The 70865-nt window shown below is 35.8% G+C and overlaps 7 protein-coding genes, 2 long non-coding RNA genes and 1 other non-coding gene across 12 annotated transcripts; 6 read left to right on the top strand and 4 right to left on the bottom strand.

Annotated features, from left to right (window-relative positions):
- Nucleotides 1-500: 500 nt before the first annotated feature.
- LOC110868326 lies at nt 501-1896 on the bottom strand. 2 transcript variants are annotated; one of them, XR_002552381.2, is made up of 4 exons: nt 1689-1896; nt 1563-1605; nt 1210-1466; nt 501-915 (listed from the first exon to the last, which is right to left on the bottom strand). It is a non-coding gene; the product is annotated as an uncharacterized LOC110868326 (long non-coding RNA). The 2 variants fall into 2 exon arrangements; XR_002552379.2 differs by having other exon boundaries at nt 1563-1896.
- A 2468-nt stretch (nt 1897-4364) lies between these two features.
- Nucleotides 4365-9370, top strand: LOC110868319 (ras-related protein Rab2BV). Its single transcript, XM_022117454.2, has 3 exons — nt 4365-4546; nt 5067-5254; nt 8728-9370. Exons 2-3 carry the CDS (start codon nt 5090-5092, stop codon nt 9208-9210), a joined length of 648 nt encoding a protein of 215 aa, XP_021973146.1. The 5' UTR covers nt 4365-4546; nt 5067-5089; the 3' UTR covers nt 9211-9370.
- A 1685-nt stretch (nt 9371-11055) lies between these two features.
- Nucleotides 11056-16024, top strand: LOC110868309 (serine/threonine-protein phosphatase PP1 isozyme 2). Its single transcript, XM_022117447.2, has 4 exons — nt 11056-11655; nt 12009-12568; nt 12652-12852; nt 15686-16024. Exons 1-3 carry the CDS (start codon nt 11457-11459, stop codon nt 12823-12825), a joined length of 933 nt encoding a protein of 310 aa, XP_021973139.1. The 5' UTR covers nt 11056-11456; the 3' UTR covers nt 12826-12852; nt 15686-16024.
- Nucleotides 16025-29004: 12980 nt separating this feature from the next.
- LOC110868297 (pentatricopeptide repeat-containing protein At3g46790, chloroplastic) lies at nt 29005-31352 on the top strand. The gene has a single exon (XM_022117430.2). It carries the CDS (start codon nt 29164-29166, stop codon nt 31126-31128), a length of 1965 nt encoding a protein of 654 aa, XP_021973122.1. The 5' UTR covers nt 29005-29163; the 3' UTR covers nt 31129-31352.
- On the bottom strand, nt 31216-37135 carry LOC110868301 (paramyosin). 2 transcript variants are annotated; one of them, XM_022117437.2, is made up of 15 exons: nt 36916-37135; nt 36718-36805; nt 36331-36377; nt 36099-36188; nt 35950-36003; nt 35511-35588; nt 35354-35422; nt 35116-35271; nt 34865-35012; nt 33868-33899; nt 32922-33011; nt 32726-32830; nt 32483-32659; nt 32246-32355; nt 31216-31465 (listed from the first exon to the last, which is right to left on the bottom strand). In XM_022117437.2, the coding sequence occupies exons 1-15, from the start codon at nt 36949-36951 to the stop codon at nt 31390-31392; spliced, it is 1356 nt and encodes a 451-aa protein (XP_021973129.1). In that variant the 5' UTR covers nt 36952-37135; the 3' UTR covers nt 31216-31389. The 2 variants fall into 2 exon arrangements, 1 of the variants encoding a protein (XP_021973129.1); XR_004866074.1 differs by having other exon boundaries at nt 31229-31465; nt 32094-32355.
- Nucleotides 37078-37151, top strand: TRNAV-CAC. Its single transcript has one exon. It is a non-coding gene; the product is annotated as a tRNA-Val (tRNA).
- A 10624-nt stretch (nt 37152-47775) lies between these two features.
- On the top strand, nt 47776-53145 carry LOC110868287 (methylsterol monooxygenase 2-2). The gene is made up of 7 exons (XM_022117417.2): nt 47776-47946; nt 49239-49376; nt 49992-50137; nt 51071-51190; nt 51809-52021; nt 52113-52193; nt 52791-53145. Exons 1-7 carry the CDS (start codon nt 47917-47919, stop codon nt 52867-52869), a joined length of 807 nt encoding a protein of 268 aa, XP_021973109.1. The 5' UTR covers nt 47776-47916; the 3' UTR covers nt 52870-53145.
- Nucleotides 53146-54734: 1589 nt separating this feature from the next.
- LOC110936825 lies at nt 54735-57607 on the bottom strand. Its single transcript, XM_022179231.2, has 3 exons — nt 56557-57607; nt 55157-55702; nt 54735-55027 (listed from the first exon to the last, which is right to left on the bottom strand). Exons 1-3 carry the CDS (start codon nt 57475-57477, stop codon nt 54926-54928), a joined length of 1569 nt encoding a protein of 522 aa, XP_022034923.2. The 5' UTR covers nt 57478-57607; the 3' UTR covers nt 54735-54925.
- A 756-nt stretch (nt 57608-58363) lies between these two features.
- Nucleotides 58364-62478, bottom strand: LOC110868278 (protein PLASTID TRANSCRIPTIONALLY ACTIVE 16, chloroplastic). The gene is made up of 5 exons (XM_022117410.2): nt 61811-62478; nt 60306-60761; nt 60087-60155; nt 59813-59871; nt 58364-59090 (listed from the first exon to the last, which is right to left on the bottom strand). Exons 1-5 carry the CDS (start codon nt 62210-62212, stop codon nt 58541-58543), a joined length of 1536 nt encoding a protein of 511 aa, XP_021973102.1. The 5' UTR covers nt 62213-62478; the 3' UTR covers nt 58364-58540.
- A 1253-nt stretch (nt 62479-63731) lies between these two features.
- On the top strand, nt 63732-65224 carry LOC110936819. The gene is made up of 3 exons (XR_002590300.2): nt 63732-63871; nt 64417-64470; nt 65012-65224. It is a non-coding gene; the product is annotated as an uncharacterized LOC110936819 (long non-coding RNA).
- Nucleotides 65225-70865: the final 5641 nt, after the last annotated feature.

Raw genomic sequence — 70865 nt, 5'->3', positions numbered from 1 at the left:
AGAGGCGCACAAAAGCGACGAGGTCTATAACTAAGGCGCGAAGCGCAAAAGCGGCGAGTGTTTCGTACCCGAGGCGCAAAGTGATTATCTAACTTTAAATATCTATACTATATATAATAAGGTTTAGATATGATTTTACCTATATATACAAGCCAAAAAAAAACCTATTGTACAACAGTTTGATGCTTAAAAGCAGCATAAAACGGTTTATGTACAGGAGGTGCGCGCCTCAAGCTTGAACCCCCACCCCCCCACCCCCAAAAAAATGCGCTTTTTGGGGCTTCTTGTAAAAAGCCGCCTCAGGCTACCTAAGGTGCCCAGGCTTGCGTCTGGCGATTTTCACCTACATCATTTGTCTATCATCCGTCTACAATGGAATTAACAAGTTATTCATGATGCAAATATAAATATATTATTGTCATGTAAGGATGTATAGAGATGTGACCCACGAAATGAGCTAAATGATATAGTTAAGGGCATCAAAGCAGAAGAAGCGCAAAGACATCAAAACAAACTAAGTACCAATATACAGGTCAAAATGGGCAAATTTTTGGTACAAGTTGAACCAAAACAGTTTTGTCCATAACTTCAGTTTTTTGTAAAACATTAGCCTATCTCTCTCACACACAGACACACACAATGTGATGTTAGAATATAACACTTTCATATGTGAAAAGATGATAATTAGGTGACACCTGGATTGTTTGTGCTAGAATATCAAGTCCATATATCTCTGCAGCTCGAGAACTTCCAACTGCTCCGGTATCTCGTATCCCTTCAAAGCCTACAACCTATACCAAACAAAACTTTACTTGGTGTTCTTCATTTTGTTTAAGAATCGTCGCCTCATGATATAGCCCAAATCACTGCTTGGAGCGTCACTACTCCTCTCAGCCCGTTTAACGCTTTCCATGCCTGTGTCAATACCATAGAGATGGCCATAATAAACCAGAGTTTGGAAACTATGTTTTGACTTTTAACAGGTCCAAAAGTTTTCAACATCGTAAAAAATGGAATTTAATTAGTTACTGATAAAATATTAAAAAAAATTACTAAACATTATATATAGTTGAACATGTAGAAAGAAGTGATGTTAAATACTTGACCAAATATCAATAAATTTCAAGTTCAACTCTTGCAGATTTGACTCAAAAGGTCAAAAAGTGTCAATTAGTATTTAGTACTAAAGAATGATGTATGTACCAGTACCAGATATGCACGATTAAAAGATTGGATCTTGATGGCTATATGATTGTCTCTCTAAGCTCTTCAAGTGACCTTGTTTGTTGTTTATCATCCTCCACATGGTTGATCACTTGTTTCTCAGGTGTTGTGCATGGTAGTAGCGGTTAATTCAAAAAACCAAAAATATAACAATCCATTTATATAAGTTAAAACCCATTACCTGGGATATCCACATGTCTGCGTCCCCCAAAAACCTAAGCAATCAGCATCTCACATAAGCCCTAATTCGAAAGCCACGAACCCAAAAACGTAAATGGTTGAAAAAGTAGAACAATCCCTTCATATGAGTTTGATTGAACAGAGTTAGAATCTATTACCTGTGAAAGTGACCTAATAAATCCACGCACATTGATCAATATTCTGAACAGATAGAAAGATGAAGAAGGATGTGGTCTATCGCTTATCAATTTAAAGTAAGAAGCTGAAATTGATATGTTGGTTACCTTAATTGCTAGGGCTTATGCTGAGAAACTCTAATAGATTCGTTAATGCAATAGTGTGATGAAATCGGTTGCGATACGTGGGAAGTGATGGTGATCACTTGATAATCTTGAAGGGTGAAGAGGAAAAATGTCGTGGGAGAAGCAACGACGACTGCTAGGTTTTTGGGAGAGGAGCGGGAATTCAAATTGGAGATCTAAGATCCGCATACAGTGCATGAATGACTCCACTAAACTAATTACCGATAATTTTGTGAAAGATAATACTCCACTAAACTAATTACCGATAATTTTGTGAAAGATAAAAAAGAAAATTGAAGTGTAACTAAACTAAGGGGCTGTTTGGTAGCCTTTGAATGGTCATTAAGAGGCTATCTCTTAATGGAACCATTAAGAATTTTACCAATGAGAAGGTAGAAGAATGTGACATGTGATGATTTACCATTCAGAGGTTACCTCTTAACCATTCAGACTTGAGGTTACCTCTTATTCATTCAGAGGTTTTAAACCATTAAGAGGTAGCATCTGAATGGTCATTAAGAGGCGCTACCAAACAGCCCCTAATCTACATTACCTAGTATAGATAGATAACATTATAAAACAATATTAATAAATTGGTAAAAATAGTGATCACAACATAGAGAGTCTCGAGCATGTTGAAATGTGACAGGACACATTGTTTTAATCATTTGTACACTAATGTATCGTCTATGTGTACATTTTAATCCGCGCGTCAATATTGACCATGACAACTATTGAAACGTCAACAAAATGAGTAGGTCGTGCCGATACCTCTATATTTTTTAATACATTATAGTTTATAAGATATGACAAGAATACGTAAAAGAATTATAAGTTTGTTGTGGAGTGGGGAAATTGTAACTAATAATCCATAATTTTGTTAAAAGTCGGGGATTTAAGTGTAATATGTTTAGGGGCTAAAAAATAAATAGTATTTAAAAGACCAAACTACCCTCATTTTAGGGGTCTATCTATAAATAAAAGGGGGGAAAAGTTCTTATTTTTTGGGTATCTTAAAATGCCCCTCTCTCATGCATTATAATATAGTATAGATAAGTACATATACAAAGAAGATGGTGGGGAACAGTGCCAGGCTCTTGCCTGGCACTTTGTCATTGGATCGTAAGTGTGGCTTTTCCAATTTGTTAAAACAACATTTTAAAATTTGGCAACACCTATTGACAGAAGACAACGAGCAACACCACCACCTCATATCTCTCCGCCTAAAACTGCCGACGAGGACCAAGATGCAACCAAAACCACAAAAACCTGTAACTGATACTTGCAACGCTTCAACAGCCGACGGAAAATTTATTTCCTTGCCGTCAGAAGGACTTGTTTGGTGCGACGATGACTGGCGGTGGTCGGAGGTGAATGGCGTCTGTAAAATCAAAAGGCGGCTAGAGTAGGCGAAGTGTTTTCTCTAGCTTGCGGTGGTGAGAAGAAGAAGATGAGGGGTGGGGCTATCTATTTTCAACTTTTTAAAATTAAAATGTCATTTTAGCTATGTGGTTTGGGTCATTTTCATAGTTTAGTCCAAAAGTTTTATTTTTCGCTTGTGGGTACATAAAGATTTCACCATTGTCATTTTAGTCCACTGTGTTAACTCATCCATTATTTCTGTTAACGAGAAGGGCAATTCGATCAATTTATATGGCCGAATTGCCCTTCTAGTTAACAGAATTACATATAAAATGACCAAATTGTCTTTCTCGTTAACAGAAATAATGGATATAGTTAACCCAGTGGACAAAAATGGCAACTGTGAAACCTTTTTGGACACACAATCGAAAAACGAAACCTTTGGACTAAAATGACAAAACCGTCCAAACCACAGGGACTAAATGGCATTTAACTCATTTTTTATTTGTTCAGGGGCATTTTGTCGTTTTGCACACACTTAACTGAGAAACTTAACATAGGTTAGTGATAAAGACCATATGAGTGCAAAAATTACAACCACTAGGACCAACTCTGTAATTACTGAACCACTAGAACCAAGTCTACAATATCTACAAACCATATAGACCAACCATACATTTAACTTCAAAATGTTACAAAGCACAAATCTAATATTAAAAAAGGAGTTAAATGCCATTTTAGTCCCTGTGGTTTGGGCCATTTTACCAGTTTGGTTCAAAGGTTTGAAACGTTGCCATTATAGTCCAAATAGTTTGAAACGTCGCCATTTTAGTCCACTAGGTTAACTTCATCTCATTTTTATGTTAACGAGAATGGCAATTCGGTCATTTTATATAGTCGAATTGCCCTTCTAGTTAGCAGAACTACATAAAAAATGATTGAATTGCCTTTCTAGTTAACTGAAAAATGGATAAAGTTAACTCATTGAACTAAAATGGCAACGTTCGAAACTATTTGGATAAAAATGATAACATTTCAAACTTTTAGATCAAACTAACAAAATTACTCAAAACCAAAACCAGAGGAACTAAAATGATATTTAACTCTTAAAAAAAACTGATAAGTATTACTTTACTATTACTATTACTATTTTAAATGATTTAACAAATAGTTACAGTGCCAAAGTACACACGTTATCATTTTATAAATGATATCCATACAGAAAAAGATTGCAATCTACTTAAAAAAAACAAATAAACAAATCTTGTGTTCCAATCAAGTATTCCTTTTGAAATTACCAATATTATTTCCCCCCTTTTTAATATTATTAGGACGGTGCCAATTGCCAACACACAGCCATTGTTGATCTGGTGCATCATGGATCCTTCCCACCATGATTTGTACATATTCCCATCTTGTTTCTTCCAATTTTATCAATCTCATTCCCCCCAAATCTCACACCCATCTTCACGATCACGGTAAGATCTTTTTTTTATCACATTTTCACACTATGTTTTAGTGTTTTTAGTTACTGATTTCTGATCAAGTGTTTTTTTCTGAAATTGGTTTCTGGGTTTTGTTCGAAATCGAACAATTGAAGTTGGTTTATTTTGGATCTGACTAGATCTATGTGTATGTAGTGAATTGAATATATAATTTGACACTTTATTTTCGTGTTTTTAGTTACTTTTCTGATCACTGGGAGTGTTTTTATCGAAATGGTTTCTGGGTTTTGTTCGAAATCGAACAATTGAAGTGGGTTTATTTTGGATTTGGTTAGATCTATGTGTATGTAGTAAATTGAATACATAATTTCACACTCTGTTTTCATGTTTTTTAGTTACTTATTATTTTTTTTTTATCACTGTGAGTGTTAGTTTTAAAATTGGTTTCTGGGTTTTGTTTGAAATCGAACCATTGAATTGGGTTTACTTGGGATTTGATTGGATCTATGTGTATGTAGTGAATTGGATATATAATGGGGTTTAATACGTGTAGGGTTTTGGAGCAATTAAAGAAGAATGGCGAGTAGGATTGATTCCGAGTATGATTACTTGTTCAAGATCGTGTTGGTAGGGGATTCGGGTGTTGGTAAATCCAACATTTTATCGAGGTTTACTAGGAATGAATTTAGTTTGGAGTCCAAATCCACCATTGGAGTTGAGTTTGCTACTAGAACTCTTGAGGTTTGTGGTCTATTTCATTTTGGTTCTAATTTTTCATTTAAAAGAAGAGATCTCGTTTTGAAGAGGGAATTTGTAGGTTATAATCACTGTGACCGGTCCGATTGAGTCTTTTCTAAACCGGTCAGATCGGTTAAACCATTAAATCGGTTATGATGGGTTATACCGGTTTTTTTTAGAGTTGATTACTGTTTTCGTCCCTGTGATTTGTCAAAAATCACTATTTCGATCCATTAGTTCAAAAATTGTGATTTCAGTCTCTGTGGTTTCACTTTCGTAACCATTTCAGTCCCTGTGGTTTCATTTTCATAACCATTTCGATCCATTAAAAGAAGAGATCTCGTTTTGAAGAGGGAATTTGTAGGTTATAATCACTGTGACCGGTCCGATTGAGTCTTTTCTAAACCGGTCAGATCGGTTAAACCATCAAACCGGTTATGATGGTTATATCGGTTTTTTTAGAGTTAATTACTTTTTTCGTCCTTGTGATTTGTCAAAAATCACTATTTCGATCCATTAGGGGGGAGAGGGTGGTCACTAGTGATAGAATTCTATCACTCACAAGCACCAATCAAGTTCCGCCATGTCATCACTCAATATTCTATCACTAGTGATAGAAATGTAATAGGGGTGGTCACTAGTGATACAATTCCATCACTCCCATTTTTTTTTTAATTTTTATTTTAAAATTAGAAATTAAACACTAAATTATAAATTTCACTATTTTTTTTAATTTTTTATTTTAAATTAGAAATTAACAATAAAACACTAAAATTAAAAATTTCATTAAATCGTTAACATACTAGAAATCATGAAACATACAATTAAAAAAAAACCTACTCCTCGTCCGAATCATGAAACTCCAAACCTAGAGAACCTACTAGTTCGATTAAATCGTATCTCAATCGAAAGTGAGTTTCTTCATTACGCAATTCTAGATGGATATTTTGTGGAACTTGAACTTGTGTAGGAGGATCCGACACCCAATCCGGGGATATTGCACATCCGTCTTCTTTGATCATATCATATTGTGCAATATGATACATGCATACACTATGCTATGTATTGATTTCTTGTTCGTCGCACGAACCGGTCGGTGTAGTATACCCCATCTACCCTTTAAAACACCAAATGCCCTCTCAACATCTTTTCTTGCCGATTCTTGCAATTTTTTGAACACGATTTCTTTAGGCTCGACAGGAAATGAGGGAGCTTTCACAAAAACAGACCAAGACGGGTAGATACCATCCACAAGAAAAAAACCTTGTCTGTAATGTCGACCGTTAACATAGAAAGGAGAGGAAGGTGCGGTACAATCCGTTACGGTTTGAAACAACGGCGACGTGTGCAACACATTGCTGTCGTTGTTTGAACCTGGAACACCGAAATACGAATGCCAAATCCATAAATCATTCGACGCCACCGCTTCTAGTATGATGGTTGGTCTTTTGATGTCTTCCCTAACATACGCCCCTCGCAACTCTCTTGGACAATTTTTCCACTCGATATGTGTACAATCGATGCTACCGAGCATCCCGGGAAAATGCCATCTAGCCTCGTGTGCGGCGTAAATACGTGAGATGTCGTGGCTCGTCGGTTTACGTAAAAACTCTTTAGCATACAACTTAATGATCACGTTGCAAAAAAAAATGCAAACATTCACGTGAAGTTCAGGCCGACATCGCTAGGTATTCATCATATTGATCGGGAGGGTTACCTGTTGCTAGTTGGCGAATGGCGGACGTGCATTTTTGTATCGGCGTGAAACTTGGTTTGCCCCTCGCATCGTAACCTTCTTGAACCATTCCTCGCTTGCTTCGATGTCTCCAACAATCTTTAAAAATAATTCTTTGGGTAAACGAAACCGATCTCTAAACGTTTCGGCATTGTAGAGCGGATTTTCCACAAAATAATCGTTCATCAAAACTTCGTTGGCACGTATACGATCACGGTCGACCATCTTCTTCTTTGGGCGGGACGACTCGACATCAAGCTTGTTATACACCGACACAAAATATTTTAGTGTCTCGTTGTCGGAAGACGACTCGGTATCGCTATTGCTAGACATTGGAAACGTCGAATCCGTAGGGAATTCCATTTGAGAAAGATATAAAAATTGTGTGAAATGGGTTTAAAATGGTTTAAAAGATGTAGATTGGTGTGTGTAAAATGGTTTAAAATGGAGATATAAATAGATAAATGGTTTAAAGGTTTTTTTTTAATTGAATATTAGCGTTTAAAATAACGGTAAAAAATCATCAACGGTCGCATTTTTCAAACATTTCAACGCGTGAAGGATTCAACGCGTTTAAAATCACGCGTGACCATAGTGGGGGCAGCGGTGTTTGTGGTGGTATCACGCGTTCTGGGGAGTCCATAACGGACCACCCCGCCTGCTCTTAGTTTAAAAATTATGATTTCAATCCCTGTGGTTTCACTTTCGTAACCATTTCAGTCCCTGTGGTTTCACTTTCATAACCATTTCGATCCATTATTCTGTTAAGTACAAGGACTGAAATGGTTACGAAAGTGAAACCACAGGGACTAAAATCGCAATTTTTAAACTAATGGACTGAAATAGTGATTTTTGACAAACTATAGGGACGAAAACAGAAATTAACTCTTTTTTTAAATTCATTTTGAATTTTATTTATTATTATTATTTTTGTCTATTCCAGTCTTTAAAGTTTAGATGACTTGGTTTTAGATGACTTGTATATAATTTGAACTTATTAAGAAACTCATTCGGTTTTTAAAAGTGGTCCGCCCCATGGGCCAGTAAAACGACCGATCGATTACAGTCTAGCTATGAAAACATCGGTTATAATTCACACTTTTATACGTAATCTACTTACTCCGTTTCACATGTTCACTTTTTAACTAAGCTAGTAATTTTATTTTACCCACTTGATCAGGATAGTTATGATCTGGGAATCTACTTACACCATTTGACACTTTTGGTTTTCTTGCGTCAGAGGTTGTAGACCTACTTAGTCGAGTCCAAAGGCATGCATAGTAATGTCATGAACCCGAGATTTATGAACGTAGTTTTTAAAAGACTTGGTTTTGTTATTCAAAAAGAAAAGGGGGGTAGCAGCGCAACTTGTTGCCCCCTTACCTTCTATGTCAATGTAATTTCTATTTCTACATGGAGATTCAAGAAAATGTTGAACCTATACTATTTTGGTTCTTCATATCAATATCCAAAAAATACTATATTTTAATACAACTCACTTTAGTTACTATAAAAAAATTAAATGCCACCATCACTAAAAGGCTATAAGAAAATCATGTTGGAATTTCGAGTTTGATTCGTTCCTTTTCTAGCTATTTTTTACCCGTTTGATCAGTTAGAGATATAATACAGTGTGAATCAATCCATTTAACATTAAACGTGTTGAAATCATCACCTCTAGTCAAAACTTATGAAGTCTCCATATGGGATTCTTGAGTGTGACCCAACTATTTGTCCACAGGTAGACGGAAAGACAATAAAGGCTCAAATTTGGGACACAGCAGGCCAAGAGAGGTACCGGGCCATCACCAGCGCCTATTACAGAGGTGCGGTTGGAGCTCTTTTGGTTTACGACATAACCAAAAACTCAACCTTTGACAATCTTCAAAGGTGGTTACATGAGCTAAGAGAACACGCGGATGCTAACATTGTTCTTATGCTGGCTGGAAACAAATCTGATCTGAACCACTATCGAGCCGTGAGTGAACAAGATGGTCAGTCATTCGCGGAAAAAGAAGGGCTTTTGTTTCTTGAAACATCTGCACTTGAATCGTATAATATTGAGAACGCATTTCACACGGTTTTGACTGATATATACCATATTGTTAGCAAGAAAGCGTTGGTGGCAGAAGAGGCGGCGTTGGGTGTACCGGGGAAGGGAACCGCCATTAATGTCGGTGGTGGTGCATCTGGGAACACAAAGAAAGGTTGCTGCTCAAGTTGAAAAAACATGTTTTGAGAAGTTATTAGATTATGTCTTATGTAACATTGAGCATACGTTACCTTACTTGCCTAAATCTCCCTTTTAATATAGGCATGTTGTAGAATATTGTTGTTGGGTGATTTTATTTTGATATGAACGTTATTTCATTGGTTGCTGATTGCATAGAGGCCACATGAAGTTGCTATGGAAGAAATGTGTACGTGACATACATTTATGCATGTTTGTATATACTATTTGTATGTTATAGGTATTTAAGCATGCATGCATGTAATTGTGTATGCATATGATGGATTAACCACGATCAACCTGGCACTCCAATCAAATAGAACGAAGTCACGAACATGTAAAAAGAACAAACGTGAGGATTAGGTTCAAGAGTGAACACTAGTGTATTTGCGAACTGAGCGAACTAATCATGACCATACACGTGTGTAAATAAATGGCTAGGATTTGATGATGAAATACACTAGTGTATTTTAAGATTTGATGATGAAATCCTATAGAGTGTAGAATACAAAGGTGTGAGCAGAACTAGAGTTTCAATGGATATTGAGAGTAACCACATACATTAGATACTAAGTTTATTAAAAGGTATGCACTGGCACACAATATGGTATAACATCATATAACACTTTATCTTAGAGATTGGAGCTTTTAATCAAATATGGTATAACATCATAAAACACTTTCTGATAAATATGTATCAAATTCAAATTTTATAGTTTTTCTAACGGCAAACTAAAATCTCATATATACTTATACATGGGTAAAGTTCTTGTACAAATAATCTTAACATACTAAACATACAAATTGAAGGAAAACTCAAAAAGACAAGGTGGCATTTTTGTAATTATCAATAACTATCAAAGTTACTCTACAAATATACCTAAAAAAACCTAACCACTCCCCCCACCCCCAAAAAAAACCTAAACCCCCCACCCACCCCCCAAAAACCTAAAAAAAAACCTACCCCCCCACCCCCCAAAAACCTAAAAAAAACCTAACACCCCCCCCCCCCCCACACCCCCAAAAACCTACCCCCCCCCCCCACCCAAGCTAAAATGCTAAAAACTAAACCCCCCAAAAAACCTAAAAAAATAAAAAAAACACACAAATTATTTTATTTTATTTTTTTAACATTTTTTATTAAAAAATCGCTACTTTTAGTAGCAAAAAAATTTTTTTTTTTCTAACGAAATGTAGCGATTTTTTAATAAAAAATGTTAAAAAAAAAATTTGTGTTTTTTTAGGTATTTTTGGTTGTAACTTTGATAGTTGGTGGTAATTACAAAAATGCCACCTTGTCTTTTTGGGTTTTCCTTCAATTTGTATGTTTAGTATGTTAAGATTATTTGTATTTGATCTTTTGCCTACTTGTATATATGTATTTTGCAGTATCCGAACCATTCACCTCTTAGATAAAGGGAAGATGGCTTACCACCAAACCATATATCCTTAGGACCTTCAGGTAAACCACTAAGACCAACCGTACTTATGATTTAGGACCACAAGTTGAACATGTGTTAATAACCCGTCAACGAATTATAACAATGGTGAAACATTCTTGAATCACAAAAAATCATGTTATTTTTATGATTTCCAGTTTCAAAAAAACTGATATTGTACCGCTAATGTATCGTATCATACCGAACCGAACCAAACAACATCGACACTGTTCCAGTACCTGTATTCATTTTTATGATTTCCGGTTTCAATGATATATCATTTATACAACTTCGTCTGCAAAGACAAATGAATACCAATACCATACCATACCAATACTTAGATAAGGCGAACCGATATCGTCAGGATAAATCCTGTTAGCTAACATTTTAACCATACCACTAAAACAAGCATAAACAAAAAGGTACCTAAACACCCCCACAAAATTAAACAAATATCAAAACCCTAAAAAAAATCACATTCCAAAATTCCAACCCATCAATTCAAAGCCTAAAAGTTGACAATTAGCGGCAGAATATCAAACAACACCACGGTATCATCGTCCTCACAATTTTGATTCTGCAACTCGCCCTCTCCGGCTTCTTCATCGCTGTCATTATATTCCATTTTATCCCCTTTTTCCCTATATATTCATTTCTTATTAACTCAATACTATTTATCACCATTATTGTTGAAGAAATTGTTGCTTTCTTGTTTAGTTTACGCGTGTTTGAAAACCTAGGCTTTATTATTTTTGTTGTTGTTCAAAAGAGGCCGATTTTGGGGATATTTTTGAGTGGTTAATGGCTGAAAACGGTCAGGGGATAGAGCCTGTGTTGCTTGATGATATAATTAACAGGTTGTTGGAGTTTCGGCAGGCGAGAACCCTGCGGCAGGTTCAGTTATCAGAATCGGAGATTCGACAGCTTTGTACGGTTTCTCGAGAGATTTTTCTTCAGCAGCCGAATTTGCTGGAGCTTGAGGCCCCAATTAAGCTATGTGGTAAAGATATTGATTGCTTATTGTTTGTGTATTGAGTTATCGATGCGCTGTTCGACTGTTTTCGTGTTCTTTTGTTTGATTGATTATATGTAGTATGTGTGAATATTTGACAAGTGTGTATGGTTATTGAAACAGTAGTACATTATAGGTAGTATAGTTAATATTTTTCTTCAGCAGCCGAATTTTTTAGCAGGGTTGGACCGGTTTTTTTATATATTTTTTCAGATTTAACTAATGAAATTTAATAATATTTACGACACTTTCCGGTTCTTACGTCCGGTCGAACCATTGAACCGGGAAGGAGACCGGTTCGACGTCCGGTCTGGTTCTGAAAACATTGTTGTTGATTATAGGTGACATTCATGGGCAATACGGTGATTTACTGCGGCTTTTTGAATACGGTGGTTTTCCTCCAGAATCGAATTATTTATTCCTAGGTGATTACGTGGATCGTGGCAAACAAAGTCTCGAAACAATTTGTCTCTTACTCGCTTACAAAATTAAATACCCCGAGAACTTTTTTCTTCTAAGAGGAAACCACGAGTGCGCTTCTATTAACCGGATATACGGTTTTTACGACGAGTGTAAACGTCGTTTTAATGTCAGACTTTGGAAAACATTCACCGACTGTTTCAACTGTCTTCCTGCTGCTGCACTAATTGACGACAAAATCTTATGCATGCACGGCGGGCTTTCTCCCGATTTAACAAATTTGGACCAGATTCGGAATTTGGCCCGCCCGACCGATGTACCGGATTCGGGCCTGCTTTGTGATTTGCTTTGGTCTGATCCGAGTAGAGATGTGAAAGGATGGGGGATGAGTGATCGGGGAGTTTCGTATACGTTTGGAGCTGATAAAGTTGCGGAGTTTTTAATGCAACATGATATGGATCTTGTCTGTCGAGCCCATCAGGTAATTGAATTATTGAATGTTGAACAGAGTTACTTGATATACCGTTTAGAAGCGTTATGTGATTTTGTTGTCATTTTGTTTAGGTTGTAGAAGATGGGTATGAGTTCTTTGCTGATAGGCAGCTTGTTACGATATTTTCGGCCCCAAATTATTGTGGTGAATTTGATAATGCTGGAGCAATGATGAGTGTTGACGAAAGCTTAATGTGTTCTTTTCAAATTTTGAAGCCAGCTGACAGAAAACCGAGATATTTATAAAGGAAGTTGTGACCCAAAGCTTTTAAGGTCAGTATCAAGAGTATTCCTTTTGTTTTATGAGCCATCATATATTGCTATTGGTCAAAACATTTTCTTTGTGAAACCGGAATCGATTTCTTTTGATCAAGCTAACTTGTGGTGCAAGAAAATGTTTTGACTGAACGTAAAGGTTTCTGAATGTGTACTCTAAAACTCCTAATTTGGAGTCTTGGATTAATATCTTTTGTCTGCATTTCTTCTCTAGATTTGGAGGATTGAATAGTTTTTTTTTTTTTTTTTTTTTTTTTTTTTTTTTCCAAATATAGAGGAACGCTATTCATTTCTCTAAAAAATAATTTTTTTTTTAACAAACTCTATCTTGATTGAATGCTAATTATTATGATAGAACCATTGTTGATGTTGATCAAATCTTGGAAATTGGTTTCGTTAGCACCTTTGTGTAATTGTTTTTCATCTCAATTCTCATTTTAATATTATTTTTGGTATGAATAAATTGATATCGTATGTTGATATGTGTGGTCCAATATGGTAACTTTCCATGCCAAAGGAAGGTCGTTACATGATCAGACCAAACGTATCATCATCCGATAGATTTGAAAAACGTTAGCTTTTGGAAATTTTGTAATCAGTAGATTGTAAGTTAAGGTAGAGACTAGAGTGGTATATTTATCATAAAAGGTCAAAATTAATTAACATAATTGGTTTAGGGAACACTTACTAGTGGTTGGAATTTTAGAATTTTATTTTCTAAAAAATTGAACAGAGTGTCGACAGGTTAATGCAATTCAGTTTGTGATATATCGGTTATATCAGTCCCCTAGTAAGATATCGGTGTCAAATATCAGTACCGATATTATCGGCGATATTGACCAATATAACAGATATATCACTGAATTATTGGTGTTAAATTGCTATATATATATATATATATAGGGTTGGGCTATATAGAAAACCCTAAATATTTAAGAAACCCGGAAAACTCAAAGCTCCCAACTTTTTTTTTTGAAAAAAATAACACATGTAATATACATGTTTTTAAGAGTTTTGGGCCAAAAAATCAAAACAGCGCCGAAGGGTTTTTTTTAAAAAAAAAAACAAATTTCAGCAACTTTCAGCATTTTTGTCTAACACATGTTAGGCAACCGGACATTGCTGAAATTTGTTTATTTTTTCTTAAAAAAATCCCTTCGGCGCTTTTTTGTTTTTTTTTTTTTTTGCCCAAAACACTTTAAAACATGTATATTACATGTGTTATTTTTTTCAAAAAAAAAATGTCGGGAGGTTGGGTAAAAATGGGGGGAGATTTGAGTTTCCAGAGTTTCCTAAGAATTTAAGAGTTTTCTGTCTAGCATTCCCCTATATATATATATATATATAGGTAGAGGATCCTGTAAAAAGTGCTCAAAGTGTGAGAAGTGTATTATAACACTATATATAATACTATATAACACCACTAGTATTAAGCCCCTGCGTTGCAGCGGTTGTCGTAAAACTGTGTCAAGTAGTATCAGTGCTATACCATTATCAGCGATCACCAACACCGGAAAACTCGTAAAAACAAAATAAATAAAAACGGAAAAAAATAAAGCCGAGCGAAAAGCAGACGTAAAATCTTTGAATTACGCACGCTCGTTGCAGAGAAATTAAATCGAAACGTAATACATAGAAAAAAATAACTAAGTTAATCCAAGACCCGTGCGTTGCGACGAACGTGTCAAACGGAGAAAAATAGATGTGTTTTGACGGGCCAAACGGGAAAAATATACGAAAAATGTTGAACTCCACGCGCACGTTGCGGTGCGTTAACTCACAAAATTTAGAACGAAACGAAAAGCTTGGGAATGATGAAAAGTATGGTGGAACAAAACTGAAAATTAAAAAGAGTTGGGGTTAAATTGGAAAAGATGAAAAGCTTTAGATTAATAAGTAAAAAAATAAAGGGTCTAAATTGCAAAATTATAAAAGTTTTGGGTAATATTATTAATAAGTAAAAAAACAAAGGGGTTAAAACAAAGGATATTAATATTTTATTAGATATTAGATTTAGATATTTATAATATTATTAATTATTAATTGGATTTATTAATATTAAAATAAAGATAAGGATAAAGATAAAGAAAAGTGATATTTATATATATTGGTTATTAGTATTAAAAGAAATATATTAATTAAATAAATATAAATAAAATTTATGTAGTTGAAGGAGAGAATGCCATATGACATTATTTGTAATCTTTTATTAATATTTAGATTAGATTAGATATGTTAATAATATTATTAATCAATATTTAATAAGTTGAAGGAGAAAATGCCATGTGGCATTAAGTGGAGTCTTTTATTAATATTTAGATATAAACACCGTATAACAATATGTAACACAATGTAATACCATATAACACTTTGTAACACTATATATCATTATATAACAAATATAACACTATAGGTTGTCTGATAGCATGTCTATGATAGATGTATAGTGTTATATTTGTTATATAATGATATATAGTGTTACATAGTGTTATATGGTATTATATGGTGTTACATATTGTTATACGGTGTTTATATGGTGTTATATAGTATTATATATAGTGTTATAATACACTTCTCACACTTCTCACACTTTAGGCCCTTTTTACACTATCCTTACCCTATATATATATATATATATATATATATATATATATATATATATATATATATATATAAATTCTGCATTATATTAAAATTACCGATATGTCACTGAGATAACTTATATCTCAAATATCGGTCCTTGACCGATATCCGATGTATATTTTACCGTATTAACTGCACAACTTATTTTATGTTTGTATATGTGAGCCATGAAGTCTTTCATGTGCAGAATCCCCTGGGTGCCGGCCTAGAATGCTTGTGATGGACACACTGCTGTTTTAGTTTTGTGTCGTAAACACTTTTTGAATGAAGTTTTTTTGTTTTAAGATGGGATAACATTACCATGCTGCTATGGAGATTGGTGGACAGCTTGCCTCTATACGTTCAGATGATCAGTTTGCCTATTTTTCAATTAATCAGTATTATTATTGAATCATTTTTTGTAATCTGTTCATGCCCAATTTATATGCTGCATCTTCTCCATTGACATTTCTAATTGACCCCCTTTTGTTACATTGTTAGAAGGTTTAATTTAATTCTTCAATTAGTATGAAGTTTTTAGAAGTCATTACACGTGTTAGTGTGTTACAAGAACTCTTTAGTCCTTCCTGATCGATTAATTGGCTGTACCTTTAGATCACTGGTTGGACCAGACTAAAAAAATCATATTGTCATAATTAAATTTAAAAAATATTTGTACACTACATAAATGTATATTGATAATTTTTTTTTGAATGACCAACTAAATCACCGAATAAGCATTCTGAGATCTCATCAATCGAGCAAATGCATCCCCTCCGTAAATATTGATAAATATTTTGAAGGTGGAAAAGCGTCAGTTGTTTTAATGTGTATGAGATGTAAGTTCATTCGTTAACTTTTTTCTTTTACTCAAAACCGGTGCAGCTTGTTGGAAAAAAAATGCAAAAGTCTGGTTTTGTTAACAACTTTAAATTCAAATAATTGTATTTTAATGTATGCTATCTAGATTTGCGTTCTACTTTTTTTTTGAACGGCCAACAAACTCAATCCCGAGCACTCTCGGGGCACCCACTGGACAAACGGAGTACTCCGAAAGTAACCCGAGTCCACCACCAATTCCGGGGAAAACCCGGTAACCCACCCGCCCGTAGGCACGACAGTGAAATTACCGGTAAAACCCGTTTGGCTCAAGGATCCAACCTAGGTTTCCCTGGGTCTCCTATCATTGCCCACCAGTGCCTCACTCTGCACCAAGTGGGAGTCGAACCTGCATCTCTCAAGGGAAATGCAAGCCCTCCACCACTTAATCTAGAGATCATTGGCTAGATTTGCGTTCTACTATGTGAGCGTTTTGTGATGAACCAAATTATGTCCAAATAGAGGTAAGATAAATAAGAAATTATTATTCGAAGTTGTATGGTTCAGAAACCAAAATTGCAAAAGAGTTGTTATAAAAACCAAAATTGCAATGTGATTAACCTTGGAGTGGTTTATAAGTCGTAGCACTTCTTAAATACTGTTTCCCTAAAACAAAGAGACTAGTGGGGACCGTAAATGATAGCCTAGCTCTCGCAGATGCATGTGGCGTTGTGAAGACGTACTTTGAACACACACATTACCGTGAGCTGCTTAGAACGACCTTAGTGCTGAGCTTTGACTCAGTTACTACTAAGCTTGGATTGGCTCGGCTCCTAACACGGGTTGGCTTACTACCGAGCTTCAGTTGAGTGGGCAAGTTAGTACTGAGATATGGGTTGCCCTGTTGGCTTACTACTGTGCATGGAGCAAAAATGCTCTTGTTGAGCCACAGATTTTATCACAATGGGCATGTGAGTGGCCTTTTGCCATTAGGTTTATCCGGGTGTGTTGGTCGTTAAATTCGAGGAAAGATAGTGTTCAAATATTCCCAAACCTATTAACACGAGTCTTTGTTTCACGTGATAGAAATGTAGTAGTAAATTAGTTTTGACAAACATTATGTATTAATGTAATATTAAATTCATTTTTATATAAATTTAGATGCATATATTTTTCATCAAAGCGTTTCTTTAAATGTAAGGATGTAAAGATTAGTACATGACACATCATTACTCTTTAACAAGCGGCATTTTTAAAATGCGTATACCGTGAAAAATAATAGCTAATAGCCTATTAATTTATAAAAAAATAAATGTAAATCATATTGACCCACTTTCATTTAACTTTCACATTGGTAAAAAAAGTTGTTATATCAACTGAAGAGGGTTAGGTTCAAATCAAATATGTGAGCATGTTCAGTTGAATAGATTAGTCTCAAACCAAAACCAATATGGCAAGATATTTTACACTAGAGTAAACTGCAATTTTACCCCCCTGAGGTTAGGAGTCATTGGCATGTCTACCCCACCTAAGGAAATAATTACAATTTTACCCCCCATTGTTTGCTTGTCGCATGTTTACCCCCCGGCGTCAAAGTGGCTTAACAGTCAACATTATAAGCTGATGGTCAAAGGGTAAATATGTCATTTTGCTACTAATGTGAAGCTTCTTTGATACAACACCCCCTATAAGTAACATAACAAAGCATAATTACCCCCCACCTTCCCACCATCGTCCTTCAACCTGCGATCAGTCTTCTTCTCCGGCGACAGGCTTCTCCGGCGGCGATCAATGATTCTCCGGCGACAACAACTCGTCCAATCATTCTTCTCCTCCGATCATTCTTCTCTTCCGGTGACAACAACTCCTCCGCTATCTTCAGATCAGTCTAAATGTCGGTCTTTTGTTGGCTAATCCCCTATCTCATCCGCCACACCAAAGGTATAATCGGCCAATGTTAGTTAATCAGGGTCAGATTTAGTCATTATCATGTTATAAACAGGGTTTAGGGTCTGATTTGGTTCACTGTTGGTTTTTTTACAGTTGACCTGACGATGAACTTATCAAGCTCATCATTGGTGGTCCACCTGGTGGTCTCTGTGTCTGGGAGGCTTGTCCTCAACTTCCATCTACTACCGGAGAGTTGAGCGGATGTTTACTCTAGTAGTTATTTAGCTTTTGTGTAATATGTAGGTTAACTTAACTTAACTTAACTTAATCGAAGCTTTTGTGTAATATGTAGGTTAACTTAACTTAACTTATTTGGCTTTTGTCTAAAATGATGATGATTGTCTAAAATGATGATGATGATTTTGGGTATGTTGTTAGCTTGGTTACCTTTATGCATTGTCGTTGGAATCCTTTATGCATTTTGTGTAAAATGTTGATTTTGGGTATGTTGTTAGCTTGGTTACCTAGTACTTAGCTAATCTAGGTTAATGTTGTTAGCTTGATCAGCAGATTGATCAACATGGGCAGCACATTCATTGTTTCTTGACATTATGTTTGATCAGCAGATTGATCAAAATAGGCAGCACACTCATGTAGATGACAGTTTCATGTGCATTTGCAGGTTGTAGGCTAGTAACCTGATGCCAGAATGACAGTTTGCATAAGTCCTGAAGATGACAGTTTGCATTACAGTTGGGGCATCAGTCCTGAAGATGATAGTATAGGCATAAGTGTGCTTAATCAGATTCTACAACACATTGTCTGAATGTGTTACAATGTCTGAATATGAGTTACAATGTCTGAATGTGTTACAATGTCTGAATGTGAGTTACAATGTCTCAATGTGTTACAATGTCTGAATGTGAGTGTGCTTAATCAGATTCTAGAACACATTGTGGTTTGATACATTGTTAGTGCAGCAGTGGTTTCATACATGGTCAGAGCAGCAGTGGTTTGATACATGATCAGATACATTGAATGAAATTGTTAGTGCAGCAGGTATGCTTTATTTTTTGAGTATAGAACACATTGCAGCAGGTATGCTTGATTTTTGAACAGGTATGCTTGTTAGGTTTCAGATTTTTTAACAAGTTTCAGATTTTTGCTTGATTTTTGAACAGGTATGCTTATTATGTTTCAGATTACGTGTTCAAAAATCAGAATTAGGTTTCAGTTCGTAGAACAGGTTCAGATTTTTTATTATAGAATCATAGAACAGGTTTATGACTTTGGCGGGAAGGGTTTTGGAAGTTGCAGGGGGTAATGTTGTGTCTTAACACAAAGTACAGGGAGTAATAAAAAGGACAAATTAGTAATTTACCAGTGGGGGTAATTGTGCGACTTGACAGGAATGTTGGGGGGTAAAATGGAAGGGTAATATAGTCATTTCAACTTAGAGTTAACAGATCTGTTAGCCACTTTGACGTCGGGGGGTAAACATGCGACATAAGAGCAAACAGTGGGGGGTAAAATTGTAATTATTTCCTTAGGGGGGTAGACATGCCAATGACCCCTAACCTTAGGGGGTAAAATTGCAGTTTACTCTTTACACTATTTAGATATTTTATGCTAAAATATAAAAGTTAAAATGAGAAACGAGTGTTGATTACGTAGGTTTTTTTTTCAAACGAAAAAAATTCAATATAAAATATAGAAAGCAGCCCAACAAGAAGCTCAGACCCGATATTACAAGATTACATCACGGACATTAAAATCACACCATCTATCCCACTTGATGTTCCAAATTTCGATCTATTAATGATCCAAAAGTAAGAGTTTTCCTTTATAATATCCGCCGTTCGATTGTAGTAGACTTGACGACTGTTAAAAGTCTTTTCATTCCTTGCCTTCCAAATCTTTCACGCCGCAACGTAGGTTAAATGTAATTTTTTATAAACTATATGTGATTTTTAAGGGCAAATACCATAAAACTATATGTGATTTTTAAGGGCAAATACTATAAAAAACCAATATACTTTCTTATTTTTTTCATAAAAGTCCCTCAACAATTTTTTGCACATAAAAAAACAACATACTTTCTATTTTGTCTTACAAAAGTCTCTCAACATTTTTTGAACATTAAAGTCCCTTCACATGTTAAATTCAAACAAATTATGATAAAAAAAAAAAAATTTAAAACTTGTTACATGAAGTTATGTTTCAACCTAAGATATGTTTGAAAATGTATAGGTCATTGCTACAAAACCGAAAACAGTTAAAAACAAAATCAAACAAAAAATGATTAAACCCGAACCAAATAAAATGAATTTGGTTTATATGTAGCCCAATAAACCGAATAACCAAAGTAAACCATACTTTATATTTAGACGAATAAACCAAATAATATGAATTCGTTGTATTCGGTTGAAACCGAAAACCAAACCAAATGCGCGGGCTGTGATTCAATTTTGAAGTACTTAAATTCCGTTTAGTTTGGTTCGATTTTTGGTTTAATACAACAAATTTCAAGCCGAATGAAAGGAACCAAATAATCGAATAAACAAAAAAGAACCGAATAGATAGACACCTCTAATGGTTCCAAGTTGTTTAAATTTTGTTGTCATAATATTGTTCAAATTTAACATGTAAAGATAATTTAATGTTTAAAAAGTTGTTGAAGGACTTACAAAACAAAAAGTACATTGGTTTTTCATATGCAAAAAGTTATTGAGTGACTCTTATTAAAAAAAAAAAAGTACATTGGTTTTTATGATATTTGAAAATCTCTAAAATAGCCTTTGACCAAACATTTTTTCAAAAAATAGCCATCTGAAACATTAAGCCGTTTCAAGGAGTTGAAACGACTTAAAAAAATCCTTTCAAGTTAATCAACCCATGATTGCCACATGTCAAGTTGAGATATTTTTATTGTTTCTTAGCCGAGCCTTTTCAACGTGGCTTAAGCCTTTTCAGTGTAGCGGCTTGAGATCTTTCAACACGGCTTGAGAACTTTCAACAGGCTTGAGATCTTTCAACACGACTTGGGATCTTTAAACACGGCTTGAGAACTTCAACACGGCTTGAGATCTTTCAACACGGCTTGAGCACTTTCAACACGGCTTGAGATCTTTCAGTGTAACGGCTTGGTTTGACTTAAGATCTTTCAACACGGCTTGAGAACTTTCAACATGGCTTGAGATCTTTCAACATATTTAAATATAAACGAATAACTAAAAATATAAACGAATACTTAAAAAATCTCAATTAAATGTGAGAACTTGAAAATCTCAATTAAAAAATTCTGAAAGTTTTAACTTGAAAATAATAAATATTTAACTTGAAAATAAAAAATTACTAGGTTAGAACCCCGTGTATTACACGGGTTAAATAAATGTAATTTTTATACTAAATAATAAAAAATATAACTTTGAAAACCCCGTGTATTACATGAGTTTAATAAATGTAATTTTATATATTAAGAAATAAAAAAGTTATATATTTAAGAATCTCATGTATTGTACGAATTGAATAAATGTAATTGTATATACCAAATAATTAAAAAAGTTATAACTTTAAGACTCTGTGTATTACACGGGTTAAATAAATGTAATTTTATATACTAAATAATAAAAATGTAATACCTTTAAGCCTAGCCAAGCCGCTACATTGAAAGATCTCAAGCCGTGTTGCTGTGTTGAAAGATCTCAAGCCGTTTTGAAAGATCTTAAGCCATGTTAAAAGATCTCAAGCCGTGTTGAAAGTTCTCAAGCCGCTACACTGAAAAGGCTTAAGCCATGTTGAAAAGGCTCGGCTAAGAAAACAATTAAAATATCTCAACTGAACACGTGGCAATCATGGTTGGTTGACTTGAAAGGATTTTTTTAAGCCGTTTCAGCTGCTTGAAACGATTTGTTGAGCCGTTTCAGATGACTATTTTTGCAAAAATGTTTGGTCAAAGGCTATTTTGGAGATTTTTCCTTTGTTTTTTTTAGAGTTAAATGCCCAGATAATCCCAATCCCTGTGGTTTGGTCTTTTTTCATGTTTAGTCGCTAACTTTCTAAAATTACCTCTATAGTCCCCAACTTTTCAATATTCGTTCCCGGATAGTCTCTAGCGCGGATAGAGGTTAGTTTTTTTAGTTAAATTGGTGTGAAATTACTAAATTACCCTTGTTATTAAAAAATAACTTAAAGATAAAAAAGAAATATATTTAATCTCCATCTCCCACTCGGATTTCGACCCGTCGCGCGTTGCGGCGGCGTCGAAAGTTAAAAAAAAAACTCGAGTTTATGCCGTATATTTGATCCGATTTGTTTTAGAGAAAAATTAGGTTGCCGTCGAATGAAAAAGTGTTATATTTAACCCACTTGCTATCAAACACAGTTTACGAAACGTACAAAAAATAAGTATAAAAACATATTATATTTTATCAGACTTCTTTCAGGAAAAAGTTTACGTCAAAATGTGAGTCGTTTACGTTGAAACGTGAATTTAAACCAACATGTACGTCAAAACTGGCATACGCCACGTGTTACGGATGCGGCACCTTAGTTGTTTATTTATGGCGGCACGTTATGTGATATGTTAACCATATGAAAACACGTGTTTCGACGTATCCAATCTAACTCGGTGTAACCTATATAAGCATTACGCTTACAATTTACGATGACGACATTGTGTAATATCCGCACGTGACATCACCCGTTTTTTACTTTGTTCACACGGTACGTTCGTAACATTAACGTCATTTGAAATAAATAAAAAAAGAGTATGTCTCAGTCGTTGCGGTGTAAAGTTGTAACAGTAATTTCAACAGCCGTGTAAAATCGTAAAAGTAATTTAGACATTAACATGGTTTGACATAGATAAAAAAAATATAGTAATTTATGACACACTATGGTCTAAAATCGTAAAAGCAATTCAAAGAAAATGAGTCATTAAGTTATTAAGTAGAAAAGGTTGGCGAAACAAAGTTATCAATTATCAAAAATTTGAAATGAATGTTTAACCTACTAACTTAAATAATAGGGGGTGCAGATGTCAATTTAGAAAGTGTAAGAATCAACTTTTATTTTTTATAATCTAATAAATAAGTATTAAACTATATATAAGTAATTAATTTTAATAAATCAAGACTAAAAAGTAGCATGTAAGTATGATCACATAAAATTGTATTTCTCTTTGAGAAAAAAGCTACAATTGAAGAAAAAATATTTTCATTTGAGGAAAAGCTCCAATTGAGAAAAAAAGTTGAGATGAGGAGTCGAACTCGATGAGGAGTCGAACTCCTGGTGGGGGTATGGGGAGGCTCATCCTCGTGAGGATGGGCCGCCAAGTAGGTGTCACATCACCATCTTTTGGAGGATGGGCCTCCTTCATTTTTGAGAGAGGTGGAGGATGGGGCTACCCCACATAATTTTCTATTGTTTAATTTATTTATTTGTTTAACTTTTATTGTTTAATGTTTAATTTTTATTGTTTAACTTTTTTATTTGTTTAACTTTATAAAAACATTTCAAAATTTAAATAAAAATAAGACATAAAAGAAGATAATAAAATCCATTACATAACATAAATAAAAATTACATAACCTAAAATTTATAAAAATTACATAACCTGCTCGTCTTCGTCTTCGTCTTCGTCACCGTCTACGTCGTTTGCGTTGTTCCATATATGTTCTACCAAATCCTGTTGAAGGTTTGCATGTGTGTAGTCGTTGATTAGCGCGAACAAGTTTAAATCCTGTTGCGTCGGATCTACCGGGACAGTATTCCCGTAAGATGCATTCTCATCATACTCACAAATCGCCCGACCTTCATCTTCAATAATCATGTTATGGAGCAAAATGCAAGTGTACATAGAAAGGCGCAACCTCTTCGGTGTGAACGCACGTGCCGGTTGTTGAATGATGGCCCATTTTTTTTGTAAAACACCAAAACAATGTTCGATGTCTTTTCTTGCAGCTTCTTGACGCTTGGCGAATTTTTTCCTTTTTTCGTCATCGGGATATGGAATAGTCTTGACAATTGTAGACCAAGACGGATATATTCCGTCAGCAAGATAATACCCGCGTTTATACTCAACCCTAGAAACTGTAAAACGGGGGTCCGGACCGGTTCCATTAACGACGTTGCTAAAGATCGCCGATTGGTATAGCACGTTGAGGTCGTTGAGTGAACCAGGGAGACCAAAGAAAGAATGCCAGATCCACAAATCTTGTGACGCCACGACCTCAAGTATTAAGGTTGGATGGCCGTGATCACCTCGCGTGTATTGGCCTCGCCACGCAGTCGGGCAGTTATGCCACGCCCAATGCATACAATCAATGCTACCAAGCATTCCCGGAAACCCGTGCCGTGCTTCATGAGCTTGGTACAACTGCTAAACATCATACGCGTTTGGTTTCCGCAAATATTCCCGCGTAGTTCTTGCCGACATCTGTAAGTACTCGTCCAAAGCGTTGGCCACTGTCCCATACGCCAGTTGGCGAATGGCCGCAGTACACTTTTGTAACGTGGTGAACCCTTCATAATTCCGAGCATCGGGTCGTTGCATGAAAAACGGGTCTAGCACCGCCAAATAATCAGCAATCCGTGTGAATAACCGGCGACTCATTCGGAACCTTCATCTGAAAATGTCGGCATTGTAAAGGGGTGCATCCGAAAAATAATCGTTCACCAATTTCTCGTGCGCTCCTGTCGTAAAAAATATATAAATACGGGGAAATAAGGAATAAGGATAACAAAATTTATTAATTACAAACCTTGGCGGTCTCTGTTAATCCGTATTCGTCTGGTAATAACGCTTTCAGACGAGACGTCTTCCTCTTCCTCTTCCTCCTCCATAAGAATCTGCGCCGCCTTTACCACAGCGTTTGCGAAAAACATCTCCTCTTCGTCCGAAGAACCCGAGGACCACCAAGAATTAGATGCCATTGTGGATGAAAAAATATTTTTTTATAAAATAATGGTATAAAAATGAGAGTGTTTTGGGTTGAAAGTGGGGAGAAAATGATGAAAAATGGTATAAAATGAGATGGTTTTATAGAAAAAAGGAATTTTTTTTATTAAATACATACAGCCGTTGAACGGCTATATATTCAAAATCATGGCCCGTCATAAACGTCTTGGGGAAACCGGGTTTAACAGGCCGGGCCAAGGGGAGCGGTGTGGGGGACCGGCGCCGGGCTTCGCCGGGCCTAAGCTGGCCCCCATACCCCTTGGTCTAAGTCACAGAAACCGCCAGATCAGATTCTCATTTTTGTTTTTTCGTACTCAAACGTTAGTTATATATAGAATCAAAAGTGGTGGCTGTGATGTGACAGCCATCGACTTTTTGTTTTAAGATATAGTGTAATTTCTCTCTTCCTCTTTCTAGTTTTGGTCTACAAGAATCAAACCACCACCACCATTTCATCTTCCCCACCCTCACCACCCATCACCACCATCTCGGTTTTCTTGATCCGGTGACCGGTGCACCTCCGGCCGGTCGTCTATCTTACCAGTCAAACACCCACCCCCATACACCGACACCCCTCGTCTCTATCTGATTCGGCTCCGATGACCGGAGATCGGGGATTCCGGCCAGCTCCGCCATCTTCTCCGGCCGACCACACCCACAACACACCAATCAAAGTATATGCAACAAAAAAAACCAACATGCTTCAAGTTGTCTTGATAGCAACATCTATTTTCCAGCTTATAAACACAAAAAACCTCTTTTTTATCAAGTTAACACAATTGTCATAAACCTAAATCAGTCTTGAACTGAATTCGAAAATAAAAATTTGGAAAAATCCAAATCTCGAAAACAATTTTTTTGAACCGCAAAAATCAAAAATACGAAAAATTTTTTGAACATTTACTAGGTAAACTTCAATAAAGAATCCAATCCTACAAGATGGTGCATACCCTAACTGGAATTCTGGGATAACATTTTTTGTGATAGCAAAAGGCTAACACATTTGACCAAGAACAAAACAAAAACTAACTTGAAAAGTTTAAAATCCATATACTAAAACAGGATCAGATTGGCATTTTGTTCAATATTTTAAGGGCAATTGGATTTTAACACCTCAAACTTTGAAGAATTGGCCGATAACACCCGCAACTAACACTTTGATCTGTGACACCCCAAACTTTTAGTTTTGTTTGTCATTTCACCACTCAGTTAAAAAATGAGTAACTGAGTTGGTCTTCCATCCTAGTTGGCATCATTAATCCTACATGGCACCCATGACGTGGCTAACACATGTTATAAGAAGCAAAATCCTTCAGGGTAGCTGGCATTCATCCTCTTTTATGACCACCGCCTCTCGCTTCCCAACCCGGCGAACGTCTCATCGCCTGCAAAACCGTCGATGAAACAGGCATTATTCACTCCTTAATTCATCCAACAAACACACATCCCAATCATATACTAACTTACAAATTAACCCTCACTAACACCTGTTAACAACCTGATTAACTCACAAATTCACTATTAATTCATCTGTTGGAAATTTTGTTAGGAAAATGATTTTTCCTAATTTTGGACTAAAAATAAATATAATAAAATGAGCGGGTTTTATATATTTATTTGTGGGTTTGAGTTCTACGTTGGAAGGGCTTCGCAACGAACTAAACCACGTCCAAACCGGAGCTAAGATGAATGAGATATCGATGCTCAAAGTTTGGTGTTTGAAACTTGAATACTGAAATATGTGGGAAAGTGGAACCTTGTCCCACATCGGATGAGAGATGGAACTTAAAGGGGTATTTAAGTAGGATCTCTCCATGCACAACATTAAGTAGGATCTCTCCATGCGGGTGCAGACCTGCGCGCGCGCGCGCATGGCAGTGAGCCAAGTGGACGCACCGCGCATGCGGGTGCAGACCTACGCGCGCGCGCGCAGAAGCTTTCAGCAGCAGTTAATGCTGTGCAGTTACATCTCAGCATTCGAAACTGACGAAGTTAATGCGTTTGACTAAGAATTAAGTGACGAATTAAAGTGCATTAAAGACGTCTAATGCAATTTAATTCTCCATTTAATTCATTTTTCAGTTTCTTCTAGACCTGCAACTATAAATAAGGTGCTACCCTATTGCAGAATATACACCGAATTTCACAAGCTCTCTACAATCTTCTAACAGCAGATTTCTTCACTTTTCTTCAAGCTTTCAAGGTACACCTTCGGGTTGGAGTCAAGACCGACAGTGCAACTGCTTGCGGCTGTTGTATCATGGAAACAAACGTGTTCTCCTGGGATACACGAAATTTGTTTTAAGGGACCCGTGTCTAACACGATCCTCAGCCAAGAACAGTTTCGTCTGTTCGAGTTATCTGTCTTTGTTTTTCCTTTTTCAGTTGTAATTGTATTTTCTTTTCAGTTGTAATTCTGTTATTGTTCTTGTATTTCAAGTTAATAAATTGTTTTATTTATTTTACACGAACGGATTCCTACATCATCATTATTCCACCTACAGTCACCGGATTCAAAACCCTCTTAAAAATCCAAGTTTTCCGACCACCAGAGTACAGATATTCCAGTGAAAGATAGTGTCGTAATAGAAGAGACAGTGAATAAAACTGAAGTGGGGAAAACGTCACCGTTTCTTCCGTTTTATACTCCAAGTGAAGCTCACTATTTGTTTTGAAAGTAATCATCATCTCCGGCGACACCGGGAGGTTCTTTAAACAGCAGTTTCCGCCGCCGTCGCAGGCGAAGCACATAATAATGGTGTTACTAGATACGCCAGATATCGTAGAGTAGACTCCACCGCTGTGTGCGGCAAGATTAGACGGTGGACGAGCGTGAAACCTAATGCCGGATTCGGAATTGGAGACGGTTTGTCTTCGAAAACGCACTCGTCGGAGGACCAGATTTCGTTGTCAGGGGTGTGGTGACGGTGGCAGATCTTTTGAGGATCCGATGTGCGGAAGTGGCAGATGGTGGTGGTGGATCTGTCATGCGGTTTATCGGAGATGGTGGTGGTTGGTGAAAGTGATGGTGGCAGGCAGTTTGTGCAGGGTTAATCGAAGAAGAACATGGGTTTTATACCCATGAATGTGCCACATCGTCAAAAATAGTCCACGTAGGATGCCAGCTAGGATGGAAGACTAACTCAGTTACTCATTTTTTAACTGACTGGTGAAATGACAAACAAAACTAAAAGTTTGGGGTGTCACAGATCAAAGTGTTAGTTGCGGGTGTTATCGGCCAATTCTTCAAAGTTTGAGGTGTTAAAATCCAATTGCCCATATTTTAATCATGAGGCGTCATGTGAAATTGAAACAAGCTTTCCACTTTTATCATCTGCTGGTGTCGGTGTATGGGGGTGGGTGTTTGACTGGTAAGATAGACGGACCGGCAACCGGCCGGAGGTGCACCGGTCACCGGATCAAGAAAAACGAGATGGTGGTGAAGGGTGGTGAGGGTGGGGAAGATGAAGTGGTGGTGGTGGTTTGATTCTTGGAGACCAAAACTAGAAAGAGGAAGAGAGAAAGGGGAGATGGGTTTAAATATATTTCTTTTTATCCTTAAGTTATTTTTTAATAACAAGGGCAATTTAGTAATTTCACACCCACTTAACTGAAAAAACTAATCTTCATCCGCGTCAGGGACTATCCAGGAACGAAAATTGAAAAGTTGGGGACTATAGAGGTAATTTTAGAAAGTTAGGGACTAAAGATGAAAAAAGGCTAAATCACAGGGACTATCTAGGCATTTAACTCTTTTTTTTAATATAAACCTATAGTTTTAAAATTGCTATATGGAAAAAAGAAAAAGGGAAAAATGTTTGATTTTTTGGGGTACGTTGGGGCTTGGGCAAATATAAATACCATCTAAATGTGCAGGTGATACTCGATAGTGTTCTCTCATATTTATCTTCTTATTTGTCTGGTTATAACTTGGAACCAAAGAAGCCAATTATCAACGACAAGTTCACCGCCATTGCTCGGAGCTCCGGCCATTTATCATCGGAGAATCCTCTCTCATGTGGTTGTTTTGCCAGCCTCCTCGAACCATCCAGCAATTTCGCAACCCACACCACCACCCATCTCCACCTCAATCCCACACGCGCCACCCCACCTCCGTCACGCTCCACCCCTCCACTACCACCACCACCAACACCAACCACCTTATCCAATCCCTCTGTAACAAAGGTCGCATCAAACAAGCCATTCAAGTTCTCACTCAAGAACCCAACCCAACTCAACGCACTTATGAACTCTTAATCCTCTCATGCGCCGTTGCAAATTCGTTCTCCGACGCTGTTACCGTTAACCGCCGCCTTATCGATGATGGGTTCGATGAGGACCCATTTCTGGCGACTAAACTTATCGATATGTATTCGAATTTGGGGTGTATTGAATATGCACGCAAGGTGTTTGATGAAATGCCCAATAGAACTATATATGTTTACAATGCGTTTTTCCGGGCGCTAACGATTGCTGATCATGGGTTAGATGTGTTTGGTGTCTTTTGTTATATGAATGCAGATGGGATTAAACCGGATAGGTTTACTTACACTTATGTTCTCAAGGCATGTGTTGCGTCGGATAGTTCGGTTTCGCTGTTGCCGAAGGGAAAGGAGATTCATGCTCATGTTTTGAGACATGGGTTTGAGATTAATGTTCATGTTATGACTACTTTGGTTGACATGTATGCTAGGTTTGGGTGTGTGTCGCAAGCGGGTTATGTTTTTAACCAAATGGTTTCGAAGAATGTGGTTTCTTGGAGTGCTATGATTGCGTGTTATGCGAAAAACGGGAGACCGTTTGATGCACTCCAACTGTTTGGTGAAATGATGCTTGAAGTTCATGATTCGACACCAAATGCAGTGACAATGGTTAGTGTTCTTCAAGCATGCGGTGCACTTGCAGCTTTAGAGCAAGGAAGGTTATTGCACGCTTACATCCTACGAAGAGGTCTCGATTCAGTTTTGCCGGTTCTTGCGTCTCTGATTACTATGTATGCGAGATGTGGTGATCTTGAAGTTGGAAAACGGGTTTTCGATCAAATGGTTAAACGCGATGTTGTTTCATGGAACGCTATGATTTCAAGTTATGGAATGCATGGATTTGGTGAAAAGGCGATTGAAGTTTACAATGAAATGGTATCGAACAAGATTGCTCCGAGTCCTATAACGTTTGTGAGTCTTCTTGGTGCTTGTAGCCATGCGGGTCTTGTGGATGAAGGGAAAAACTTGTTTGAATCCATAACACGAGATCATAACATGCGTTTAACCGTGGAGCATTACGCTTGTATGGTGGATCTTTTGGGTCGGGCCAATAGATTAGACGAGGCAGCTAAGATTATACAAGATATGAGAGCTGAACCCGGGCCTAAAGTTTGGGGTTCACTTCTAGGATCATGTAGGATTCATTGCAATGTTGAATTAGCCGAGAGGGCAAGCAAGCGGCTTTTTGAGCTCGAACCCACAAACGCGGGGAATTATGTACTTTTAGCCGAGATTTACGCAGAGGCCCAGTTGTGGGATGAAGTGTCAAAGGTGAAGAAGCTTTTACAAACTCAAGAGCTTCAAAAGAAATCCGGATGTAGTTGGATTGAAGTGAAAAAGAAAATATACTCCTTTGAATCGGTTGATGAGTTCAATCCTCACGTTGAACAGCTCCACGCGTTTTTACTCAAATTATCAATGGAGATGAAGGAACACGGTTACCAGCCCAAGACTAAAGTCGTGTTGTATGATGTCGATGAGATGGAAAAAGAGCGGATTTTATTGGGTCATAGTGAGAAACTGGCGGTTGCGTTCGGGTTGATTAATAGTTCTAAAGGAGAAACAATTAGGATCACGAAGAATTTACGGTTATGTGAAGATTGTCATTCAGTCACAAAGTTTGTGTCTAAGTTTGCAGATAGAGAAATTTTGGTACGCGATGTGAACCGCATACATCGTTTTAAAGACGGGGTTTGTTCGTGTGGGGATTATTGGTAATGTTTGTAAGCATACTTGACTCCTAATCTTTATAATCAACAAGGGTTCTTTGTCCCAAAGGGTTATACATGCATGGTTTCTTGTTGATTAAGATAAATGATGAATGTCTCTTCCAAATGTTTTCAGTTATGATTAGTAAGTAAAGATGACAGATCAGTAAATATTGTAAATTTGGTTAACCAGTATGAATAAAAGAATACAGATCACATTATCTTTTTAGTATAGTATACCAGGATGTGTTCAAGCAAATGCTTTTCTTGTTTACTGCACGATCAGAGAGCTGTCTTGCTTCATTTTGAGTAAATTGCTCTCTATGTTCCGTAACACGGGTTTGTAGCTGCAATTATTGACCAGCATATGAACATAAGTTGATTCGCGAACTAATGTTACATGATTTTGTTGGTATAAGGGAAATAACAGAAAATGACAAATGAGTGGTTAGTGTAATGGATCAAAACGGGTAACTTTGAGTATGCTTTGGGTCACACGGGCCCAGAAGCCCTTTTTTGTCTTCTCTTTTCTTGAATTTTAAAAACTATGTTTTAAATACTAGAGTAAAATGTCATTTCGTCCCTGAAGTTTGGCTACTTTGCGACTTTCGTCCAAAGGTTTGTTTTTCCGCATCAGGATCCAAAAGGTTTGAAATCTTGTCATCATCCAAAAGAGTAAAATTGCCCTTTAAGTTGACAAAAAAGATAGAAATATCCCTGACTTAACGGAGAAAAATGGATGGAGTTAACGAGCCAGATGAAAATGGCAAGATTTCAAACCTTTTGGAACCAGATGCGGAAAAACAAACCTTTGAACGAGAATCGCAAAACTAGCCACACCTCATGGACGAAAATGGCATTTTACTCTAAATACTATTTATTTTTATTTTTTTTTTGTTAAGGTAATGATTGAAATTCTAAAATATAAATATTTAGGTAGATCTATGCATTGTGACTACAAGTAGGGTGACTTACTGACTTTTGACGTGTTTTCATTTTAGCTACACCTTTTAATTAACCCGGTTGACCCGTTAGAGGCAAAGTATAACTCAGACTGACATGTTTATCCATAAACGTGTCTAAATTGCCACCTCTGGTGAATAACAAGTATGAAGAGAGAACCGTACAGGCGAGCAAGGCCGTTGTAGGCATGAACCGCTTGTTGGAGCTGAGCTGAGAGCTGCAAAACCTCTGCAGATAGTGTCTCAGCCTTGCTTTGTTCTTTAGCTAGTTGACCCTGCATCCAAGTCGATATTATTTTAATAATAATCTAACTTTCTTTTAATGAATTAGGAGGTTTTATGCACTAAAACTACCTTTAGCAACATTTAACCCATTTCACTTGAGAAGATTATAGGACTAACCTTTAGGGATACAACTTCAGCAGTATAAGCCTGAGATATCTCACTCACTCCGTTATTTGACTCCAAACTACGTTTGTGACCCTCACGATCATTGATGATAGACATGCTAGCTTGTTCTGTTCTTAATTTATCCAACATAGTACGGAGCTCCTCATTTTGTTTCAGGCAATCTTTTACCTGCATAGATCAGTCGTAAGACACGTTAGGTAATGTAGTTCACTCGTCACAACTTAAGCATTTTACCTTATTTTCCCACTGTGTGACCATGCCAGTTGCCTCTTGATAAGCTGATGATAAGTTAGAATTCTCCTCAAAGAGCCTTTCTATTTCAGAAGATTGGGAATCAATCTGCACACCCAAATAAACAAAAAAAAAAATACATATATTATAGTTCATGCAGCGATGTAAACAATTTTACATAGTAAGTTAAAATGCGAACCTCTGACAGTAGCTTTTGTCTGCTGCTCTCCAATCTCTCGACAGCTACTGCCATATCATGCAACTGCTTCTCAAGTCTCTCTTTATCTTCCTACAATCAGCAGTTTACAGTCCATAATAGTTAAATATGTCTAACTGGTAATCGGGATTCAGAAGTAGAGGTGACAAGATTGGCGGGTTTGGTGATAGTTCAAAACAGGTTCGGATCAGAGCAACCCACTTAAGTGTGGTTTAAAACAGACTCTCGGTTTTGGGCTGACCTACTAGCACTATTTTTATTCATTTTTTAGTAAAGTTATAAATAACTAAAGTACTAATTACGATTACGAAAAATACTATTCTTATAATAATAATAATCAAAACATGTGAACAAACCCATTAGAAAGAACATAATCTAAATTGGCCAATTAATGAGTAACCGGGTGGAAACTGCCCCTTCTAGTTGTGCAAATATAATTGTACCAATAATGTGACTAGAAGCCACATGACATTTCAAAATTTAAGAGTATAGTACACGGATGGTCCTTGTGGTTTACCAAAATTTTGGATTTAGTCCCTAGCTCTCTAAAAGTACATGGATGGTCCCTGTGGTTCGCACTTTGTAACGCATTTAGTCCGGAGCCAACAAATCTAAAAGTTTTAGCAATGCGTTACAAAGTGCAAACCACAGGGACCATCCATGTACTTTTGAAAAAAGCCGGGGACTAAATTCGTTACAAAGTGCAAACCATAGGGACCATCTGTATAGTATTGAAAAGCTAGGGACCAAATCCAAAATTTTGATAAACCACAGGGACCATCTGTGTACTTTACTCAATTTTATTTTCAAGACACTAATCATTCAAGAATTTAACTGCTAAGATGAAACTACAACCCTTGTTTTCCCCTGAAACTAGTAGGGTATCCGACTCTTTTTTAGAACATCGTCACTTCTGTTTTTCCCTTACCATTGTGAACTGGGCAACTCTTTCACTATTTCCTGCATTAAATGACAAATATCCAAAAGTAGAGAAAGTTAATAATAAACTTGAATACAAATATAAAAGTGATAAAATCGGGGACGTTACCTTATAAAATCAAATTTTTATATTGTTTAAATTTCTTGATAAATGGATTTAGACAAATGAAGATACCTAACAACGTAAGCTATTATCTTCTTTGCTATAGTTTTAGCAACTGTTTTTTATTATAGGATTCACTGTAAGTTGCATGATTAATTGTATGCAAAATCAAGCTCTTTTAAGTAAAAAATAATGTCTTCTCACCTGGTTTGTTTTTACAAATATAAAAGGGCAAACCTGACCTACAAAAAATTTATAGTAAATTGTTTGTAAATTCTATTAAGTTGACCTTGAACTCAGTCAACTCACTGGCACTTTGTACGAGTTTTCTGTAAATGTCTTATTATATAAGCCTTCTGTAATATTCCTAGAAAGTAGCTCGAAGTTGACATTTCTAAAGGTATGCACTGCTGTAATAGTGCACCGGAAAAGCATTTTGTTTTTTTTTTTGTTTTTTTTTTTTTTGTAAAACACAACCCCTGTTTTTCTTAGGTTAAGGATATATGATTCAAAGGTCTTTTATGTCCTCTTAGTTCTAGGTTATTGTAATTTAAGTATCGGATGGACTGTATAAAGCAATCAAGCCATTCTATACGATTAACCAGATATTTTTATAAACAAGTCTTACAGTCAAGCTTTATTTGGTTTAACTTGTGCATTCTGATACTAATATGTGAACTTCTGTATTGACAGTTTTGGATCTTTCTGGTAAATATTATAACACTACATTGAGTAAAATGCCATTTCCGTCCCTAGAGGTTTGGCTACTTTTTGCGACTTCGTCCAAAGTTTTGTTTTTCCGCATCTGGATCCAAAAGATTTGAAATCTTGCCATTTGCATCCGACTCTGACTATATTTCATATACAAGATTTTGTAGGTTACCTGAGGCCTCTCTGGACATGACCGCTAGCTTTTCTTCCAATTCTTTTTTCTCAGAAAGGATGACAGATATCTTTAATTGCTCCTCAGCTAACTGTTGTTGCTCTTGCCGCCTTAACATTCCCTCTTGCCGCCTCAGCATTGACTCTTGCTATTTAACGATGAATAGTATTTATCAGAAATAATTTCCTTTTGTTCTTCTGTTCACTTTTCACAGGATATATATTACTTAAAAGTTAAAAACTCATTATAACCTCCAGTTGGGACTTCAAATCGGCAAGCTCCTTCTCAATAGCTTGCATGTGATCTGGCGGGCCTCCCCTTGAGGCAAAGGCACCAAGATCACCACTAATTGCTTGTTGTTGTAGTGAGTTTAACTCTGCTCTTAGTGCAGCTGCGTCTTCTTCAGCCTATATTAAGAAGTTTAAGACAAATAAACGTATGGATTTCGGAATACATATGTGGAATATGACGTTGTCATCGGTTATTTACTCGATATTGCTCTTCTTCTGCTTCCTTTAGACGCTTTTTAAGTGCTCGAACCTGTGCTGAGAAATCCTCCTGAACAAAAACATATTTGTAGAAAATTTTTAGCATGTAAAGTTAATAAACTTTACTGCAATAAACAGAAAATCAAAGATCATTGTACCCTTGCAACAACTGCTGCATCCTTTTCCATAGCCACATCCTTAAGAGCTCTTCTCAATGAGGGTACAGTGTTTTGTTCCTAAAATTAACAGCTTGAAATTATAAAGATATTGAATCTAGATTATTACACAACACCAGGTGTCGACTGAAGATTGTATATAGAAGAAAACGATCTTAATTCTAAAGTTTAATAACCTAGTTCGCAAAACCCAAAAATAATGATAGTATGATACCGAAACCCTAGCTTCTTAAGATCAATGTTTCCTTCTAGATACATGTTACAGCATTACTAAATTAGGGTTACAAAAACTATAGCATCCGTTTCAAGATATCAGGAGGAAGTTTTGCACTTCCATATTACAATGTTGAAATCCCAATTTCTTATGTTCAACAAGATGATAATCAACTGCATGATCCGACAAGAGACCAGTTACACATACCAGGTCATTCACCCGTTTATGAAGCATGTCATTCTCCGCTTTGTTAGAATGAAGCTGAAACACAAAGACGAGCATAAGCTACATTAACATCATCAACCACAGTGTAAATAGATGCATAAACAACAAGAATGAATCAGAAATTTCTGAACCTCTAAGCTCAGCCTTTTATTCTCTTCATCCAGTTCCGCATTCCTTTTCTGCAACTCCTGTATCTGTGATACCAATCCACTAATATCACTCTGCAACAAATCAACCAAACAACATAAAATTAAAGATGATGAGAACATTAAACGAAATTCAAGAACAAATTTGCCAATTATTAGCAAAACTAAATCACATATTCAAAATCAATCAAAAAAAAAAAACAAAACAAAACAAAACCTCAGAAATTCCGCTTCCGCTAGATGATTTCTTGATCCCGAACACCTCTGATTCAAATAACAAACACATAGATCCAATAAACATAATATACAATACGCAAACGATACACAAACTGATCAGAAAATACTATATACGATACGTAAACTAACAATTAACAGAACCGTTACCGCTAGGGTTAAGACGCAACATTAGATCCAAAATTCATAACATAGGATACACAAACTGATCGGAAAACACGATATACGATACGTAAACTAACACTTAACAGAACCGTTACCGCTAGGGTTTAGACGCAACATTAGATCCAAAATTCATAACATACGATACGCAAACTGATCAGAAAACACGAAATACGATACATAAACCAACAATTAACAGAACCGTTACCGCTAGGGTTTGGAGGCAAGGTTAGATCAGGTCCAGATGAGGTTTTGCTTAACTTTTGAGCCGCTCTCTTCTGACGAATTTCTTCCAACTGCAATAATAAACAAGTTCTAACAATTTAATTGATCAGGAAAAAGCTAAATTACTGTTGATTCTTATGTGATTATTGAGAAGATGTTATGAATTTGGTTGTGAGAATACCGTGCGTCGACCTAGAGATGCGTGATGCGACGCCATTGCAGAGAGAAACTCGGTTGAAGGTTTTTGGCTTGCCGTCGATAGCTACGACGGAGAAAGCAGGGTAAATGTGGTGGTTTTGAATTGAATGTTTAAATTGAATGATTTTGTAAAATAGAACAAATTGTCTGGGTGGTGTAGTCGGTTATCACGCTAGTCTCACACACTAGAGGTCCCCGGTTCGAACCCGGGCTCAGACATCATTTTTATTTCTCTTTTTTAACTTGTAGCGTCCATGTTTTTCACCTTTTTATTTGTATTTTACTCTTTTAACGTGTAACGTCTACGTTTTCAAAACCTGATATAATTTTTAGCAGCGGAAATTTGACCCATATTTTTCTATTTTCGTAATCAGGTAATAAGAGTCGAATTTCTTATATTATCATAAACATTAATGTGTTAAAGACTTTTTTTTTTTGAAAGGCCAACGAATCTTTATTAATCAAAACCAAATGTTACACACTTTTATTCATGTTTAAAGAAAGTTCTTCAGCAATCATTGAATAGATCGTTAAATCAGTCAAACTAATTCATGGAATCGTTGAATTTGCTGAGTCGGCTCACTTCGATCTATTCAATGATTGACGAAGATCGTTTCTTAAACATGATAGATGAGCAACAAATCAAGGAATCTTTTGAAGATAAAAAAAAATAATTTGACGACGAAAAAACCAATAAATCGGGAAAAGGACAATTGACGAAAGCAATCATATAAAGCGATTAAGAGATTGGTAAGAAATAAAGAACTTTGATGCTTAAAACACTCTTGGTGATTTTAGTGTCATCAAGATATTTTAACCTTTAGAGTGATTGTATCTACTTGTAATCCAAATGAGAAATCATTATAAATATTGATATGAGTTAGTAGGTTTGGCGTGCACGCTCATTCAATGATATTATGGTTTCGGTACTAAGGAACCTCTATCGGATCAGTACCATGACGGGGTTCCATGGGGAACTGTCCCTTGGCGGGTCCAACGCAGCACCCGGGTAGGGTCAAAGGGCTCGCCCCTTGTGGGGTCCAAAGGGCAACATATTTGATTGGGGTTGCGCTGAAAATGATTATCAAGAAATGTGAATGTCAATAACTACTTTGTAATGCGGAAACAATCTTGTACTTCTGTAGCAACCTTATACAACGATAGGAACCCTTTAACTGCACATGTTACATCTACCAATCGAATAACTGCCAATTGAAATATTGGTTGTTTCACCCCAGTTAATGTGATGGTTTCAATCCTATATAAATGAGTAATTTGGTTAGATTTACAAACATCGAATTGCACTTCGATTTATCACTATTCAAACATCTTGTTCTTAGGTAAAATATTTCTATCTTATCCGATTAAGGATTTCGTATACTCATGAAATACTTTAAGTTGAAAACAAGATTACGTAATTCAGAAAGTATCCAACTCAATTACGAAATTTGCAAAAACTACACCTGCCATGTTCCGTCACCATTTTGTGCCTCGTCGATGAAGTTGTTTAGAAGATTAAAAGGAAGTGCGGATATGAGAAAGGATCAGGTTTAGCTGGTTTTAGAAAGGATTGGGGAATAGATGAAGATGTTTTAACTTTTAAAGGGTGATTTTTTTTCATTTTGGTTTTATAACATTCCAGTTTCTTTTGACAAAGGTTTAGTTGGTTTATGGGTTGAGGAATAAGGAGATATGGGAAGTTTCTTTTGAGAAGAAACTTAATGCGAGAAGAAAAAAGATAATCGTAAACATAATAAATAGTTTATAACTCATCTCATTAACTGTTTTCTCTCATTAGGTAGACAAAAACATTTTATCTTACACATTTCAAAATTTATCATACACATAGCAAAATTTATCATATATTTTGTATATATTTTACACATATCAAAATTTATCACACGCTTTATACTACACGTATCAGAATTGATTTTACAGTTTATCTTACGCATATCAAATTGTTTTTCACCGTAAATTAAGTTGTATTGAAAGAGCACATTTTATAAATGAGTTACAAGTTTAATTAGTTAGCTAATTTAAGAGAATACAATAAATTAATTAAAATTATAAATTTACGTATATGCTCTTGTAATAACATTAATACACATATTAAATGGAGCATTTTTACTAGTTTAAAATTTTTATTTTTATTCTTACAAAAAATTTCTTCACATTTGAATCCAAAATTTAAAAATATGGTTTAACTTTTAAAGGATAGTTTTGTTATTTTGGTTTTGTAACATTCCAATTTCTTTTGACAAATGTAATAGGGATGGATGGATATTTTTTTTTAATTATTTGTACCCTAAACTAGGGATGGACATTTTTTTTAATTATTTATATCTGTACTGATTTTAGGTATTCGGTACATATATTGGTACCCAGTTTATTTATTTTGATATTAGGTATTTTTGGTATTGGTACGAGTACGAGTAAAAACGAGCACTGGTACCGAAATTTTATATAGAACTTTAAAAAAATATATTATGTTTTATTTCATATTATGGTATTTATGGTACTCGTATTTGGTACCCGTATCTGTATCGTATTGTTACTCGTATCAATTTTACCTATTTGGTACTAGTACTATTGGTATTCGTGCCGATTTTACTTATTTAGTACCCCTACGAGTGCTAAAAAACAAAGTAGTAGCAAAACGGGTACCGTACCAAGATATTCGGTACAATATTTGGTACCAAGTTTTATTCAAATTCAATACTGGTATTTTCCGTACGGGTACTGCCTACCCTAAACGTCTAAAGATACAACATGCAATGCATCCCCATTTAAAGGTTTTTTTTTCGGAAAATTGGTATTTAATAAACCAACCTTTGCCCAGTTGGTAAATAATAATCCAACCTACAGAATTGGTATATAATAATCCTACCTATCAATATGTTGGTACTCAATGAACCTCCGTTAGTTTTTTTTAACTGAAGTTAGTTTTTAAGTTTTATTTATGACACAAACAGTCCCTGTAGTTGTAATTTACTAGTTTTAACTATGAGTTAATAGCCAAAATGGTCCCTGAGGTCAATAGCCACAGCACCGCCACCGCCACCACCACCACCACCACCGCCGCCGCCACCGCCACCACCGCCACAGCACGGCCACCACCACCACCACCACCACCGCACTGCCACCACCACCACCACCATCGCCACCACCACCACCACCACCATCGCCACAGCACCGCCACCACCACCACCACCGCACCGCCACCACCACCACCGGACCGCCACCACCACCGCACCGCCACCACCACCATCTCTGTCTTTGATCATCAACGCCTAAGGGGTTTGAATTCAGATGCAGCAACAGACGATGACTGACCAAAAACATCACAGATCCAACAGCTCTAGCGACGGTGATGGTGGTGGCGGTGCAGTGTTGGTGGTGGTGCTATGGCGATGGTTACGGTGGTGGAGGTGCTGTGGCGATGGTGGTGGTGGTGGTGGCGGTGCGGTGGTGGCGGTGGTGGTGGCGGCGGCGGCGGTGGTGGCGGTGCTGTGGCTATTAACATCAGGGACCATTTTGGCTATTAACTCATAGTTAAAACTAGTAAATTACAACTACAGGGACTGTTTGTGTAATAAATAAAACTTAAAAACTAACTTCAGTTAAAAAAAACTAACAGAGGTTCATTGAGTACCAACATATTGATAGGTAGGATTATTATATACCAATTCTGTAGGTTGGATTATTATTTACCAACTGGGCAAATGTTGGTTTATTAAATACCAATTTTCCTTTTTTTTCAATAATTATGCGAATGTTTTAAGTTTTTATGAGGATGGTGCCAAGGGTTTTGGAAATATGATTAAATTTTATAAACGACTTGATTAATGCATGATTAAGAGGTATTGCATACATGGAAAATATGATTAATTTTTTAAAAGACATAACTAAATATTTTAAGTTGGTTAGACAAAGCATGAGAAACTGGACTATAAAACCATATTAACTAAACTGTAATTTGATTTAACCTAGTAGGTACTTTGAACAGGTTTTATGTACATGTTAGAGAACAATTGCAGAATGTTTTTAATGGAGTTGGAATGTTGGTGACGTTTTTTATTTTATTAGTATTATTTTTTTACAATCACACTTCCTCTAATCACAATACTATATCTACACATTTGTTGACCACAAGAACCTCTTTAACTTTTTGAGAGGGACACATTCATTGATATTGCTATTATACAAAGTGTTTGCCGTTAATTACATTAAGCCATGTGTTTTGGAACAGGTTAAGGGGGCTAAGGTCTTGCCACAATGGCAATGCAAATAAAATGAGAGGAGCATTTCTTGAATAATGCTAAAAGATAAGAAAAGAAAATAAAAAAATATTAAATAAAATAGGCATTAGACCATTCGTAGTCGTGCCCAAGGGGGGCGTTTTTTTCGCTGGAAAACGTCTAAACACGCCATCCCACCACCCCACAGGGCGTGTTTGGGCGTGTTTGGATAAATTTGTTGTTTTGGCGTTGTTTAAATAACGCTATGGGGGCAATGTTTGGGCCAATCAGAGCTATCTTATTTAGTGTTTGACCAATACCTTTTTTTGTTAGTTTTTTTAATTTTATTTAATTGTTTACACCCTTTTAACATAATACCCACATCCCCACTACACCCATTTTAGAAAAACGCCCAATAATGTCCCTTGCTGACTGTACTGCCACATGGCGGAAAACACCCAAGGGTGGGGGCATTATTCACCATTACCACTACGCATGGTCTTAACGAGCATTAACCATCACACATTTTTTAAAGAGTCGTTATAATGTTGATGTGACGAAAAAAATGTGTATTAGGGCATTAACCTACGCACGTTTTTTTTAGAGTAAATTACTGTTTTGGCCTATGTGTTTTAGCCAGTTTAACCATTTCAGCCCAAAAAAGGAATCTTTTAACATATCGAGGTTGCTTTTTATAATGGTTTTGGCCCCTAACACTAACTTTGTTACTTTTTTGCAGTTAAGTGTAAGGGTAATTAGGTCATTATATACCTTTGGGGCTGTTTTTGATAATTAGAAAGTTCTTTTAATATTTAAGAGATTATTAATGCAATTACTCAAGTTTTTTTTATTATTTCGTTTTTTTCACGATTATTATTTAACAAAATACGTTTTAAATATACAAATGAATATGTATTTTCATTAACCGTTCATTTTTATAAAAGTCGTTTTAAAAAATAATTTGTTATTTTACATTTTGTTTAAACCCTCTATCGTTTTTAAAATTGTTCCTTTTTAAATCATTTGTTTTTTAAAATCGTTCGTTTTAAAGTCGTTTGTCTTTCAAATTTTTTAAACACTTTATTTTTTACATTCTTTTTAAAATTATTTATTTTTAATCATTCTAAACTACTCACTTTTTTTAGTTCTTTCCTTTTTTAAGTTTTACAAAACGACGTGTATAAAAAACAAAAGAAATGTAAGATTTGAAAAGAAAGAAACATTCTAATAAAAAGTTTGCTTGTTTATTCAAAATTCGTTATTTTTTAACCTTTCGTTTATTAAATTCATGTGTTTTTAGTTACTTACACTTGTTAATTTATTTTTGTAAGGTTTTGTTTTTTTTTTTAGAGTGAATTGCAAGTTTTGTCCTTTATCTTTAGGCCATTTTGCAAGTTTTGTCCTTTATGTTTAAATTTGACGAGTTTTGTCCTTTATGTTTAAAAATCAAGCACGTTTTACCCTTTGAGCCTTAAAAATCAAGCACGTTTTGTCCTTTATGTTTAAAAATCAAGCACGTTTTGTCCTTTATGTTTAAAAAATCAAGCACGTTTTGTCCTTAAAAATCAAGCACGTTTTGCCCCAAAGGGTAAAACGTGCTTGATTTTCAAACATAAAGGACAAAACTCGTCAAATTTATACATAAAGGACAAAACTTGCAAAATGGCCTAAAGATAAAGGACAAAACTTGCAAAATGGCCTAAAAATGGTCTAAATATCATTTCTTTAATCTTCGTCTTTTAAACCATAGTTCGTTTAAAATATATCGTTTTTAAATTCCTTCGACTTTAAATCGTTTGAAGTTCTTTTTCCCTAACGGCTATATGTGACAACCCGTATTTTGAACCTACATTAGTACAACTCGCTTGAACCTTATGTGATTATTTGAACTGATTGTGTGAACTTCGAATTGAATGTTATATGACTCTGATTTTGGTGAGATAGTGTACCGAATATAAATGAACCAAACGTCAACCCAAGTACACGAGCCCATTCGGCCCTTACGACTCGAGACCATTAGGGCGGCCCGATGAGGGGACGGCCCACTTCTCTTAAACGTGTAAACACCCATCATGGGGGTTTGTTCTCTCATTAGTTACAACAATACAAACACACACAAACCCTAGGAGCTCTCTTTCTCTCTCGTTTTTCCCTTGGAATCCGACGGCAACACCTTCAACATCGAAGTCCTTTAGATCTCGGCTCATATCTAGATCTAACTAGATACTTCACACATCCGGTTAGCACTTTATCCTTATTTGATGGTTGATGATGCATATTACTAGGTGGTTATTATGAATTCAGATTATGAGATTTACTAGAACCGATTTTGTTATAGTGCTCGGCTGTGATGTTATTGATTGGTTCGGCATGTATGATTTAGGTTGCATGATAGTCTATGAAGTTGTTAATCAAATGATCCGGTTGCATATTTATGTTGATAGTGGATTACTGTTCTTGTTGATGATGATTTGAATAAATGAAACTGTTGAACATGGTGCTTGATCCGATGTGTGAAACTGATAAATTGTTAGCTGGATTTACGGAGTGATTGTTGCAGTTTAATCATGGAAGTCTGTTACATATCGTCTCGACAAGGGTGCGAGTCGAGATTGCTAGTCTCGACTCGAGACCACATAAGCGACACAAAACAGCATAAACCGAAACCCCGGTTGCGAGTCCAGTTGCGACTCGAGGCTGTGTTGGTCTCGACTAGAACATGACAACTCGAGAACTCCCCGTTGCGACTCGAGACTTCGAAATCAATATAACCCGAGACCGACTAGTCTCGACTCGAGATTGTTAGTCTCGACTCGAGACCGAGAACATGCACACTCTGTTATTGGACTGGCCCACTGTTACCAGCCCAATTGATTGGGCCGCGTATCTGGACTTTGCTTATGTGAAGTTACTGTAGAACTGCCATGCTTATACGTGAACATGATGATCAATGCTTGTACACAACTTGTTACTATATATGTGGAACATACGTGCAATACTAGTGTACGAATCTGATTGGTATGATAACTGTGATAGGACGTGGTTGATCCCTTTGTAGCTTAACTGAACTGTTGTGTATCATACCGAGCAACCCCAGGTGAGTTCATTGCATTTCTCAAGCATGTGTCCCGGTGGTTTGGGACAACTAGTAAACATTTGGAAGGGAATCTTGAGTAAACATTTATATTGGGTTTTGGTTATTGAACATGGAATAAATCATTATCGGATTGCCTGTAGGGCAATGAGGTAATTAGTTGATAGCGCTATTAGGTTTGACACCTCACACCGGGCCGTAAGGACGGGCGTGAACTAATTATCTGGGCATCATTACCAATGCTTGGTTAGGGGCATTGGGGACTGGACACACTTCCAGGTTATTAAGGGGCACATTCCCCGGATACATATGGGCACACTCCCTAGGGTATCTAGCATGTTATAGCAACATCGTATCATAACGTTGAATTGGCTTAACATACATCGGGTAACAAAACACGTTAACAAAACTTGAACTCACCAGCTTCGTCTGACACACTTGTCTGCATGCTTGCAGGTCGTTAGGGTTGGAGACATGGACTTGCTATCTGGGAGTGCTGGAGTGGTCATGGATCGTGGCTTTTGATTAAACAGTTGACTTGGTGGTTTTGAAACTTTAAACAATTGGATATTATTTCACTTATGCTTCCGCTAAACATATCTTTTGGGTTTAACGTTTGGAATTGAACTTGCTTGGTTAATTAATGACATGTTTATTTAAATACTTGTATGGTTCAATGTGATTGGTGGCTCGTACTCTGATGTGTCGCATCTCCCGCGGTGCTTCCGCTTGTGGTATTTTTGGGGGTGTTACACTATAAGTAAGCTGAATACAAAGTTTAAAAAATGAACGATTTTAAAATGGTTATAAAAGGAACGGTTTAAAAAGAAACGCTTTTAAAAATTAACGACTTAAAATAACGAGTTGTTTAAAAAAGTTAAAAAAATGATTTTAAAAATAACAGTATAAAATGAATCGTTAAAAAACTTTAAAAGACAAACAACTTTAAAAAGAACGATTTCTAATAAACAAACGATTTAAAATGAATAATTTTAAGAACGATACACGGTTTTAAAAAAGGTTAAATAACAAATGATTTTAAAAACGATGTTTATAGAAAACAAATACTTAACATAAATACATGTTAATGGTATATATAAAACATATTTTGTTAAATAATAATCGTTAAAATAACAAAATAATAAAAAAAAACTTGACTAATTGCATTAATAATCTCTTAAATATTAAAACAACTTTGTAATTATTAATTACACAAATGGGTCCTGTGGTTTATACCTAATTTCGCCTTTGAGTACTAACTTTTTATTTTAACAGATTTAGGTTCTATGGTTTCAATTTTGTAACACCTTTGGGTACTAACACCAAAATTAGTTAATTAATGACTAAAATACCCTTGCATTTTTTTAAGTTTATCAATGTAACACATTTGGGTACTAACACCTAATTTTATTTAAGTTTAAATCAATTTTACAAAATCTATTTATTTTTTTTATTTTCATCTTTTTATTATATCTCTTAATTAACATAAAGTCTGTTTATTTTTTTTATTTTCATATTTTTATTAAATTTATTATTTAACATAAAATCTACTTGTTACACCAGTATTTTTTTAAATAGATTTTTTAAATAAAATCTACTAGCTATATAGTTTTATGTAAATTAAATTTCTTACTAGTTTTAAATAATGTAAACCTTACTCGTTTTGAATTTTGGATATATATGAATGATGATGATAATAATAATAATAATAATAATAATAATAATAATAATAATAATAATAATAATAATAAATATCTTTCATGTAAAAAAAATTAAGCCATTTTTAACTCGTTTTTTGTTCATTTACATTTTACTATTTTAGAAAGATATTTAATTTACATAAAATCTACTAGTTGCACCAGTAAAATCTACTAGCTATATTTTATGTAAATTAAATATCTATTTTACAAAAAAACGAGTTAAAAAAAGGCTTAAATATTTTTAGTTTTATCTAAAATACCTAGCTATATAGTTTTATCTAAAATACCTAGCTATATAGTTTTATGTAAATTAAATATCTTTCTAAAATAGTAAAATGTAAATGAACAAAAAAACGAGTTAAAAAAGGCTTAAGTTTTTTTACATGAAAGATATTTATTATTATCAATCATTTCAATCCAAAATTGAAAATAAAAATTTAATTTATATAAAACTATATAGCTAGTAGATTTTATTTAAAAAATCTATTTAAAAAAATACTGGTGTAACAAGTAGATTTTATGTTAAATAAGAATTATATACTAATAAAAAACAAACGGAATGAATAGTGAATTCAATATATATTAATTAATTATTTGAACTTATATTAATTAAAACAAACTAAATCAATAATGATCTAAAAATATGAAAAAAAAAATGAATAGAGTTTATGTTAATTAAGATATATAATAAAATAAAGAAAATAAAAAAATAAATAGATTTTGTAAAATTGATTTAAACTTAAATAAAATTAGGTGTTAGTACCAAAATGTGCTACATTAATAAACTTAAAAAAATGCAAGGGTATTTTAGTCATTAATTAACTAATTTTGTTGTTAGTACCCAAAAGTGTTACAAAATTGAAACTATAGAACCTAAACCTGTTAAAAAAAAGAAGTTAGTACCCAAAGGCGAAATTATGTATAAACCACAGGACCCATTTGTGTAAGCCCCTAAGGTATATAATTACTTAATTACCCTTACAATTAACTGCAAAAAAATTAACAAAGTTAGTTTAAGGGGTCAAAACCGTTATAAAATGCAACCTCGGGGTCTAAAATGTTAAAAGATTTCTTTTTGTGCTGAAATGGTTAAATTGATTAAACCACAGGGGCCAAAACAGTACTTTACTCTTTTTTTATTTGAATGATTAATTTTTCCCCTTAAATATTTACAACTCATAAGGATTGAAATTTGGTATTCTCACAAAAGATAATTACTCTTGAACACTAGGCTATAACCTAAGGTATTGTTTGTTTTTTAAGAGGTAAAATGTCTGCAGTCTGCGGACCACATCTGCAGATATCTGTAGAAGAAGAGGTGGACCAAATCTCTGCAGTTTGCAAGAAGAAGATTGTTTGTTTTTTAACGTATGCAGACTTCTAAAATAAACTGGTGGTGGTGTATGGACGGTGGTTGTTGTGCTGGATGGTGATGGTGGTAGACGACGGTGGTGGTGATCGACGGTAGTGGGTGGTGGACGGTGGTGGTGGTGATGGACGGTAGTGGGTGGTGGATGGTGGTGGTGATGGACGGTGGTGGTGAGTGGTGGTGTTTAATTCTCTGCGGACCTTAGAAGATCATAGAAATGACTGAGCTCGCGCAGACGTTTTTTAATGAAACATATTTGAAAAAACAAACAGCGCGTGGCAATCTCTACACGTAATCTGTGCAGCGCAGACAGAAGAGCTTGCGCAAATTTCGGAAAAAACAAACAATACCTAAAAGTGGCCCTATGCATGTTGTTTATATGATGTGGAGGCGAATCAACCAGCCGTGACAAAGGACAAAATGCTCACGTCAATCAACACTGTGTATGCATATAAAGCCATGAGTCCATGACCCACGATCTCAGATTCCTTTTGACAGTCTGTTTTCTTCCTCCCACCCTCTGTCTCTTTTATGTTATGCGTCGTCGTTTCTCTCACTTCCACCGCTTCTGAATCTCTATTCTATGGCTTCCCTCATTGAAGCTGGTTGGACGGTACGTCTTCTCATCTTCCTACATTTCACACTCGCTCTTTTGCCCTAATTTGTTCTCATTGACGGTTGTTTCTTAGCTCTTGTTACTTTTCCGATCAATTGCTTCATACGGCATTCAGTTGTCATTACATTAGTATATATTATTTATTTCAAATCAATTAGCGGAATAACAACTTAGTGCTATTGTTTGTTTAACTGCTAAACTGAGGCATTGATTATATCGAGACATTGATGATTGGTTTAATTTACTGTACACACTTTAAAATTAATTTTGACACCCTATATGACCGGTATAGGTGTATACTGGTAATATAAGATGTCAGGGAATGCCTTTTACAACCCATATACACTTGTATACAAGCCTCTTATACGGCTCGTATACAGTTATACGGCCCATATCGCATACATGTCAAGGAATGTCAGCTTTGTCGTGTGATGTGAATGTATACGGCCTGAATACAAGTTGTATATATAGCAAGACCCAATGAAATAGGTGTAGGGAGATGATACTATGGAACATAAATGGATGCAATCATGAGAGGATGAGGAGTGAACTTGTTGTAGGATCAATAGGATTGAGAATTAGGGTTAAAGTGGTCATTCTGAGTGAAAAGTACTATGAAAAGTGAGAAAATGGAATAGTATATGTTGCTACACCTATCATTTCCCCTTTTTTTTCATATAAAATGTTTAAGAAGAATTTGATGGTGAAGCTTGGTGGTCCCTACCGGTCCTCCCTGTATATTGTTAGATCCATGACTAATGTCAAATGAAAGCATGAAACAACTATGGACCATAGAATCTTTTGTAGCATAGTCGATTCATTTATCGTTGAAATTTTACTTCACAGTTCATGACGTTGTTTGCTTTAATGTGTATCGGGTCATGACGGTAAAAACAGAACATGTGATGTGTGAGAATCTTGTTATATTTCATATTTGTTCTATTTTTGGACAGACCACAGAAGATGCATCTTCCTAAAATTCGCAAACAATCCAGTGCCTTACGAATAATTTTTGTTCGGTGCCAAATACTTTATCTGATTAAACGAATTTTCTACGACACACCCCTTGTGGTTATTTAAAACTCAAAACACTTTATTTTTTTATAGTTAACGTAAGCTTAATATGTTTTTGTACCTTAAGTTTGTAATTTGTAACTAGAACTCAATTGCTGAAAGTGAATAGGAAATCACATACGGTAGACATGAGAATTTCTTGTTTAACGTAAACTTAAGATTATTGTGGATTAATAAGATGGGGATCGTTTTTGACTCGTCTTTTTTTTTTGCAGTACCTGATCACTCACTTTAGTGACTTTCAGCTGGCATGTGTGGGTAGCTTTTTTCTTCATGAAACTGTCTTCTTCTTATCAGGACTTCCTTTCGTATACATCGAAAGGGCAGGATGGCTCAAAAAGTACAAAATTCAGGTTATATGTATTGCCTCTCATGCACCCGTTAACTAATGTCATACATTACTGCATTTCGTATATGAAAATATTTATGCTTGTTTCTAGGGCTGCAAACGAACCGAACGAACACGAACGTTTGTTAAGGAAATATACGTGTACACGAATTGTTCATGAACACTTACCAAACAAGATTTTTTCTCCGTGTTCGTTCATTAAGAAAATGAACATGTTCATGTTCGTTTGTTAATTTTAGACAACGGACGCAAACGAATTTTCATGAACACAAATCAAACAAGCGTTCATGAACAGAATTTATAAAAAGTGGGACTTAGTAAATATTTTATACGTCGGAATTTTGAAGTATTTAACAAAAATATAAAAACTAAAAACACTAATGAACTATCGAACACAAACAAACATACCGAACGTTCACGGACATAAATGAAAGAACGCGTGCTCTGTTCATCACGTTCATTTAACTAAACAGACAAAATTTCTTGTTCGTGTTCATTTGTTTAATAAACGAATGGACACAAACGAACTTCCCGCCGAACAGTTCAGAAACTGTTCGCTGAACGTTCGGTTCGTTTGTAGCCCTTCTTGTTTCTTCAACAATTGACATTTTGTTTGCAGGCGAAGAATAACACAACTGAAGCTCAAGAGAAATGTATTACTCGCCTACTGTTTTATCATTTTTGTGTCAACCTACCTGTTATGCTTGCATCCTATCCTGTATTCAGCTTCATGGGAATGAAAAGTAGCCTTCCGCTCCCATCCTGGTATTTTTCAAGTTCTTTATATACTAGCACGTTAGTTGTAGATTAGAGGTGTCAAAACGTCAGGCAAGGGTCAAAATGGTAATTTTATACAGGTCAAAATGAGTCAGGCTGAACCTAAACAATGTTTGTCAACTTTTTTTTTAATTATTTTGAACCTGAAAGGGCCCTTGAAGTTTTAGTGTGCCTCCAGAAGGCCCATTTGATGTTCTTTTATACTTTCTTGAGTTGGCAAAATGGATAGGTCGGGTAATGGGTCAAAATGAGTCGAGTTGATCCAAAACACTTTTTGCCCTAGAAAATTGATTTATGAGTAAAATGCCATTTTCGTCCCTGAGGTTTGGCCAGTTTTGCGACGTTCGTCCAAAGGTTTGTTTTTCCGCATCTGAATCCAAAAGGTTTGAATCTTGCCATTTTCATCCGGCTTGTTAACTCCATCCATTTTTCTCTGTTAAGTCAGCGGTATTTCCGTCTTTTTTGCTAACTTTAAGGGCAATTCGGTCTTTTTCACTTTATAAAAAAAGACCGAATACCCTTGAAAAAGAACGAATTGCCCTTTAGGTTAACAAAAAAGACGGAAATACCCCCGAACGTAGAAAAATGGATGGAGTTAACGAGCCTGATGAAAATGGCAAGATTTCAAACCTTTTGGATCCAGATGCGGAAAAACAAACCTTTGGACGAAAGTTGCAAAACTGGCCAAACCTCAGGGACGAAAATGGCATTTTACACTTGATTTTTTTAAACTCAAGTAGTGTCAAGTATGATAAAACTGTAATTTTCCATTAGTAATCCGTTTATAAGTAAATAACTCGAAACTGCCACCTCTATTGTGGATCTTTGTTTGTACCTCTGGAAATTATATTTTTTTTTGTGACACTTTATTTTTGCTTATTTCATCTAGGTAAGTGATTCATTTACCTTTTAACTTTGCAGGAAAGTGATCTCAACTCAGATACTATTCTACTTCATTGTGGAAGATTTCATATTTTACTGGGGACACAGGATTTTACATACCAAATGGCTGTACAAGCATGTCCATAGCGTCCATCATGAGTACGTTAAGGCACCCAGTGGCAGGAGGGGTGGGTTGGGTAACGTGCCTAAATGGGTTGGGTTGCACAAACACTTTCTTTTGTTCATTTTCAGTTTCCATAAATAGTTAATGTGTTTACAATAAACAATTATGTTCAATAATAATCTAAAGAGTAAATTACACGGATGGTCCCTGTGGTTAACCAAAATTTTTAGATTTAGTCCCTAGCTTTTTTAAAGTACACAGATGGTCCCTGTGGTTTGCACTTTGTAATGCATTTAGTCCCCAACTTTTGCCAACAGTACATCGATGGTCCCAGTGGTATGCACTTTGTAACGCATTTAGTCACTAAACGTTGGGGACTAAATGCGTTACAAAGTGCAAACAACAGGGACCATCCATGTACTTTTGGCAAAAGTTGGGGACTAAATACGTTATAAAGTGCAAACCACATGGACCATCCATGTACTTTTGGCAAAACTAGGGACGAAATTCAAAATTTTGGTTAACCACAGGGACCATCCATGTAGTTTACTCTTTTTTTTTTTTAATTTGTCCCGCTTGAGATAAAACACAATCAGATTGACCGATTCTATGTTATGTGTATTTACTAAACTTTACGTGTGGTATAATTACAGGTACGCGACACCTTTTGGATTGACTTCTGAATATGCTCACCCAGCTGAAATATTGTTCCTCGGATTTGCCACTATTTTCGGTCCTGCCATCACGGGACCTCATCTTATAACTCTTTGGTTGTGGATGGTAGTTAGAGTTCTGGAAACGGTTGAGGCACATTGCGGTTACCATTTCCCGTGGAGCCCCTCAAATTTTCTTCCGTTATATGGAGGGTTAGTAATTTAATATGCATAAGTTAAATTCATCGTTCATTTTAAGAAATATATCGCTTGACAAATTTCTACTTTTGTTTGCATTTTTCAGCTCGGATTTTCATGATTATCATCACCGACTGATATATACCAAATCGGGCAACTACGCGTCAACTTTTGTCTACATGGACTGGTAAGGATTTAAAATAGCTTCTTTTATTTTAGATTGTAGTAACCATGGTGATGATTATCTTATTGTTTCGACTTGAAGTTGCAGTAATTTGTTTTGTAAGTTCAAATAAACATGTCTGACTGAATTATCAAAGGGTACCTATTTACCCATCTCTAACTTTTTTTAACTAAGTCATAGGCCACCCAATTATGTATTAAATTTTGTTTATACCAAATCTGGCCGAAAACATGCTTGATGACGAAAATGCCCTTATATCTTAGGAAAAGACGAACGTGTCAAGTTATGACAAAAACCTAACACAGAATTTGTAATCTGGTTGGAGTCAATTTCGTGTCGTTGGGTTCGCAGGGTGACCCATTAAACTCGCGTATTTTATAAATTCATTAAAGAAATGTGTTTTATGTAATAACTTAAACTGATCGGGGGGTATTTCTGCCAAAATTTAAAAGAAAAATGAACACCAGAATCAATAGTTCCAAAATTTAAAAGATAAATGAACATCAGAATTATAGTTAGATTAAAATTAAAGGAGTGAGGGCAATTAATGATGCTAATCTTTGCAACTCGATTAATGTTATTGTATGATCTTTTTGTCAGGATATTCGGCACAGACCATGGTTACAGAAAACTGCAAGCGCTGAAAAATGAAGAGGTAGCTGATATTAAGGACAACTGACAACACCAACTAAAACATGATTTTAGACCGAATCGGGTTGTTTCAAGAAAAAGGTAATCGTTTTATAGATTTGTTGGTTACTGTTGTAGATTCAACAACTTCTAAATTTCAGGTGTGGTGACTTTTTAGTTTCTTTTACATGCGCCTTATGAAACTACTTTAAAGTCTAGAGGTGACAATTTTGGTATTTGACTCGTATAAAAAAGTCAAAATAGGTCAATCTGATCCAATACAACCCCCTATTTGATCCACCTATTGACCTATTATTCAATTCAATTTTGACTCAACCGTCTTGTACCTCTACTTATGATTTCAAGATTGTTTGAATATAATGGATTAGGATCAAATACAAAGGATCCTAATTGTAAGAAGTGTAAGAAGGATTTATAGAGTGACAAGTGTCCAATAACCTAAAAAAACCCACTATACAAAAAAAACCCCACTACAAAAAAAAAAAAAAAAAAAACCTTAACCACCACCACCAAAAACCTAAACCAACCCCCCCCCCCCCATCACCCACCCAAAAAAATTTTTTTTTTTTGCCGAGGGGGTGGGGGTTTAGGTTTTTGGGTGGGGGTAGGGGTGGGGGTGGGTGTTTAGTTTTTTTTTAGATTTTTTTAGGTTTTTTTTTTTTTTTTTGGGGGGGGGGTTAGGTTTTTTTAGGTTTTTGGGGGGTGGGGGTTAGGTTTTTTTGGGGTTTTTTTTGGTGAGGTATAGTTTTTTTTTTGTTTTCTTTGCCGCGGGGGGGGGGGGGGGGGGGGGTTAGGTTTTTGGGTGGTGGTGGTGGTGGGGTGGGGGTGTTTAGGTTTTTGGTGGTGATGTAGTGGGTTTAGTTTTAGCTTATTGGACACTTGTCACTCTATAAATCCTTCTTACACTTCTTACAATTAGAAGCATTTGTAGAATAACTTGACCCTGAATATAATTATGGGTGTTGACTTCTTTTGGTTCCTTCAAATAGTTATTGGGAGGGCGGCTCCTCTACAAGAGGCTTCTCTGGTACGAAGCATACGTGAGAAAATTAGCCATTGATCAATAGCTCCCAATATCAATGGCTGAAAATTAGGCGGTGGCAATTTGGTAAATCTTAGGTTCAAACAATTCACCGTTAATGTATTAGGCTATAGGGTGTGGTCATGACCATTAAGACCACCATTACCCTCTATGTCAGCGTCATGTCACTTCACTCTCATCCACCACCCAAATCCATCATCCTATATGGTGTGGTCATGACTCATGAACCAAACCACCATCCCCATTTTTTTTTAAATTTATTTTGTGTAAAATATATCTAATTAATTAAGAAAAGGGAGGTGCATGGTTGCCATGGTATAAATCCATGTGAACCATGGTGGCTCCTTAAGGGGAGTGGTGTAGCACATCATCCACCATCCTATGTGGCAATCGATGACCCATCCCATGCCCTCATACCCCTTAGTGTTAACGAGCATTTAATTCTCTTTAATTCACCTATTGCTATAGTTTTCTTCAAATAAATTTATAAGATTTTGAATACCCATTACGTGATCTCATTATAGTATGTGAAACCAAACTAAGTGATTACGCAGTTATGTAACAATACTAGACTATGTATTATTACGTGACTACGTGATTTTGAATACTCATTTCGTGATTACGTAGTCAAGTCATCAGTTGTACTATTTCAGGTAAAAATGTAATCACCTGTCTTCATAGCCTATTCATTCTGACCTTTCGTTCTAAAATAAGAAGCCTATAGTAACCCAAAGCTCTCGACAAAACAACCCAAATCAACTTATTTCAATGACTTTGGGTTGAGTGTCGGATCTAGACGAGCTCAAGTTGCTTATCGAAATATCTCAAGTCGTTTGGTGACTATTTATTTATTTATTTATCAAACCAGACAAACTAACGACAACCAGGGTCATATACATTAGACAATATGAATATATGATAAACATAAACATTAAATAATTTTGGTTGAATTTCAACAAAATATAAATTTTAAAATCACACAAGTATTTCATATTGCAAGATATTAAAACCCTTGAACCATACCAAAATATAAAGGTAAAAGTCACCCAATTATTTCATATTGCATGCAAGGCCTAAGCTTGATCGTTGTAACATTCTCTTTCTCTACTTGTACAATGTCACAACATTCTCTCCTTCTTCCCTCCTGAAATCATATAAGATCAAGTCAACAAGTTTGTTTGTAAGTGGGTTCTAACCCATATTTTGGTTCCTAGATTTTCAAAACCGACCAGTTTTGATTATAAACAAAAGACAACCAATATGTTAAGCTTACCGTTTCAAGTCTCGTCACCGGTGATATCACGAGAATCTTCTCCACAACATTAGCCGATCGACTCCCGCTCATCAAACAAGGAGGTAACCGTGGAAATCTTCGAACATAGCTTGTCACCACCTCCTGCCGCTCGCCTCCACCAGGATATTCCTCCACAGAATCCAAGTAAAAATAGTGAGGAATATCACAACGATTCTTGCTAAGACCCCTAGTGTTCATCATGAAAGCCGGCTTAGCCCCTTTTCGCCATTCAGCAAACGTCTGTATCGGTACTTGTAAAAGGCTAGGCGCGAGGACTTTTTCGTATATATGCACTGAGTAGCCCCAAGACAAGGAGAAACTCCAGTTCTTGGGGTGGTTGTAGCATATGCTTTGTTGGAGGAGCCGTGACTGGTCGGCTTTTGCGGATTTCATTAAATGGTCTAGTGACCGAGGGCGGTCCATAGTGGGAAAGATCGGTTCGACCATGTCAAGGTGGTGTAGAGAGACCAAAGGAGTCTGTGGGTGTGCTGATAAAAGTCCTGATATGTCCTCGTGTAGATCAATCTGCTCAAAAAGGATTTTTATTAGCTTGTTGCCCGTTTATCATCTATCTCGATGTAAATTCATAACACGTTTCAACTAATAGCAAAATAAGTTTATGGAACACTAATTAATGATAGATCTATTACTTCAGTATAAACAGTAACAAAACAAATATTAGTTTTCTTTTTTCAAAATAAAGTATAAAATATAAGGCTATCTCAAATGCTTTGAACGTTGTTTTCAACCCTAGTTTTCTTTTTTTCAAAATAAAGTATAAAATATAAGACTATCTCAAATGCTTTGAACGTTGTTTTCAACCCTTCCCTTTGTCCGCTTCTATGTCATCTTAAAAATATACATATCTCCAACACAATGTCTTCTCTCATCTCCCTTTACTCTCATTTCACAAAATTCTACAGCTTGTAGGTTGGAGATAGACGCCTAATGTATTTATAATAGAATTAAAAAATATTTTTATTGTGATTGAAAAAAATTAATGTTGAGTTATGTTGTTTATCTGTAAATATATGGGAAACACTGTTCACCCTTTATATTTTTTTAATATTTTTAAAGATGGTTGTGAGTGAATGAGAGAGAAAATGTAATAATAAAGGTATAAAAATATTATTTAATCGAAAATGAGAGAGAAAAAATAATGATTTTTAGTGTAATTATATGAATATAGATAAAGAATCGATTCTGAATGCTCTAACTAACAAATTTGTAAAACTTTGATGATCCCACAAAAACTATTATATTTCTGGACTTATATTGAATACCTTTTGAGATTTTATAAACCAAATATGATTATTTTGACAATTGTAGAATAAAAAATAAAAATAAAATAAAAATTAACAAAATATAATCAAATTTACCTGATGAAAACCTTTCACTTGAGTAAGTGAAACCCCCAAATCAGCCACACAAGATTGCAAGATATGGTCACCCCCATGAAAATTTTTGTACCTCTCTAAACACACATCTAAATTCTTGGCCAAAATGTTAGCAAGAGGGTAACTAAAAACCAATCCAGCACCACCAAATCCCATCACAAATGAAAATAGACTATTAGATATAACACTTTCTGAATTCATACCAACATAATAGTAACCATTGTGATCATACTTATTCAACACATCCACCAAGTTATCCAAAAAGAATATGGTGTCATCATCCCCCATCACATACCACCTCACACCTTTGTTCTCCGCGTTGAATGTCTCTTTAATAATTCTCGCGATTCTAATGGTGTAAGGGACGCCTTTTTGGCTCATGGTCTCATTAGAGACATATACGCGTGGTGAGGTGGGGGGCCAAGGGAGGTGTTGTATAGGGGCTTGATCAAAGAAAAGGAAACCACGGGTTCCATTTGGACGCCACCATGATTCGACGTAGTGTTTTCTTGCATGCCAAGTTTTTACAGCACCTGAGATGCTAAATACGATATGGGAGATGTTAGTAGGGGTGGCTTCTTGGTTTGGATAGAGGGTGTTATGGGTGTTCTTGAAGTAATTGAGATTGAAACTCGGTATTAAGATTTGGGTTGTCTGGGAATAAGAATTGGTAGAGAAGATCAAGATCGAGATCAACATCAAGATTACCGAGAGCGATAATAAGCTTATGATCATCGGCTTGCTTATGCTCATTGTTGGTTTTTTATGGATTTGTGTAAACATTTTGATTAATGAGCAAATGAAATGGACATTCAAGGAAATCTTTTTATTAGCTTTAAAATGTGATTGTGAACGTGATGCTTGTTCTTCAACATCTTCCCTTTGCAACATTTTCCATGCCATTGTTGATTTTCAAGTCACATGAATAGTATTATGTCTATTACTTGAACGATAAGATAAGATGTTAACACATGATAAAAAAAGATTATAGAGAGAAAATATTTAGATTCTTTTTAAATATTATCATCTTAGAGAGACGTTGAGTTGAATATTAGTTTAAAGTTATAAACCACGAAGATCACATACACAATTGTACATATTACTTTAACTATGATACATAAGACTATAAACATCCCACAATCTCTCACTTTATCTCACAAACACAATATATATGTATAATTGTTTTTTTTTTTTTTTTTTGAAAGTTATATATATGTATAATTGCGATTACGGTTCTCATAATCCTTTATTTAAAGTTAGTTTTGTATTTAGCGCGCTCCTACCATCTTTTTTATTTATATATTCACTGATTCACCATAAATAACAAAAGAAAAAGATCCTTACATACATGTTTCTTTATGCTATTTTTAATGCTTTAACGGACGATGAATGCGTGGTGGATTGGTGGTCATGTTTAGTAGCATTCAAATGAAATCATTAGATGTTCTTTTTTAATCTTTAACCACAAATGAAATGATTCAAATACCGAGTTACAGCATAAAAGGTTACCGGCTTACCAGTTAACTTTTTGCCTTTTTGGTTTCTAACTTTTTGTAATTGTTGTTGTTTTTTTTAACATCCAACAAATCCCGGCCACTGAGTACATCTGTTGGCAACCCACGCGGCCACGCCCACGATCGTAGACAGCGCTGGTGACCCGGTCCGTCACCAATTATAGAGGATACCCACCGCCCGAATGCCCACTGTAGTAAAACCCCTAGCACACACATTACATTTTGTCGCGCATGACATTAATTTCTTACTTTCAATAACTATTAAAAAACAAACATTGCCTTTAAAACCCGAATAATATATATATAGCAACTCGGAAAAAAAAAAACATATGAGATCAAGATACAAGTGAAATAAGTTAATGATCATGCTGGTTAAACCAGCATTCAACCATCAAGAATTCAACTACAATTCACATATGAACATAAAACATTACTAACATTAATAAATCATCTCAATCGTCAACGTAAATGGTTTCCTGCTGAAACACACCCCCGAAAATCTTCCTCACTTCTGCTTTCGACTCTTTCGGTTTGGGCTGCTGTGCGGGTGGTGGCGCCCTTTTAGCCGCTGCAGGTTTCTTGACCACGGCCGGCTTAGGTGTCAAGTTCTGCGCCTTGGCTTGGCCCCTAACCGTTGCAATCTGCACTTTTGGTAGCTCGATCGGGTTGTTTTTAACTGCTGATGCGAACCCTGAGCTTAGTTTTCCCCATGACAGAGCTAACCCTGGTGCAGTATCCGGGTCTGGGCCATCTTCGGTTGTGGGTTCGGATTCTGGTGTCTCTGTGATTTTGCTAGTGGCGGTTTTGAATCGGGCCATGAGGTCGTTGAAGGACTTTTGGGCTGTTGCAGCCTGTTCTTGGAAGTCGTCTGGTGAATCCAGTTTTTTGACATCTTTCTCGGCTGCTTTTTCGGCAGCTTTTATGGCTTCTTCGGCTTCTTCTGCTTCTGCCTTTGTAATGGCGTCTACGTAAGCTTGTCGTCTACCGTCCTCTAAAATCGCACTAAAATGGGTGGGGAAGACAAACGGGTTGGGTAACGGGTTAGAACATACAAAATTTTTAAAGGGCAAAACTATTGGCACACCAAAGGTGCCTATTTGCACACTTTAGGGTTTATATACACGACGTATAGATCTGTACACAGCTTATAGGGTTGCATAAAAATCAGTGTCTGACCGAGTTCAGTTCTGGTCTGGCAAGACAATATTTTATAAATGATTTAAAAAAAATAAATAAATAAATAAACCACCCTTTATATACGCTACGTATAAGCCTATACGCAGCGTATATAAAGGGACAAATTCCCACATCGTATCAGAGATTCTCTTGGGAATTGAAAAAGGTGGCTATACGCTGCTGCGTATAGGCCTATACGCAACGTATATAAAGCTAGGGTTTGGTGTGCAAATATGTACACCCTTTTAAAATACACATCGAAATGGAACAAGTCGAGTTGACCCATGACACTTTTGTCCACAAATTTGACATTTTATAAACAATTAATGTACCAAATATGATCTTAAATATCATTACACTTGGATAAAGAATCTACATTTTCAATAAAGTGATGTCAATATTCAAGCAACTTTCAACTCATTTGGCCCGTTTTTCTTTTTCATTTGACCCGTTTGAGATAAATATTCATTAGCAAGCCGGTCGAAACCATCACCTCTAGACTATAGCATAAATTGAGAAAAGGATAACAATATATTTTCACACATTACCTGAAAAGTTCACTCACAGGCTTTGCAGCTGCATCCGGACTTGTAGCAAGTTCCACAACCTAATAAGAAAAAATAACCATTTAGAGGTGGCAATTTCGAACATTTTACTTATGAATCAGTCATGTCTTAACTCTAACGGGCCATAAAATCTAAAAAAGTGTATTGCTACCGCTAGCCTAAAGATCTGTTGATTAGAATACGTTTTGTGTAATCTATTTAACACACAGTATTAAAAAAAAAAAAAAAAAAAAAGTGTTCCGAGGTTTCTAGTTACCTTATTTTCTGCTACTTCTGTGTTGGAGAAAACATCTGCAACCAACGAAGCGATCTGAGACTTTGTTACCTACAGTTTTCATGATCATAAATCAATCAGATATGAAAAACCCGACTCTAATTCACCGAGATTTCAACTCTTCAACAGTTTCCTAAAATGTTTTTAAGGATCTAAAATTACTTGATCAAAGAAACAATGGCATACATTACATTACATTACTTTGTAGTCGTTTTCCTGTGTGATTCCTTCAGCGGTCACAACAACGTTGTACGAACTCTCAGAGGCCGAATCATCGGTCAGTTTGGTCTTGATCAAAGTGTACTTCAAATCAGTTGTTATTAATCCATCTATAAACTCTTTCAAAGTCAATGGCTGTGACTTTGAGAAGAAGTTGTTGAAGAATGATGAGATCCCATCAAGTACATTGTTGGTTGAGGTGAATGATGGTGTTGATGCGTCGTAGATTATGGTGATGTGGCTCACACCGGCTAGTTGAGCGCCTTGGATTAACTGCAGGGCTTCTGATGTGGTGACCTCTGTGGTTGGACCGTTTTCACATGGGCCGATTGTGACTACGGCTTTTGTGGCGTTCCCGATTGCTTTTGCAATGGCTTCGGGGTCTTGGAAACTTGATTCCACCGCGTTCAGGCGTTTGGATTCTTCGGTGGAGATTACCTGTGTAGAATAATGAAAACATCGTAAAGTGTTATGCATTATTAATAGGCATGTAAACAAACTGAACTGTTCGGTGGGAATTTTGGTTTATGTTAGTTTAGTTAATAAGCGAACGAGCATGAACGTAAAAACCTGTTCATTTAGTTAAATGAACGCATGTGAACACATGTCCTGTTCATTCATTTATGTTCGTAAACGTTCGTTTATGTTTGTCGGATTACCTTCGTTTACGCTAGTTATGTTTGTTCAGTTATATTCGTTTGTTTATGTCCGCTTACATATTTATTTAAATTTATTTATATTTATTAGCAATACTAATTGGCCTGTCATATCACCCAATCAAATTTTAAATCCATGCCTTGAGTAACCGGGCTAATAAACTGAACGAACGAACAAGAACAGGTTCATTTTCTTCTTTCACTTACGCTCGTTCATTTATGTTCGTTTAGAACAGAGGCGTAGCTTTCAAGGGGCCGGGAGGGGCGCCCGACCCCCCGAACTTTTCGCTCAGTAATGTTATGTATGTGCGTTTCGTATAGAATTTTCTAGGTATATACGTTTTTGACCCCCCAAATATTAGGTCCGGTGACTTCCGACCCCCCGATGAAAATTTTCAAGCTTCACCACTGGTTTAGAACATATACGAACACAAACATGTTCATTTTCTTAACGAACCAACATGTAAGAAAATTCGTTCAACATAAACGACCACAAACATGTTCATTTTCTTAACGAACGAACATGAACAAGAAAATTTGTTCATTTTGTATGTTCATGTTCGTTCGTTTGTTCAGTTAAACTTAAACGAATGGGCATGAACAAGCACCATTCGTGCTCATTCGGTTAAGCTTAAACGAATGAGCATGAACAAGCACCATTCATGCTCATTCGGTTAAGCTTAATCGAATGTGCATGAACAACTCCCGTTCATGTTCATTCAGTTCGTATACAAGCCTAATTATCAATCAACTATATAGAAACCAACCAAATCATATCATACCATATCATATCTCTTAATTATGGTATAAATAAATACATACAAACCAAACCTTATAATTAACCGCCAACCGCGCTAAATCCTGTGCAGCACCGAGCTCAGGCACACCCGCCCGAACACTAAACCCTTCCCGAAGCAGCGTCTGCGCAATCCGAATACCCGCCTGTCCAGTAGCACCAGCAACAAACACCGTATTCGGATCCTTTCGTTTACCAAACACCGCACCAGACGATCCATTATTCACAACCCGTATCAACGAATTCACATCCGAAACCTTCCCAAAGTCGAACCCGAAGCGAAACCCATTCGAATTCTCCGTTTCGACATCTCCAGCCGAAGATGATTCACTTTTCTTAGCACATACAACCAATCTGTTTGGTTTTTTGAGTGAAGTTAGTCTTGAGTGTGGTGAAGTGGTTAAGAGAAATGAATTGGCTGTTAAAGCTGGAGCCATTTTTGAAAAATTGAAATATCTTTTAATGGTTTTTGTGGTTCATTTAATTTGTGAGAACCTCCATTGGAGGGAAGGTTTGATACTGTGTGTGGGTGTTGATCATGTTTGAATATTATCTGGATGATGAGGTGTTGATGGGTGGCTAATAGAATTTTGCCACGTGGATATTGTTATCTGTTTTTGAAATTTGGGTGATCAGACGTTATGAGAAGAAGATACTCCCGGGAGAAAACTACTTTTTTTGAGTTTGGGATGAAAAAAAGAAACACAAAATCATATAAAAAATTTGACACCACTATTTATTAATTGGGATGGGTATTCGGATACGCGTATAGGGTGTTTGTGCGTTGTTGCGGGAACACAATACTTAGGCAATGTTTTCATAATTGGACCATGACTCGAAGATTTACATAATCGTAGCGGTGTCATTAGCCTTACACATGTCAATTAAATAATAATTTTACATAACAAGTATGTATGAAAACCATTGTTGCATCTCAATAAACATACACACGAATACGAAAATAATAGTCATAAGCATATTAAAAAAAATCCAATTGTTAACACTTGCATCGCGATGAGTTGTAAATTTGTCGTAAGCATTATACACTTCAATTATCGCATCTACATATACTGTCACACCCCGATTCCCGGTGGGCCCGGATGGGTATAGTCGTGACGGTTGGATAACAGTTATCACAATATAATAATATGCAGCGGAAGTATTGGAGTAAAATTGTAACACCCCAAAAACGGGTTTGGTGATCAAACCACGTTAATATTAATGAACGGGTAAAATACCGTTAGTGGTAAAAATTAACCCGGTGAATATTATGATTTAAATAAATAAACCTAATATTAAATAAAAGGTGAACGAAAGCTTTTGAGAAAATAAAAGTTTACAAGAGGCCCGAGTTAACGAGACTTAAAATAAAACGGGTTATAACCTCCCCGAACCCACTAAGTTAACTAGGAACGTTTAACCTAGTTAATAAGAGGAAATATTGTTGGAAATAAGTAGGTTGTGGTGTCACAACCCGATATTGTTGGTAATGTCATAGTCAAACATACACATAATAGCACAGCGGAAGTCTTGGAATATAAAATATTATTGCAAACCCAATTGTCTGAAAATACCAAAGTAATAATTACAGACGAGCTTGTAATATCAAATCCACAGGCGGATCATTATAAAATGTACAAAATGAAATTTAACAGACTTTAGGGCATCCTAAGGATTTGCAAGATCTTTTATTGACACCAAGCAGCTCATAACCTAATTGCGTATAGTACCTGTCACTTAGTCTTTTGAAAATTGTAACACCCCAAAAATGGTAAATTATGTATAATTGTTAAAAGTTAATTATAAAATAAATTTAGTTAAAGAATATGTTATGATATATGCCTAAGAATGAGAAAATGCCTAAGAATAAACAAACACATAATCTAGAGGGACTAAACATGGCAAAATGGAAAAAGAAAGTATTTAAAACAAACAAACTCAAAACACACACTGGGGTGTGTGTTTGAGTTCGACCAAGACAAGAGGAAAAGGGGCAAACCCTTCTTGGCCAAGAACAAGCAAATTGAAAGGGGAATCTAATGTTAAATTGGTGCATGAAACTCAAATCTTGATCATCTTAACCTTCTTAACAAACGGTAAGTTGAAATTTTGTGATTTGATGATTTTGAAGAAAGTGGGTTTTGATCAATCTTAAAGATGCATGAATTGGGAATGAATGTATGTTAGTTTAATCAATTAGAACGAGTATATGCTTGAAATTTCTCAAATTAGTGACCTATGTTAGAAAACCCACTTGTATGCATAGATGATGATGAATGATTAAAGGTTATAGGAGTAGTAATTGTTGTAATGTAAAGTTGTAGGAAGTGTATTTTGATTATAGATAGTTAAGAGATGAAAGATTAGTTGAAATTGTTAAGCTTGACAAACCATGATGTGAATTAGTAGGTTTATGCTTGAACACTTGTACATAATGCATTGTTGATGGTACACACGCCAAGTGTTCGACAAAATGCCTCAATGAGAAATTCTGCATTTTTGACTTAGAATATGTATATGATGGTCATGTTTTAAGTTTGTAAATAACATTCGAATTGAACTAAGATGCTTTATCCCAAAAACACCATTGAGAAGTAAATATGGAATGCGAAAGTCTTAATGTAAATGTTTATATGTATAGGGCTAAAGGAAGAAGGTTCAAGCCACACGAAGCAAGAAGGAAATCAAGACCGAGGTATGTTACTTGTACATTTTGAATTGTAGTAAAGGTGTCTTTATGTTTTAAATTGTAGATTTGATTGCTTATTGTATCAAAGTGAATTTGTTATATGTTTATGTTGTCGAATTATCCCGAACGGGTCAATTCATTAGAAGTGTATGTTAGATGTAGGTTTGTGATGATGACTCGTTGTAAACGGGTCAAACAATTGATATGTGAATTTTGAGAATGAGTTTACTAACATCCGTTTTGAACGGGTCGAATAATTAGAACGAATCATGACAAGGGTGTTATGTTGCAAATCCGTTGTAAACGGGTTAGGATAAGAAGAGCCTTATGAGGAAGAATGGCTAAGTAATATACTCATTCCGAATGAGTCATATGAGAAAGAATGGTGTAACCGAGATGGTTATGAAAACAAGAAAGTCGAATTCAAGAAAGAGTTAGTCAAGTATTGTACTAATTTAAAATGGCGAATATTAGTTCATCATGTTCATTGAAAATTAGTTGAATTATGAATTATATGCTAATGTTGCTTTTGTTGTATTGGTTTTAGGTAAAACTCAAGTTTAGGTGGTTACGCTTCGCTCAAATCGAACACACTTGAACGCCTTTCATGCGCTTCCGCAACTTTTGAAATATCGTTAATGGGTCAAAATACTTTTGTTAAAATAGGTTATGTTTGTTAGTTAAAACTTTAACTTGATGTGTTAAGTCTTTTGTAAATTCTAGTTTGTTGTGAATGTTTAAATTGCTACAGTTTTCGTTATGTCTTTTGGTATGTGTCGTAGGATTAATTGTATGATGATTGTTAAAGCAGGGAACCGCTCATAGTACGAACGGGTCATGCCCAATTTTTTGTTAAAATAGTATGTCAATACTTATATTTTCGAAAAAGAAAAAGTGGGCGTTACAAAAATACGTCAGTTTACACTGGTAAATACTTTTAACTTATTTTCCCTTATACGGGCTTGGGATACGGTAAGTTATTACCGCTTGCTCGGGTATGGGATAACTTAGCCGGATTGTGGCTTTTAAATCCGCATAACCCGTTTTATCCTGTTTTGTTTGATAACTTAAACATTGGGGGTTAACACGACCGTGTCCTGGATATCCTCGGCTCATTTAATTGCAAGTGGCCACGACCTAGAACGGGGTGTAGGCATACACCTGACAGATGCAAAAATGCTAAATATATTTTACCTACAAGGTTAGGGATAACTCCTTTATGGGTTTATAAAAGTGGTGTGTCATTTAATCATGTCTCGATTTCTATATTGGGCCCTATATGTATTGACAAACATGTAAAATTGTGTACAAGATTAAAAGTTTAATTGTCCCAAGTTATAAAAGATTTTTCGTGCCTTGTCCACCTAAATCAAATTTTAAAAATGTTTTCAAATGTGTCAGTTAATTGTATTTACCAGTGTAAACTGGCGTATTTTCAAAAGACTAAGTGACAGGTACTATACGCAATTAGGTTGGGAGCTGCTTGGTGTTAATAAAGGATCTTGCAAATCCTTAGGATGCCCTAAAGCGGTAATGATTCGCCTGTGGATTTGATATTACAAGCTCGTCTGTAATTATTACTTTGGTATTTTCAGACAATTGGGTTTGCAATAATATTTTATATTCCAAGACTTTCGTTGTGCTAGTCTGTCACACCCCGATATTTCCACATAATACCGGTGGGCCCGGCGGGGAGTATCGTGACGTAGTTGATATCATCATTGTCAATACACACAATAATATAGCACAGCGGAAGGCTGGGTAAATAAACTATTACAAACCATAATGTCTGAGTGTTCGAGTGTATGAATATACAGACTGGAATGTAATAAGATCCACAGGCGGATCATAAATATACAAAGAAACAAAAACAACAGACTTCAGGTATCTATGGATTTGCAAGATCCTCTTATGACACCTAATAGCTCCAGCCTATTACAAGAGGTACCTGTTAATCAGTCAATAAGAAAATACGTCAGTTTACACTGGTAAATACAATTAACTGACTCTTTTTGAAAACATTTATGAAAATTAATTTAAGTGCACATGGCACAAATCATTTATAACTTAGGACAATTATTTAAAGATAATCTTGTATACAGGTTGATGCGTGCAAGTGTGTATATGTTTTAGATATTTTTAAGCCCTTTTTACACTTTTTAGCCAAGTTTTAAATTTATAAAACACGATATTTACTAACACTACACACACATATGGGCAAGTGCACCCATCGTGGACGTAGTATAGTGTTGGTAAGATATCGAGGTCGTCCAAGGACACAAGAGCTTTTAGTACCGGTTTATCCTCAACGTCTAATCAAATCAAAATGTTAGAAAAGATTTTTAAAACTAAGAAAATAAAACTAACTAAATGCTGAAAAATAAAAATAAAAATAAAAACAGATAGACAATATGAATCACTTGGATCCGATTCGTGTATAGTGTAACCTTTGATTATTTTCTCACTTTTGCACTTGTTTAAGAGATTATCTTAGTTATTGTAGTAGGCCCCTCTTTTGAAGGTGATGTTACCCTCAACCCAGTAGTTTGAGTCAGCAAGGATACAATCCTAAAGGGTCGGATTATTGAAAGATAATTAATTAAGTTATTAATGCAAATTATGGTAGGCCCCTCTTTTGAAGGTGACGTTACCCTCGACTAAGTAGTCAGAGTCAGCAGGGATACAGTCCTAAATAGTCGGGTTATAGTATTAATGGTAGTTTAACTTATGAGGGGGTCAAAGAGTTTGGATCCCTGCCATCCAATACCTTTGGGTATTGAAGGAGATCCTACTAAATTTGACCCAGGTCCCTTGCAGGACCTCTAAACGCTGAACAAGGGCAAGACTCTTACCAAACCGTTCCCTTAACCCCCCGACCAGGTAGCCAACATACCTCCATATAGACCGTGGAGATATGAATGGTGAAAATCTTTTATTTTATATAGACAGTAAAATAATGTCAAGACACCACGGACAAACGATAAGGAAGAATCACCTTCAACATAAGAAACTAGTTATTAAAGTCATTAATACAAAACCAAATAAAAAGTGCAAAAGATTAAAAATAAAAAGTATTACACTAGACACTTGTCTTCACCAAGTTATGTAAGAGACTTAGGCAAACATGGCATTTGATTGTCCAGAACTCTTACGATCAATCTTGGATCCCGTGACGACTCACACACTCTATGATGGATAATGGATGATGGTGGTGGATGATGGTGTTATGGTGGTGGTGGATGGTGGGTGAAGTGTGAGAGAGGTGGTGTGCCAAGGGATGAGTTGAAATGGCTCCAAGCACTCCTATTTATAGGCTGAACAGAAGCCTGGGCACGGCCCCGTGTCCGTCTGACACTCTCTCTCTCTCTCTCTCTCTTCATTAATTGTAATTCGCAATTACAATAAATGCGCCTGCAGTACTCTGACCACGCCCCGTGTCTGCTGGGCATGGCCCCGTGGTGGGCAATAGAAGCTTCTATTAATTTGTCTTTTCTGCTGCTTCTTGGGCACGGCCCCGTGCTCGCTGAGCACGGGGCGTGTTCAGTCTTCTACTTTCTTTGTTTTGTTTGGGAGGATGCTGTCGAGGGGTCGGGCAATCCACTTTTGTCCGTTTTCTTGTATTTATGTTAGATTTTGCTGTCTTTTTGTTTCTTTTGTTAATTTGAGCTCATTTAATCCTGAAAATACAAAAGGAAGACAAAAACACACTTTTTCCAACATTAGTACTAAAAAGGGTTAGTTTTATGCCATATTTGATATAATTTATATGTTGCATTTTGCGCGTATCACAGGTTTACATGTTTGTCATACAATTGGGGCCGGTTGGAAGTCGGTCATGATTAACCGACTCACCACTTATAGAACCCACAAAGGAGTTATCCCCAACATGTGGGTTTATATATATTATTTAGCATTTGCATCTGTCAGGTGTATGCCTACACCCCGTATATAGGTCATGGCCATTTTCAAATGAAATGAGCCGAGGATATCCAGGACACGGTCAGATTAACCCCCAATGTTTATGTTATCAAACAAGACAGATTAAAACGGGTTATGTAGATTTATTAATCACAATCCGATTAAATAATTTCATACCCGACCAAGCAGTATTATTATAATACCGTATCCCAAGCCCGTATAGGGAAAATAAGTTAAAAGTATTTACATGATGCTAGCAATATAACCCTAAAGCTTTTTGAAGGCACCTTCTACCGGAAGCTATTTAATCTGTATAGAAGGTTTGTTAACCTATTAGGATGCTAACGGGTCTTTAATTAAGTCAAGGACTTTGACCGGCTAGCTAGAAGGAAACCTTACGGTTCTAAACGCTAGATTAAGCGGAGACCGGAATAGAATGTGGTTTAGACCCGACAAGCTTGGATACTTGTATAATATGGGTAAACTAAACACATTCTGGAAATTGAGAATTTAATGATAAGATTAAGCCCATTTCGGCTATTTTACGTAAACTAGTCACGTAGACCGATCCGAACGCATAAACGCGTAACGGGTAACCAAATAAATTATATACAGGTCTTAATTGTTATTATGCTCAAAATATGTTAATACATCAGTAAGATGTTAACATATATGCCCAAAAAGTAATTTAAACCAAAATAAGTCCCATAAGGGTACTTTGGTAATTTTAATGCCCATAAAAGAGTTTAAATATTTAACTGAGTTTCAGGTCTGATTTAATTAGTAAAAATATGTATTTTTTTATAAGTTATAACAGTAGGGTATTCTATATATGTGAAATTTATCTTATATAACCAAACTATGCACCGTAGGGGCATTTTGGTAATTTCACATAGGCTTTAAAGGTCAAAATAGACTTCTTAGTTTAAAAACTTTGGCTTATTGTTTAATTATATAAACTAACTTAAAACATCAGTAGGTAATAAGTTTTATATGCCAAATATACTTTTAACTCAAACTATGTGCTAAAAACGCTTAAAAGTCGGTTTTAAGGGATGTTCGGGTTAAAATAGGAAATTTGAGTTTTTGATCAGTTTATAAAGTTCAAAATATTTTATTTATCATATAAATCAGTATCAAAAAGTTTGGCATTAACATGTTATGTAAAACTCATTTTATGCATGAAAAGGGTAAAACCGACCATTACCGAAATCAAGCTATAATTCTATGTTATGCTCAGCCTGAAAATAAATAAAAATCTTCAAAAATCCCAAAATATTATTTTACATCAGTAGGTAAAAAGTTTGGTATCAAAAATTGGGTTTAAATGGGCTTTATGTTTATTACGCCATTTAAATAATAAAAAGCTCCTTAATCCTAATCTAGACCTCAAACTGATGTCAAATTTTCGGGACAAGTCTAAATATCAGTAGCAAAGGTGTTAGTCCATTCACATTGCTAAAAATCTCAGTTGTATGTCAAAAGGGCGTTTATGGCATTTTTAAGCATAATTACGATCAAGTGCATATAATTCAAACCATTAGGCACCATACAATATAACTCCAGAGGGTTATACTACTAAGTAATGTGGTCCTAATGGAAGCTTAAAACATGGAAGAATTAAGCTTGAACGGGTCAGAACTGAAAGTCAAAGCAAAAGTCAAGCTTTTGCGACTTTCGGCTATAAACTGACCTTAGACTATTAATTGCCGGGTTAGGACTGATAAAACATGTTTTAATATTAATTACCAAGTCATTAGAATGTTAAAACATAATTTAGAACTTCTGTTTTATTAATTTTAATCATTTTCAAACATTCTGTCCAGTTTGACTTTTTGTCAAACTACTTTGACCCGATAATTGACTAGTCAAACGAGATAATTAGGAGGTGCCCTTTTAGGGGTTAATCACGTACCTTAATATGGTTCCATAACCACTTTCAGTTTGATCAGTGGCTGGTCCATATGTAATTAAAACGAAAGTCAAATCTAAATTACGATAAGTTTGACTTCTAGACAATTAAGCTAATTAAAACGACTAAGCAAGTAATTAGAGGCTTACTAATGGTCCTAGCTGTCTTTTCTACCCTTGAAAGTCTTCTCCTAATGATGCAAGCTCCAGAAACAAGTGTTTGAGAGTTGATTGTAAGATGTGAGTTCATGAACTCAAGAACTAATGTCTTTATATACTACTTTGCAAGGTCATGGATCATTCACATCTGTTATGGGGCATCCTAGGATCACCCCAGGTGTCCTAGTTGATGAAATAAACCGACATATAGCTCCTAAGGTCGATACAATCAAAGTTATGGCGGTTTGGAGAGGCTGACCTGCACCTGGCAATCAATTTCTGCGCTGGGCACTCTCAGGCGGGCCACGTAAGCCATAGAGGGGGCTTACGCGGGCCGCGTAGGTCTGTTAAACTGGCAAAACAAGTTTTGAAGTTGGCAGATTCAGTCCCTGATTATTTTAAACCCTCCTTGT

Source organism: Helianthus annuus, chromosome 1 (genome assembly GCF_002127325.2).
Source record: "Helianthus annuus cultivar XRQ/B chromosome 1, HanXRQr2.0-SUNRISE, whole genome shotgun sequence".
NCBI lineage: Eukaryota > Viridiplantae > Streptophyta > Magnoliopsida > Asterales > Asteraceae > Helianthus > Helianthus annuus.
This window is presented reverse-complemented; position numbering and strand designations above follow the sequence as displayed.

Bases quoted from the DNA above. Each gene is read 5' to 3' on its own strand.
- LOC110868309 (XM_022117447.2), top strand. From the start codon at position 11,457: ATGGCTGAAAACGGTCAGGGGATAGAGCCTGTGTTGCTTGATGATATA. The intron at 11,656-12,008 runs GTAAAGATATTG...TGTTGATTATAG, and splicing joins GGCCCCAATTAAGCTATGTG to GTGACATTCATGGGCAATAC. The intron at 12,569-12,651 runs GTAATTGAATTA...CATTTTGTTTAG, and splicing joins TTGTCTGTCGAGCCCATCAG to GTTGTAGAAGATGGGTATGA.
- LOC110936825 (XM_022179231.2), bottom strand. From the start codon at position 57,477: ATGGCATGGAAAATGTTGCAAAGGGAAGATGTTGAAGAACAAGCATCA. The intron at 55,703-56,556 runs GTAAATTTGATT...CTTTTTGAGCAG, and splicing joins AAGTGAAAGGTTTTCATCAG to ATTGATCTACACGAGGACAT. The intron at 55,028-55,156 runs GTAAGCTTAACA...ATATGATTTCAG, and splicing joins CGGTGACGAGACTTGAAACG to GAGGGAAGAAGGAGAGAATG.
- LOC110868287 (XM_022117417.2), top strand. From the start codon at position 47,917: ATGGCTTCCCTCATTGAAGCTGGTTGGACG. The intron at 49,377-49,991 runs GTTATATGTATT...TTTTGTTTGCAG, and splicing joins TCAAAAAGTACAAAATTCAG to GCGAAGAATAACACAACTGA. The intron at 52,194-52,790 runs GTAAGGATTTAA...TCTTTTTGTCAG, and splicing joins ACTTTTGTCTACATGGACTG to GATATTCGGCACAGACCATG.
- LOC110868278 (XM_022117410.2), bottom strand. From the start codon at position 62,212: ATGGCTCCAGCTTTAACAGCCAATTCATTTCTCTTAACCACTTCACCA. The intron at 59,872-60,086 runs GTAACTAGAAAC...TTTTCTTATTAG, and splicing joins CAGAAGTAGCAGAAAATAAG to GTTGTGGAACTTGCTACAAG. The intron at 59,091-59,812 runs GTAATGTGTGAA...CACCCATTTTAG, and splicing joins CCTGTGAGTGAACTTTTCAG to TGCGATTTTAGAGGACGGTA.
- LOC110868319 (XM_022117454.2), top strand. From the start codon at position 5,090: ATGGCGAGTAGGATTGATTCCGAGTATGATTACTTGTTCAAGATCGTG. The intron at 5,255-8,727 runs GTTTGTGGTCTA...ATTTGTCCACAG, and splicing joins TTGCTACTAGAACTCTTGAG to GTAGACGGAAAGACAATAAA.
- LOC110868297 (XM_022117430.2), top strand. From the start codon at position 29,164: ATGTGGTTGTTTTGCCAGCCTCCTCGAACCATCCAGCAATTTCGCAAC.
- LOC110868301 (XM_022117437.2), bottom strand. From the start codon at position 36,951: ATGGCGTCGCATCACGCATCTCTAGGTCGACGCACG. The intron at 36,378-36,717 runs GTAACGGTTCTG...TATTTGAATCAG, and splicing joins CTTGCCTCCAAACCCTAGCG to AGGTGTTCGGGATCAAGAAA. The intron at 31,466-32,245 runs GTACGGTTCTCT...CAATAATTGCAG, and splicing joins TACAACGGCCTTGCTCGCCT to CTACAAACCCGTGTTACGGA.